We start from the raw sequence: 72,089 nt of genomic DNA on the forward strand, positions 1-72,089 counted from the left end.
TAGATATTGACAGTGGAAATATCCAACGATTGTGAATCAACCAACAGGATGGAGGGTATACCCATAGGAAGGGTAGCATGTAGGATGTAGCATTCCTCAAGTCCTGAATCAGTGACTGAACAATATTTGCCCATTGAGGCAACTAATAACATCTTCTATAAGAATATTCATTGTTGAAAAAGAGGGAATTCAAAATTAACAGGAAAAAAAAATGGAGTAAAGAGAAAATTAAAAGGGCATACTTTGCAAAAAATGCAAATTGGAAACAGCAACTGGTTCTGATTGCTGTAGATTTTTAAATTAATGTATAGGTTTTTCTAACATAACCTGCACAAGCCTATGGAATGGGCAAAAATAATTCACATTACTATCTATTATTCATTCTGTAAGCTATCAAAAGAACATAGAAAGTGGTTTGTTTTTTCTTCATGATCCTTGATTGTCCTATACATCACAGTTATTTTACCTTTTCCTAGGTTGAATTCACAGATTTTTCATGAAAGAAAATAATTTGAAAAGCTTTGTTTGAAAATGTATGAACAAACAAGCGGTCTACAAAGCTGAGTTAAATATAAAAGTAAAGATCCAGTGAGAAACCCCTGATGAACTATACTAGAATGAAAAGTTTGGCTCAATTAATGGAGTGTATCATATGATGAATAACTACTTGCAAAAGTAAAATTGAAAAAAACTTTGTATCAGCTTGAAAACTTCATACTTGATTGCTCCCTAATTCTGAACACCTAAGCAGTCAAAGTACTGCTGTCTGACTGCAATAATACTGCTCATATAGTTAAGTGTAAATGATATGCTTATGTACCTTATTAAATTAATGTATTTTTTGGATACACATACAAAAATATAAAAATATAATCCTGCAATAAGAATAGCAAAAGGGAAAGAATGTGAATAGAGTTGAACTAAGCAAACAAATACAGGCTAAAGGAAAAAAAAATCAGAACTTTTCTGGTAGAGTCTGGTACCCACAGAAAGCTTCAGATCCCAAGTATTTTTCTCCATTGACAGAAATCCAGAAACTTCTGAAGTTTTTCATATAAATTGATGCAAAACAAAAATTGCCTGATGCACTCTAAGAGTGCTCAGTAGCTCTCTTAGCTTGGACATGAGAATAAGGAAGAGGTCCCACTGTAGCTTCTGGCAAGTTGGGAACTTCAAATTCAGTCTTCACTGCTATTATTGGAAACTCTAACTACTTGGGCTCTTAGCTATTCTGAGACATCATGAGCAAGTCCATATGGCTTAATTGTTGAGGTGTCTCCTGACGTGGATGGCTCTTGGCAGCTAGCATTCTCAGTGTCTAAGCAACACTTTCCTTCTGGGTTGTATGGACAAAACTATTCCCTGCACACTCTTCCAACTGTAGCCCAGAAGGCTCTGAAGCCTTTACAACTTTTCCATGTTCTTAACTGCTCTACAAAATAGGCAACATATACATTGGTTTTAAGAAAATATGACTGCCATGGACTGCAGCACAGTCCTTACATTGCTAGAGACTTTGGTCTCAAAAACCTCATACGCAAAAAATACTATTCATATTGTAGCATAACAGAAAAGTCTAGGGCTAAGTGCCACCAATGTGGATATGACCAACCTCTCCCGCTTGGCCTCAGAGCCAGAAATCTGTCTTGCTTTATTCAGAAGGATGTCTAAAGCCTGAATGTTTTCAGGGGGAATGCGATGACAAAATTAAGCTTAATTAATAAGTAAATCTTAACCATAATAGCAGATAAGCAGAGAAGGAAAGTGCTTAGGCGTGGGAAAGAGTTGCTATAAGTTGCTATCAGTAAGCTTTTTGTACAAATACAACCAGTAAAATGAAAATTACCTACGGTGTTCCAATTTAACACAAATCTTAAAGGCTGAAGTAGCCTTACTTGTCCACCATTAAAAAAGTTAATACAAAGTACAAATTATGCAACTTATAAAGATACTTCTCAGTCAGTGGTCTCCTTTGTCTTGCTGATCTCCAAGCCATCTCATAAACTTTAGTCTCTTAAATGTTGGAGAGTTCATTCTACTGAGTCTTTTAGGTTGAGAGGGCCTGCTGTGCCTCATACTATTTTGGAAATGTTGGAAGCAGACACCCTTATAAACACCAACCCAAATGATAAGATGCTAGCTCAAGAATTCCCTCTACATTAATACCTGAGATGGAAAGAATGGAAATCATTGTTATAGTGTCATTTTTGCTTTTTTCTTTAAAGCTCCTCTTAGGAGACACTATTCAACCTATATAGGTTAAAGGACTTCAGTCAGTAACAGGCCTTCAGTAATATTTACAGGTCAAGTTTAATGTGAGAGTGTGAAAACAAACAAAGCAGTAGGTAAGGTAGGCCTATACCTGCCAGTTTTTAGTTTAGGAATGAACTATCTGAAAGCCATATTCCCTTCTCTGTTCTTGGCTGTTTCTACTTATTACTGGCTTGGAAAAGTCCGATATCTGTCACTGACAGACTGTCATCTACTCATGTTGTTTTCTGTTCTTACTGCTGTTTGCAGGACAATTCAGAAAAAGAGTTTGAGGACAAACACAGCTAGCTCCCTGGAACTGAAACTTGTGTACATTGTGTTTACAGCTCTCCATAGAAGTGCAAATCCTGAAAGAAGCACAAAGGTAAAGAAATACTTTACTATAGCCCTGTGAGTCAAGTACATAGTAAGATTTATGTTGGAGTATCAAATCTGTCTGTTCATTGAGTCTATACATCACTTATGTACACTATGTATAAGTCACACAAAGTGATGTATGGAATTATACCTGAAAGGCAGAGCTGTGAAATGGAAATCTAGTTGTGGTCAGGTTTTGTGAGAACCCCACTAACCCTAATTTCTCTGTGAAGCAATTCTATGCATGTTCTAGCCTGCAGCTAAATAAAGGACAAGCTAGGAATCAGGAAAGAGGACATAAGACAGGACCTTCATTTCAGAGTCTGAATTCTAATTTTAAAAATGTCAAAGTAAATGGAAAGTGATTTTTATTTAAAGAGAACCATGGCCTTGGCTAAAGATTTCATGGAGCAGAGATAGGAATAGAATGCCAAATAACCAAGCAAGGAGGACAATATGGAAAAAAAAAATAAAGCCAACGGTTCATATTACCAGAAATTATTGCAATTTGCTGCATAATTTTTTCAACATTAGGTTATGCTTTTGTCAAAAGCATTTAATTAGCAGACACTTTCTAGGAGACAATCTGTAGCTTCAGCAAAAGAAATTGTCCTGGAAATCTTTTAACCTTAGTGTTGTGGCAGGTCAGACTAAATGATCAAAGTGATCCCTTCTGACACTAAGATCTATGTTTAATAACTCTATAGTGTTGCTATTAGACACTTTCAAAGACTGACCACTTGGTTTGAAACATTGTACTCTAGAGTATTACATGAACAAGAAAAATCAGATGACAAAGGTAATTCGGAATGGCTGACCACCTACAGAGAGCCTCAGGAGGGCAGATGTATTAATCACCTAGCTATTTTGTCCTCTGTCACCAACCCTGGTGTTACTCATTCACAGCAAGAAGTGTCATGAACATCTTTGCCGTGCCGTAAAATGCCAGACTTTTAAAATTAACAGGGGACTACAGTCAGATAATGGACAGCTTAGCTCAGCGTTTGAAAACTCAGGCCATAGTATGAATCTTCAGCTGAGACTCAAAAGATGTGATCTAAAATAATAGTTGAAGAGAAATTAGAAAAAATGGAAGCCATACTGATTGTTGTGGTAGTCTTCATGGGATGCCAAAACTGAAACAGAAAAGTTGAATTTTCAGCACTTTCACTATTTCACTGAGGATATTTTTAGAAGAAACATTTGACTATCAACATTTGATATGATAAAGATGTATCTGAAAGGCAACAGACAGAAATATAGATATCTTTAAAATACCTTGGCACTGGTAAGTTGGTAAGGAAATAAGTGTTTAGAAAAGAACAATCCAAATGTTTGAAGGGAGACAAAATGAAATTTTGGTATACAATTTACTAAAAAAGTACTGGGAGGATAAAAAGATATGCTTTCAGTCTACATTATTTGGTCTGCACAAATAGCAGGTAAGGGGTGGATGCTTGAGTAGAATGAAAGCATTCATAGTTAGAAATGGTGAGATTTACATATTGAAATTAAAATCTTCTGAACAATGAGATCCTTTAACTACTGTATTAATTTTCCCCAGGCATATGGAAAATTCTCATTGCTTGATATATGCAACTTTATAGTGGACATAAGTAGTTGTGACAGGAGAATGAATGAAAAGAACTAACAGGTTTTTTTCCACTTGTAATATTTAGGCTCAGAAATTACTCTCACTGCTCTACAATCTAATTAGAGGTCACTAAAATTGTACAGTGTAAGAAAAATAATGAATCCTACACTTTCCACTGCAATGCACATGAATGAACTTTGGTTCCTATGCTCCTATGCAGGAAAAGGAACATGAGGAACTGAGAGAGGTTGAGGTGAGAAATTTATTGAGAAATTCTGAGAATGCCTCACTACTGGGTGATTGAATCCAAGACACTATATATCAGTCAGATATATAGTCTCCAGGTCATTCACCTGGATGGGAAGGCCTCGCTGATGTCAGTGCTTAATACTAAAGGTAAATAAAGCGTACAGATAGTTCAAATAAATTTTCTATTGAGCGATTTACACTTGTATGGAGAAGCTGACAAAGGATGTTAGACTTATGAAAGTTAAGGGTCATAGATCAATTGGATCAATCACAAGCACTTACATTTTCAGAGGATTTCTTACTAAGTAGTAATCAGGTTTGTGATATGCTTATTCATATTGAAAAGTGCTGGTTTCAGAGTGAAATTTAATATCATATCTCAATTGAGACAAGTTCTTGTGACTGAAATCAGTGCTAAGTAGGGCTCTGGAAATTATTTGATTAAATGTTTTGATTTCTAAAAAGAGATCAGGTACACAGATATTGTTTGAAAATTATTTTTAAAAAATTAAGAACAATTTTGAAAAAAGATTTTGAAATCATATTGCAGTTTGGAATTTTAACCTATTTCTTATTTTTAAGCAAAATCAAATATTTATTTTTGGATAACACTATTTTCTTCTTTTTTATCATTTTGCAGTATTCTTTTGAAGCAATAAAGAGAAATACTTATCAATTTTTCTTAAAACTTGTTATGCACAATACTTTTGAACTTCACAAAAAAAATTAATCTTAGAAGCCTCTCACTTACTTGTCTTCAGTTCCCATTATAGATATTTACTTTTTTTAGATATTATTATGGGCCTTTTTCAGAAGAGATGAAGTCACAGCAAGTTACCAATGATCAAATGATAAGTTTTGTGCTAGAGGAAGGATCAGAGCTCTCTGGGAGAAGAATTGCCAAATATGTATGTTTGTACAATGACAAGAACATTTGGATATGTTCAAGTGTTACAATAAAAATATAAATTTCTTGACATAAAATTTTCTTACCACAGACCACTGTTCTTCAGCTCAATACTTGAAAGCCTATTGCTAGAATGAACATTGTGTTTCAGTAATTGTTCTCAAAAGCTATTCTGACATTGATTTTGTCTTTATTAAACAACACAGGGGTGACTTAATTGGTTGTTTCAGAGACAGTCAGACCCTCCCAAGTCAGTTCGTCTTCATTGACAGAACTAGGCAGAGTTATACAGAGTTATTGGAAAATAATAAGAACACTGCTGCAATTTATTTTTTTAATTTAGTTTTTTAATTAATTGGAAAATGAGAGGAGAATAATGCAGCAGAAGATTAAAACCCTTTCATCCTTGGTTAGAACAAATAAGTGTTGTGGATGTAGGTTCTGCTGGCATTTTGGCTATTTTCCACTCTGAGATGACTAAAAATTTCTTCTAACATCAATACTTTAGTGGGAGTTCAGGGGTGTGATAGAAATTCAGAATTAAGATCACCAGGCAATAAGATTTCCACTGAAAACAAAACGAGGATAGCTGATGTTGTTCAGCAGTCAAATGTAACTAATTCACATTGAGAAGACTAATAGCACTGCAACATTTTGAAGTCTAAGCAAGTGTCCCAGTTTATATATGTGACATATGGATCCAGTGGGGAACTCCCAATTGCACAAGAAAGCTCTATATTTCTTCCACTTTGTGCTGCTTGCATCCCAGTGTGCTGGCAGCTGGATTGTGGGTAAGATTTAAAGTGTTAGTTCTACATTAAAACAATACAATGAGAACAGTAATAGATAGGGACTGATTTACCACAGCAGGACAAATCTTTCTGTTTCTGGTGACCACTGGAAGTACAAAATAAATAAAAAATAAACTGGTGCAAGCACAAACCCAACCCCTGGTGGTTTTAATTATTGTTTTTTAACTCCTTAGAAACTGCGTTTCTTCAGAACAAACACAAACACGTTTTCATTTTGTGTGATGTGAAAGACAAAACTGTGAGTAGTCTGATTAAATTAACATTCAGAAACTTCTTGAGCTTTGCTTTACTTTACAAATGTGGATCTGCTTGAGAAACACAAGGGACTAAGTAAACACCTCCAAAAATGGATCAGTGTGTTGTGAGTGTATTTGTAGATAGTTATTTGACACATTGACTCATTGAGATATAACTAAGATAACCCAATTAGATTTTTTTTCACACATAATACAAAAAGCTGTGTTTTTTCCTTTGCACCTGGCTTTGAGTTGTTACAGTTGCACTCAAGTCATGTTTTGAAGTTTTACCTCATAACCATGAGGACTAGAAACTTAATTTTTACATAGAAGTTTGGATTGACACCTCATCTGTTGACTCCAAGACCTAGACTTAGAAAAAAAAGAAAGAAAAAAAGAAAAAAAAAAAAAAAGAAAAAAAGGAAAAAAGAACAGAAACAAAAAAGAGAACCTATATAAGACCTGTGAAAGAAATAAAACATAAAGTGCAACCTCCTTACCCTGTTAGAATGCATGAGAGACTTCATGACTGGAAATCTGCCAGGAACAGAGGAAGGATGCAGACATGTAGTGTGGCTTCACCAAGATTTCTATTGTTTGCTCTTAGTAAATTATTGATAAAACAATTGCTATTAACATTGCTTGCTATTTTAATAGCGGAGTGCTTTAAATCATGGTACCTGTGAAGAAAGTGGCCAAACTACACTATACAGTATAATGCAAGATGGTGTGCAGAAACACAAGCTCCCTCTAGGCTAATTAGCCCTTCAGAAGCAAACCGGATGATTTAGACAACTGGTATTGTCCTGCAGAGTTGAGTGGTTCTCAAGGTTTGTACATGGAGGACCACGTAATGCAGGGATGTTTAATGGGGCGGCTGAACAACATTAATCTCAACGTCTTTGTGGGTGTGTCTGCATAAATCCTTTAGTCTGAATTAAGACTGTTCTGAAGTGAATCTCATAATTGTTTCCAGTTACCATTCTTTGGTTCAAATTGCTTTTAACATTTTTTACTTATTTATACCATTTTCTATGTCCCATTATATTTCCCTTTGTAGCTCTGCTGCATTTTGCCACACCATAGTATAGGAATGTTTCACAGTCATTAATATGAATTAAACTTAGATTTTTATTCCACTGTTGCCAGTAGTTCAATTTAAGAAAAACTTTTCTCTGAGTTCAGTACAGCTGTTCACTGCAGCTAGTTTGTCCTTCCAATGCTGTAAGCCATTGGGCAGTTTCTGCTGATCTTTTGGTGGGTCACCAATCTTTCCAGTGGGCAGACACTGAGGATGTACCCTAAGGATTCCTGACTGGAAACATTTTCATTTGGTGCATCATTCCCTAGCTAAAAACTGCAGTTATAATACATTAAAAATAGAAGTTAAATGTTTAGAAAATATTTAGAAATGTAGATTGGCTTTTTCAGAAGATTTTACATTCTGGTTTCTCAGCAAAGTGAAGATCCCAGTTCAGAGGTTCAGAAGGGGGAATAAAGCCTTTCTTCTCTTACTGAGGAGTCCAGTGATCACTGCAATCATCCAGCTTTAATTCCTTGCACATCTGAGCTCATCTCCTTGTTTTCCCTGAGGTACTGAACTCTACCTACAGGAGAATACACTAACCGCCTTATTATGAGGTGATCTAAACTGGATTGCTCTCAGTCTCTTGTTGCTATTTCTTCAAGACAAGTCAGAAAAAATATTTTGGATTGAACAACATGCATTGTTGAACTTTAAACTGTGAGGTTTGTACTTTACTTGGAAAAAAAAAGGTTTGGTGAGGGAAACTTTATTTTGATCTGTCTAGTTTGTTGCTATTACTGTTCTCTTATTCATCTGCTAAGCTAAAACAAAGAAAAAAGTAATTTATTTTTATAATTTATTCTTAACCTCTATTCTGGGCTCTCTTCTCTGAGCTCTACTGCCCTTTGCTTGGGTCTTATCATTGCACAGCACCCTATTGGGGGAGTATAATACAAACAGCCTCTGACATTTGCACCATTGTTTTGTGACACATCAGCATTTATAATATCCATAAGAGAATATTTTGTAGCCCATGGCGTACTGTGAGTCTGGGGGTTATTTTGTGCTGGCAGTTGTTCTTTATTCCTTAACTTCATGATATGCAGGAGATCCCCAGAAACTGTTGCTCTTCTAAAACTATGTCAGTGTTAAAGCACTTAAAATAAACTGAACAGCAAAATGCTCTACCAGCTCCAAGTATGCACACCAGGGTTCCTTGAGCAATCAAACTTGCTGAAATTAAAGGTCAAGAGATCAGGACTGTAACTTTAAGCGACCCTGGGGAAGGCAACAATCTTCCACCTTTGTTGTATTATGCAAGCTGCCCATGATCACAGAATGTGAAAAACAGCTATCAGATCACAGGATCTTTTCAGAGCTAGAAGCACCTGCGGTTAGGAACAAAAGAATTCACAAAGCCCTCCTTTCATAACAGAGGCTAGCTGGTAGTTCATTGTGCTACTCTTTGGTAAATGTGTGCACAGTAATCTCCAGCAGAAGACAGTATTATGGACACTAAAATTTTGTATTGAATTCTTTTCCTGCATTCAGGTTGTCAGAGGAGGAAGTAACAAATTAATTTCTTGAAAAAAACAAAATCCAGAACATTGAAAGAATTTTTCATTTCAAAATCAGCATTTCTTAAAGAACAGGCAGTGGGCTAAAAGGAATGACAGAGTAAAATAAAAAGCAAAAAGGTTGTATTAGCTATCATTTTGGAATCAGGGATTAAAAAGTGAAAATGTGCCCCAAAATTGTGTTGTGACTTTCCTAATCCTGTCTCATTATAGTGTACTCACACTGGCTCTTATGTGAGGGATAGTGAGAACTGGGTATACACAGCCTGCCTAACAGCATTGAGAGTAACCACACCAGTTGCAGAGACCCTTAGGCTAAATCTGTGCTGTATGTAATGCAGTTGATTCTAAAAGCAGTACATACTCTTGCTCAGTGTTATATTGTTGTCTACATTAGCATTTTAGTTCAAATCAGAACTACAGTTTTCACTCAGCTCTCTTGATAATCCTACTTACTGCTTGTTATTGCACATATAAATTAGCATGGGCTCAGAGATCACAACCTGGGTACCTTTCTGATGAAATTAAACCAGAAGATGTGCTCCATGAGTGCACTTAAATGCTCTCTGTCTGCTAATAGACATTAGTCCCTGGAAACAGACTAGAGCAAAATGAAATTAAATTCACCCAAGTGTGCACAGCGTGCACATCAAAACTCCAGCATTAGCTGCTTTGTTCAACACTTGCTCCTTTTGCACTGCTAATGTAGATGCAATGTTTGCCTTCACTATTCCTCCATGCAATCTGCAGTGTCCAATGTTTCTCCTTACAAACCAAGGGCAGGCGAAGCTCAGGCTACTTACAGATCTCATCAGCTTTGTTGCATGATGAAATCAGGGATCATTTATTTATCCACCTCAGATCAGACATATCATAGCACTTAATGTAAATGAACAAGACAGTGGTGCAGCAGGCTGAACATCACAAATAGCACCAGTTCAAGCACATACACAAAAAGCTTTACAGACCCAAGATTTCTCCTCTCATGTTCTCCAAAGACCACTGAAACATTTTCTTAAGTATAGGCTTATCTGTACTATTTGAAATTATGTATGACAATGGGTCATGCCTGTGCTTGAAATGCAATGTAGACAACCTCTATTTTGTGGCAAAGCATTTAAATTATATATGTATGCCATTAAATATATAGTACACATATCCTCCACACTATTATCGTATTATTATTTAGTTTTTCAAAGAGTATTGTGATCAAACTGAACATCCAAACGCACCAGAAAAAGATTATGTTTGAGATTCAGATTTGGAGGAGGTGACTCAGTTACGAAATACATAGGAGTAACCGATGCAAGTACCGGAGCACACAGTACAGGATTTACTGCATTAAGAAGGTTCTTTAGAGCTATATGTGACACGTAGTAACTGAAGAAATATGTAATATACTATTAAGGTCAAAGGTGTGAACTGCAGGTTGATTTCACATGGCAGGCTTTCCCAGCACTAAAACAATGCAAGCCCTGTTTATATGTCTTACAAACATATATAAAGGCAGTGTTTGTTAAGTGACACCTGAGCAGTCCTAGTATCAAGTGAAACTTAGTGCAAAGGTGTTCAGTGGCAAATTTTTCCCATGTGTCCACTGGCCCAGGATATCTGTTTTTCATCCTTTCAGCTGTCTATCCCACTGTCTGCCGGTCCAAGACTATAGACTAAGTCAGTGTGTAGTCATCGAAAAATGCTGGTAAATGGAGTTTACTAATGTAGGAAATAGAAGTAGTTCTTGCTTTCAGTGACTGGACTGAAAGAAAGCCAGGTATTTTTACACTCTTTTTTATTTACCACTACAGGACTGTTATATACAACTTGACTTAATACTCTCATCTCCATCCAGTCCTATTGTCCCAGAAAAGGTAAGGATATTGTTACACACCATATGGGAGTCACAACTAATGGTCTTTTAATTTCTTAAAGATTGTTTTAAAAACATTAGTGTATTTTTTTAAGACTTCCAGGGTGTTATTTGAGTCATTAAATTTCTTCATGTGGACTTGTGCTGTTGGGATGGATGCTACTCCAAGGAGAACAGTGAAGGGAAGAGATTGGCTATTTCTCCTGTGACCACCAGTTCCATTTGAGGAGAAGCCAGGTTCAATATCTTCACCTGGGAATAGACATCAGTCTTCTCCTTAATTTTGTTTCCCACTCGCAGCAGCCATGTTAATATTCCCAGCATCTCACTGACACTTCTCTGCAGAAGTGGAGGAAAGGGCAAGGTAAAGTGTTGAGAACAGGGAAGATAACATGATCAAAATCCAAAACAGGAAAACAAAATAAAATGGAAACCAATGAAGGCAAAAAGCCAACTTCATACCATGCCTAGTAAACCTACACCCCATCGCTGCCATACAGAAAGCATTACACAAAACAGAACTGACAGGTTAAACCACAGCTGGCTTTTTCTTTCCCAAAACGGATCATTTTAGCTGCCTAATCTTCAAATTACCTCATGATACTATACTGCTTCTTTTATGAGGTTGTATAGATTTTTTCAAATATACCAGTGAGAAGGTGCTGTTAATTTATATAGAGAAAGGAAAGGTGTACCTACATTTGTATTTTAGTTTGGGAGACATGCATCGTTGAAGGAAACCTCCTGATTGTTACCACTTGCCATGTTCTAGTTGTCATCACAGTGCACCTTATAGTACAAGAACTGAATTTCATTTCAATTGAACGAGAAGATGCAATCAAGGAGCTTATCTAATGCATTTAACATTAATGAGTGTTCAGTTTGCAGGACCTGACAAGAGCTTGTCCAAACTAAAACCTGCTGAAATGTGTCTGGAGTGGACAACACTTTATGCTTATGCTCCTATGATACACCATTATTTGTTAATGTAGACTTCAGCAATAAAACTTTCATACTACATCTGACAAAAACGGACAAAGTGATTGGCAGCTTTTACTATGTCAAAAACAACTGAGTCAATTTTGTGAGCTCTTTTTCTTATATTCAAGGAAAATAAGATCTGCCAGTAAGTACCAAAAATGGCAAAGCAGGTTTAAGAAGAGGATATTTTGTTATGAAATGGCCATTTAAATGTAGGAACTTATAATGGAAACTATTTTTCCATCTTGGTTGCAGCTGTTGTTACCTTTCTGCCACAATCTAGTAGATTATGAATGGTGTGTAGCATTTGCAGTGTTTGCTCATTCAGGAAAGAGGAGGAAATTCATAAAATGTCTAGAAAGGTAGGATAGTTGTGAAGGCGTACAAATGAATGCAGAGAATGTAAGTTATTTGCTGGCATGTGGAAAGACTTTATTGTGGAAATAAGCCAGTCTGAGAAAGACCTGTGGTATATACATACCAAGCTTGAGAGTATTACAAGCAATTACAAAACTTCATATATCTCCACAGAACCCAGTTTTTACACTATCAGTCTAAGAAGCTGTAGAAAAATGTTGCCTAAATGTCACATAAAGAAGAAGTTCTAACTAAGTTATTTTTTGCAAGCTATGCACATATGAAGACCAATTCATAACAAATGTCAATGTCTCTAACTTACAAATTCTCACAAATTCATTCTTGTTTTTATTACCCTCTACTCTATAAAATCTTGTAAGTGTGGTACACAGCCTCATACATGTATTTATACTAGGCATTCATGCAACCTATGAAGTTAATGTAATTATCAGCCTTAAATTTTCTTCTTGGAAAAACACAGGATAAACTTGAAACCCCAAAGAAAAGATAGTTCTGATGACACTAATAGAAAAACTAACATCCAGACTGTCACTAAGACTTCAGAATCTGGAACATTTGAAAAGAAAGGATCTCTGCTGACTGCACTGTTTGATCCATATCTTAGGGCCATAATTAACACCATACCTTATTTTCACCCCACACTTTTTTCTGTAGCCAAGGAAATGGTTTCATAAAACATTCAGTGTCTGTGTCAATCTAATTAGGTTTCATACCAGAGAGATAATAAAGCCCTATTTCATAATGTTAAAAAAAAAAAAAAAAAAAGACTAGTGAGACTTTTGCATGTAAATGTGCAGAGGCATAGTCTTTGCCCATTGTAGACATATATTTTCCTTTGGTAACTCTTGATGATACAGGCAAAAAGACCCCTTTATGTGTCAATAATGATGATCCTGGGCAAGTCACTAAAAATAATTGGAAATTATTCAAAAGAATAACAGGATAACTAAGGACAGAGTTTTAGGTGATATTTCCAAAGCTAGAAGAAAATAACAACTCAGTCTACAGCAAATGCATATGTGTAATTCATTCATTTAAATAACGGTACTTTGTATAAATGTCAATAGAAGATTCCAGGAATACTGTTAAAAACAGTAAAGTGAGATTTCTGGATAATAAACAGGATTGTGAATCAAGAGATCTGGTTTCCATATCTACCTTTCAACATACACTTCTGCCATAACCTTGGGCAAAACAAATTCCAGCTACACTTGTCTCAGCTTTTCTAGCCATAAAATAGAAATGATACTTCCTCACCTCATTGGAATGAGGTCATGCTCATTTTGGTACCGTTTGTTGCACATATTTCAGAAGACAGGCAGCTATATAACTCAAGTATTATTTAATAAGGGGAACATGATACAATTGCCCTGTGTGCATCTAACTGTGAGGATGAGAAAAATCACTGAATTGCCCACACGTTTACTGGATCTTTTTCTTTTTTTTCTATTTCCATTTGAATGAAGCTTCTGTTATTATTTTCTGTTAATCATATTAACAGATGAAAAGTTTAGGATACATTCATCTCAAATAGTATACTTCACACACAATAAAAAGTATGCATCTTTAAATTATTTTTTTCTCTAGGAAACCTTTTTATGATATTTTCTGTTGTTTTTTTTTTCTAAACCTGTCAGTTGCCGACATAATTACCTAAATAGAAAATAGTTTAAACTTGACATAAGAAAATGTGATTCAAATACTCAAACCCTGCATAATTAACCTGTCAATTGCTTTTGCATGCTGTATGATTGGCTGTCTCATAGAAACTGTGGATTTAATAGGATTTAAATGTTTTTCATCATAAATGTCAGATAAAAGATGAAATAGTACATATCTACCCATCAAGGATTTTCCATGAACTTATACTAGGATACGCAGACTACTACTAAATTCCACCCCACAATTATTCGTAACTTTCTAGGAAACTCTTCAATCCATTGCGAATTTTTCAACTCTGTAAGAAAAGGGCTGACCTCAGATATTCACTGAGGTCAGTGAATATCACTTCACTGTCTTCATTATCAACTCTCTTCTCAAGCTTAGATCAGCATCAGTCAAAGGCATTAGTACTGCCCAACAGTGTATGTAGACAGAGCTCTTTGTTATGATATTTTGAAGCTTAATACAAATATTCAAAAGTATGTTTCAGTTCTATCTATTCACATATTACTCTGCTTATGGAGTGAGCAGGGTAGGGGAAAGACCATGAAAGGTTTTAAAATGGAAAAACCATGAAAGGATCTAAAATGAAAAAAACATGAAAAGATCTAAAAGTTCCATGGCTCTTGTGGACCATTTCTGAAGAGTTTGAATTTTCACATGTATTTTGTGGGGAACCTGGACTCCAATTTAGATAACATGAGTGATTTAGGTAGCTGGAACAGGTATATATTGGACAATGTAACATTTCACACTGCAAAAACACAAATATCTTCATGGATCTTACAAAATCCTGAGTCCCCTGTTCTCATCTGTTCTGAAACAATTTAAAGTGAAAACAGCATTTAAGAAGCCATTTTAACAAATGAAAGAATTTAAAATCTATTTTAAACAAATACTGGAAAAATGTTTTAAAATGTTTATGATGTTACTAATCTTTTGAGGAAGGATAAAGTGCTGTTAAAGTAAGATTATTTGAGTTGCTGTGCAAACTGATGGAAATGGACATAACACAAGTTGATATGACATCTGGAAAATTTCCTTGTGCAAAGGTAGGAAGCCCAAAGATAACCTTCCCAAACTCTGTAGTCCCTGTTTATCCTGGTTCGTAAAATAGGGACCAGCCACAACACCATAAGCTTTGTATATTTACACAGAAATTTCATCCAGCAACTAAAGAATACTATGTCTGGATAGCATATATTCACCTGGAAGAGAGAATAAAGCCAACCAGGATACACCAAGTCTTGCCACACAACGCTAAGAAATGGACCTGCATATGCTTCATTTGTGTTCATGTAATGAAGGTGAGCTTTTGTAGTCATTGACATCACCAACTGCAACAGGCCCACAATTCAGCCTTCCTTCTGTTTTAGTCCCACGGTGAGTGTAAATCTCCCATGTGGCTTGTCATAAAAATTCCACCATCCTCCAAAGAGGGACTCTTTTTAGAAAAGGCCCGAGGCTGGCAGGCCTTCTCATAGTATCACAATATTGCAAAACAATGATGTCAGCAACAACAAAACTGGTCTTAACAATTTCTTTTTGCTTTTTCTTGACATCTGCATCCTCATGTGTGAAAACAGTGTTAAGCTGTCAGTATAAAGTAGAACTACCTACTTCAAACTACCTACTACCTACTCTAAATATCAGCACACTGCAGAGTTAGAGTTGTAAATTTTTTTTATTATTTTTTTTTAGGGCAATAAGCCAATGAAGCTGGCTTCTGAACATAGGTAATTTGTCACATTTTTGTCACAAATGGCTGGCCAACAAAGAAGGTAAGAGCACAATAGTATTTTGGAATATGTAACTGCCTCAGGCCAAAGAACTGAGTATACTATAGTAATCCAACAGTGAAAACATTGTGCAGAGACTTAGCTTTGTGATTTGAGCCAAGCTAGTATAAAAGTCATTATCATAATGGTCTATTATATATTGGACCAAGTTTTATGGGAATTGGAGACTATTACTCCGATGATTATGGTCATTGAATTGTACTTCTTTTTGTATTCTTGCACACAAAATTACTCTAGTATCACATCAAATGTCATTTGAATAGATATTGCAATAGAGTAAAGTTCACCTACTCCTATACATAGAGCAAAGTACATAGATTTTGTGTTGTGAACAGAGGTGAAGAAGAAGGACTATGACCAGCAATTTCAGATGAACAGTAGATTTTGTGACTCAGGAGCATTATGGATTAAATGCATCAACAGTATAGAGAATTGATTTATGTCTCCTACATAATTTTAGCTCCCAATACATACAATCTAGGAACCCTATAGTACCACACTTAGGGCCTCTGTGTCATTCCTATGTGTGTAATTAGAAAGAAACTAAAAGATTGTGAAAGAAAGAAAATCTAAGCAGATGTAAAAAAGAAAATATATTTCAAAATAGCAGCCACTTGAAAAGGAGGAAATTTATATAATAGCCCTCACTGTGCTATCCTGGGTCAATGGGATAGATATCATCTTCTCAAAATCACATAGTTGGAATACTTGATTTTGGGCAAGAGTAGAGGTTTTCTTCTGATCTGAGACTAGGCTCAAACCAATCAAGTAAAAATTGTGTGAAGTGTTCAAGCCTCTCCTAAATTTTTTAAAGTATTGATATGAGAGTTAAATATGTGAAAGTCTATGAGTTAATAAGGCAGGCTTCTAGAATGTTTTTTATTTGTAGCTGTCAAGTACTCTCTATGATTTGTCATTATTTTCAAAAAAATCTGGGAACCTGAAAGCTGGCATAGTTCAATGGGAGAACTCTGTAGAAGTGTTTATGCTGAGAGAGCTAGATAACATATGAGGTGACAGAGATGGTAGTCAAGAATGAATATGCTGCATTCTTCAGAGACATGTTAATTTCCATAAAAGTACAAATGGTTTCCAACATGCAGGTATTTAATAATACTTTTGGTTTTATTAAATATCTTGGGGGGGGAGTGGGGAGGAGGATTTCTGAAGATACATATTATCATATTTTTATACTTGGGAACAGCAGCTAGAAATGATGCAAAACAAAATGCCTGCTTACAAGTACATTAGATATTTCAGAAAAAAGTACCTCCTTGACTGCTACTTTACTTAATTAAGGCATTTCCCAGATTTATGGTACAAAATAACAGCTATGTAAAAGGCGGAAGAAAAGTACAATGCCTATAAACTACAGCTTTCTTTCATTTCACAGTCTCTTTTCAATTTTTGTGCCAGGTTTATTTGTTTGTTTGTTTTTTCCCTCTCAGATTTGGCATACAACAGATCTCTGTGATCTTTGTTCAGCTAAAGGCGGAGAAGGAACTGAAACAAAAGAGGTGAGGACTGAATTGTTTGTGGGCCATTTGACACAGCTGTTGCAAATATTATACACTTGAATTATGCTGTGCCCTTTTACATAAAAGAGAATTGTATTTGCCACCATTTGGAGCTGTTCTGCTTTGTTATTCATAAACAAATTATTTTAATCTTTTTAGCTTTATTCATTTGTTTTTGTTGGTTTTGTTTCTTGTCAACAGTTCCTTAAGGATTTTGATTTTTCCGCTAAAACACAGTGTCTATGATTTATAGGGCTTTATCTGGCTGTAAAAAGAAATGTGTTTTCTAAGCTTAATGTAAAACGTGAATACTAAATTGCCTCTGTATCCTCATGTTCTGATTGCCAGAGACTGACCTTAAGATGTCAGGAATCACTCTGTGGGACAATATATAAGTCAATTTGTTCAATTTAAAAAAATTTTATTTGGAGGTAAAATTCTGCTAGTCTTACGCAGAATGGCTCAGATTCCAGCTTTGCCATGTAATTGAGTATAAAATTGTATTATTTCATATAATATCATTTAGCCATGGGGAATGATCAGTTGGAAATGACCTCAGTGCTTCATTGTGACTAAAAAGCTAATGTTACCCTTAGATAGATACCTTTAGGGTAGATAAAGTAGACTACGTAAGAACAAGGAGTTTATATTATCCTAGTTTTGGCAGTGAAGGAATCATTACATGACTATTATGTCCATTCTGAGATTCAAGATTCAAAGAAGATATTGAAGAGCCATGCGGAAACAGAAAGCTGATAATACAGAGTTCTTCAGTCTTCTAAACAAGACTGTAACTGGAACAGAATCTGAATAAAATTGGTATTAAAAGTATACCAAGACTTACTACCTATTTATAATAATAATTTATGAATGAATTTTGCTGGATTCTACATGACCAAAAATTCTTCATCAAAGTTGTTTTGGTTTGATTTTTTTTCTAGTGACAAAGTACAATTTTTATAGGAATTAGTTACTCCAAATTTTATCCAAATGTCTATCCAATCCAACTATATGATTTTAACTGTCCCTTCTGATCCTATAATGCAGGAACCATAAATTAATTTTTTTTAAGCGCAGATATGCTTTCCCAAATAGCAATTTGGACTCATATTCATTCCATCGAACAGACTCTTCAAATATGCAGAGCATCTTTTCCACATACACAAGGAGAGCAGGATGTCTAGAATTCTGTCTAAAATTTGATAAAGCTACTGTATTTGGATAGTGAAGCTGATCTGCATGTGCAGAACAACTTTAATGTGCTTTAAAAAAGTGTGCAAAGCACCTCTACCTTGTGAATGCACTGCTTCTAAGACTTCCAGGACGTGCCAGACTCATGCCTGTCCCCACCAGCTCAAATTCCTGGACACTAAACAGACCAGAACACAGGGAATTCAGAAATTCAGTAATTAGTGTTAAAACCAGTAGTCCACTATGCAAAGAAACATAATTTTCAGGTACAATTAAGATCCTAGTGGGCTTACGATTCCTCCATAATCATTGGAGGCGTGAACAGCCAGAATTCATCAATCCAGTTTTCCTGAATTCTAGACTACTTCACTTGAGTAGCTAAAATGTTATTGAATGTATTTGAGTCTTAATCTAGAAATAAGTCTGTTGGTTTAAATGAGAACTGGAATAAAGCAAGGAGCTGTGTATTCTTCCCTCCTTCCTTCCTTCTTTCCTTCCTTCCTTCTTTCCTTCCTTCCTTTCTTCTTTCACTCCTTCTTTATAGAAGAGCTATTAGGATTGCAAATGACAAAAAAATCAATGTGTTTTCATCCCGTTCTGTGCTGAAGTTGGAAATTAAACATTAGGAAGTGGGAATATCACTGAGCTTTTGACTGCCTGCTTCAGGCTAAACTTGCATCTAATTCCAATGTCTTTACTTGGTTTCATTTCAAACGGAGCCCAGTTTCACCAATATTTTCAACTACTCAAAATAGAAAGGTAAATGAATGGTGAAATATACTGACAAAACACACAATATGAGGTTTTGTCACCTTTGAGAATAGATCAGAGGAATGCAAGCTACCTTGCTTCTTTTCTCTCTCTCTCAATCTGGCAAGCAGCATGGTAACAGTCATTTCCCCACCAGGAAGAAATAAAGTATCCTAACAGCTGCTACTGCTATCTGTTATTTATCCCTTGTAATGTCAGTCCGAAGCAATTTTATCTCTCAGCACAATCTCTGCCTGGCAGAAGAATGGTTGGTGGATGATGATGTAGATGACAAAGTTGATGAACAGTTAGACACAAACTGGAAAGAGGCCATCTGAGCTAATAACATTGTTCTATGAAAATATTAAGTCACATGTGAATAAGAACATATGGACTATATGGGACATATTTCGTCTTTCTGCTCCACAAGAAGTGAACTAACTAGTATGGGAATTAGCCAGTATTTTGAGTTCCATCCATAAATACAGTATGCCTTATAACTTTTTTCATGTTTCTACCTCTGATATGGTTCTTTTTCTTTAACTTAGTATTTATTTCAGTCACAAATGCAAGACATAAAACTGAATGGTGTTTTTGACTTATTTCTGGCAGTGTTGCAGCTGTAAGTTCAGTTTATATTGTATATGCCAAAGATTTCCAAAGGAAAAGTATTCAGAGGTATAGGCTGTGGACTTTGTTAATATTACTCTTGTTATTGTTGGTGTTTATAGAGTTTTCTACACTTCTGACATCATATGAATACAAAAAATCATGCCAGACATTCCTATGAGATTTCCAAAGGTGTTTTTTTTTAGAATGGTGGGTAGTTAGGCCTTTTTTTTTTAAGCTTCTAGAATATATGACATTACTGCTGTCTTCTTCCTAGAACTTCAGTAACATCTTTATATATTTTGCATACAGGTAGGCAATAACAAATCTTGTGTTTGGGCCATATAAACTAACTCTGTAATGGCTGACAAATTAATTTGAGAAAACCTATTTAGTTTCCAACCTTGTTTTCATTACCTTTTCTATCCTTTTTCATCTCAAACATATGACATATCTCAAAGCATATGTACCTGCCCAGAAGAAACATTATTTCATCTCTAACATTTTTGGGAACCACCTTTAAATAATATGTGGAGTGTCACACAATATCTATGTAGAATTTTAGTTTCGACATAATGAACAGTGGTAGAACATGAAACACTGCTAATGTTTTTACAAGCTATCTGTCATACCTCAATTGACATTTTCAGTCAAATCCCTTGAGGGTACTTAATTCTAGGAATAGCAGCCAAAGCATATACTTTTGTAATCAAAAGTTTTTTGTAATGGCTAACCAATAATTCCTACTTTCACTTAGCATAGACATTTCTTTTGAGGAATACACCATATCTGCACTCTTTAACCATGCCAAAGATACTGTACAAGGTGATGTGTAACTACAATGAGAAAAAAATGTAAGTGTAAAAGCAGAGCACTGGTTCTTCGAAATCAAGCTACTGAAGCAGGCTTTTCATCTCTAGCCAACTTTCAATGTTCCTCTGCACTTCACGTTCACTAAGAATTTTTAATCAAAACTTTTCCAATAATTATGTCTACTAGAAGATTTAGGGCTTGATTTCAGTATGCTTCATATCAGTCATTTAATTTGATCCAAAATACTCATAAGGGAGAAAAAGCAAACCCATGACAAAGCCATTAGACAGAATATTTCTTTAAAAGTATATGCCATTTAGAATTGAATATAAATTTTCATGTTGAAGGAATGAGTACTCTTGTAAGCAGGAGAATATTCTTTAAAGTGAAAAATACAGACTTAAGAATTAGTCTCAAGGCTCACCAAAATGGATAAGAAACACAGATCAAAAATCCAGATTAAAACAAAAATATTAGTGGCAAAAGTCCAGCAATCCAGCAATTCTATTTTGCCAAGATGATCCTGACAAGAAACAAAAACTAATGAGGACATTTGTCTTGCCAGCCAGCCAGCCTGGGAAGAGGTGTGTGCCTAGTAATAATAGCAAAAAACAATGCCCAATGAGATATCATTGCATTTCAGTTCACAAAAAATGTGCTCATAGTGTGCTGTGCAGAAACAATGTCCACAGCTTTGTGACTTTATGCTGTCACTAAAAAATCTATTTAAAATTGAATTATATATGTGTAAGAGCTGTCAGACCAGCAAATAGTAAATTTGCAGGGGGTTGTGAAAACATCCAGCACTGGCTCTTCAAACATTGCAACTCCATTGAAGTTGGCAGTTATCCATGTGTTTATGTGTCTGAGGATCTGAGCCATTGTTTCTTGCTTTTCTTTTTTTCCTAGCTAATTTGGCTTATGTGTTGGAGATAAATATGATTTTGATTTACATAGTGCTGTAATGTTATTTTTCTAGCTTTTAATATGTATTTCTTTGCACATAACACCTACTTTTCATTGCATTTTTTACTTCTCCTGGTCACTTTACCAATTTTAAAGAACCATCCATGTACATTGTATGAATTTAAAATCTATTTTCTGAATAAATTAGTATGCATAATTTAGTATATATATGTACAGTCATTGCTACATATATAAAGATTCTATATTGCTCATATGCATTACTTAGCATTTATTTGCATTGAATTTTATCTGGCCTTTCATTGTCCAGATTACTTGTATGGGTTTCCCCTCGCAGCTATGAAAAAGTAAAGTATCAGGCCTAAGATCATTATCTAAGATTTCCCTGTAAACAGTAAACATTCACCTTTCTGTAAGATGAAATGGATGGACCATGTCCCTAAAGTACATATCTCTTTCCACACACTGTACTGCAGTCTTAAATGCCAAGTTTAGTCTGGATAGCAAACTTCTAAACAGCTAAAATTAGATTAGATTAATTCCATCCTTAGTATCATAAGGTCTTTCAGCTGTCCATTCTAGGTACATTTATCTTATTCTATTCAAAATCATTTTATAATTGTTTAATCAGAAACCTCTAGGACCTCACTATCCATTATCTTTACTAAACTACTTGCAAAGATATTGAAGAGCACAAGGTGCTTGTGGGACCCCACTGGTAGCCCACTTTTACAGTGAAAAATTAAAATTATTCTTATTTCATTTTTCCTAGATTTTAACAGTTCCTACAGGACCAGCTAGGAGATTTTCCCTTCTATCCCACCATAGTGTCTTTTAAGAATTTTTAGTTAACTTTTCCTATTAATACCTTTTTTTGAACTCTAAACACAATATCACTCAGGTCAGACTTATTAGTGTCATCTCTGATTATCTTAAATAATTTTAATAAATTTATGATGTATTATTTCCTTCTGAAAGAGGTAATGCTTCTTCTACGTTTCTTGCTTATCCATGTATCTTCTAAATCCATTCTTTAATATGATTTCTATCGATTTGTTCAATACAGAATAGCCTATTTGCAATTAATATAGCTTTTTCACCTTCTATTCCTCCAGCTGTTTTGAATGCTAGATTATAAAGTGAAACTAATAATTTAACAATGTCAGATTCAAATTCCTTTAGAACTCTTGGGTGAATACTGTCTATTCCTGGCAAATTGATTTTCACAGAATCACAGAATAACAGAATCATATAGGTTGGAAAAGACCTTTAAGATCATCAATCCAACCATATACCTAACACTACCAAGACCACCACTATACCATGTCCCTAAGCACCTCATCCAAACATCTTTTAAATACTGCCAGGGATGGCGGCCCACAACTTCCCTGGGCAGCCTGTTCCAATGATTGATAACCCTTTCAGTGAAGTAGAATTTCCTAATATCCAATCTAAACCTCCCCTGGTGCAATTTGAGGCCATTTCCTCTTGTCCTATTGCTTGTTACTTGGGAGAAGAGACCAACACCCACCTCACTACAACCTCCTTTCAGGTAGGTGTAGAGAGCGATAAGGTCTCCCCTCAGCCTCCTTTTCTCCAGGCTAAACAACCCCAGTTCCCTCAGCCGCTCCTCATAAGACTTGTGCTCTAGACCCTTCACCAGCTTCGTTGCCCTTCTCTGGACACGCTCCAGCACCTCAATGTCTCTCCTGTAGTGAAGGGCCCAAAACTGAACACGATATTCAAGGTGTGGCCTCACCAGTGCTGAGTACAGGGGCACGATCACTTCCCTAGTCCTGCTGGCCACGCTATTTTTGATACAAGCCAGGATGCCATTGGCTTTCTTGGCCACCTGGGCACACTGCTGGCTCACATTCAGGCGGCTGTCAACCAACACCCCCAGGTCCTTTTCCGTCGAGCAGCTTTCCAGCCACCCTTCCCCAAGCCTGTAGCATTGCATGGGGTTGCTGTGGCCCAAGTGCAGGACCTTGTTCATTTCCATCAATTTCAGTTCAGTTAGAAAGAGTTCCTCAGACTCACCTCACTAGTAATGTCTGTTATGGCTTTAATATCATGGGATACTCCTTGTACACCTTGACAGTTTTGGGCTCCACCATCTCTAACAGTCATCTGACTTTGAGGGCACTTAGAAAATATTTTTTTACAATGGTTTTTACAAGTTTCTGTTTTATTGAATTGGAGAAGACTCTCACTTTAGGAAGAAAGCTTTTCTACCACTTACAACTTACTTTACTCTTCTGGTTAGCCTTACTCAGCAGATAATAGTAATTGAGTCCCTTCATTTTTTTCTTTTTTTTATCCTAAAGCCTTAATAAACTTTTTTTTTTTACATTTCTCATGCCTTCTGAAAGCATTTTATCCTTTTAGCTACTTTTTAGGTAAACTTTTAACTGTTTTCCTCACTTTTATGGCATTACTCTTTTAAAAGAAAAATGAAACATTATTCTGTTGAATTATGGACTTTTTTACTTCTCTAAAGTAAGAAATCACTATGGTCCCTATTAAAATAATTCTTGGATTAAATATTGTGCCTTTCTCAAGAATAAATCAAAAGAAGATTTCATTTCTTTGATTTGTTAGAGGGAAATTGCTCCAAAAAACATCTGAGTTTAAAAAAAATGTAACACTTCATAGCACAACGTTCACCCAGTCTATGTGTGAGCAATTGAAATCTCCCATTATGATTATGATTATGATTACGCTTTTCTTACCATTTTACAACCATTTTCAACATCCTGTCTGGGTCATTTATCACATATAGCCCTAATTTTAAAATCTTCATGTATGGTATTTCAAGCTACTGAGATTGTGTGTTATGTTTGGTGTGGCTAAATTCTATGTACATTTTGTCAAGTTGCCTATTTATAAGTGGCCTGCTGACTACAGACATTTTTCTTATTCCACTGATCTCATTATCTCCTGCCTTAATTCTATCCCAAATAATTTTGCTGTATCCTATTACTAAATTTTAAATCCTCTTTCTTACTTAAATTTCTCAGACACCTGAGGAAATTCTGTCTCTGTTTGGCATTGCACATAGAGCACACCAGACAATGCAATGAAGACCTCAACTTTGGGTGCAGTTCAGAGCCAACGATTCTCTCCAAACTGATCAATTTGTCATCAGCAATCATGTGCTCTGCAAATACCAGATCTGTCGCAGCTCTCTCTAGGAGTTTGTGAAGCTACCTTAGCATGTCAAGAACCTTTGTATTGAGAGGGGAAAACATAGTATCAAAGAACCATTCAGGTTGGTAGTGACCTCAGGAGTTCGCCTAGTTCAAGTTCCTGCTTACAGGAGGGGTAACACTGAAATCAGACCAGGTTGCTCAGGGATTTATCTAGCAGGGTCCTGAAAGCCTCCAAGGATTTCACTAACTTCTCTGGGCAACCCGTTTCAATGCTTGATTGTTTTCATAATGAAAACTCTGTTCCTAATGCCTGGTCGGAACTTCACTGCCTTAGTTTGTGACCATAAATTGATACAGTCCCCAAACACATCACAAATCTCATAATCTATATCAATAACAATTAACTGTTTAGGCCAAGGAACATAAGAATGTAATTCAAACTGAGTTTAAAATAACAAAGCAAAATGACCAGGTTAGCATTTAAACTATACAAATTTTAGCTAGTTTTAACTACCTACACTCTACAATACTAGATTACAACTTTAATTTATCTGAATCTTTAAATATAATCTGGAAGCTGTAACTAGAATCAAGTGCCTTGAACAGAGCTCTAGAATCCAAATTTACAGTTACTTTGAAGTTTTCATTTAAACTGAATATTCTAAAATTCTGAGATAGTGAAAGCAACCTTTTGGGCCATGAAGGCCCCTTAGCACCTTCCAGGTGCAGGACTGGGCTATCAGAGGCAGGCCTTCTCCTCATACACATGTAATTTGTCTACTCTTTTCATCCGTAGGACTGAAGGCTGAGGAGGCTGTCTAGGGAGTGTTAAGCTTGAGGTAGGATTCATTTAATCTAATATTAGCCATCTGAAAAATAATCATTTGGCTTTGTCATCAAGACAGCATCTATTCTCAACAGAGGAAGATAGACATATACGATTAATCTGAGCGGGGATGGATCACACTCTAGAGGTGTATATCTTTTTACTATGGAGAAAGCCTAGATAAACAGCTTTAACTTGATGTCTAGCTTTTAAACAGCTGAAGTTTTGTGAGATGTATTTCCCCCTTACCCACACACATAGAATATAATGAAACCTGAATGTGCACGCTGCTGGGTTCTCCTACTAAGCTGCCTATATCCAAAGCATCGTTCACCAGGTTTTCATGGTTTAAAATGTTCTCTGAAATATTACAGATAACTACCTCTCCAACTTGAGATAAAGGTAATTCTCATGCCCTATGCCACTATATTACTTATCAGTTTGGAAGTTTTTTTTCTTTAGGGAAAAAGAAAAAAAAGAAAATATTCCTTTAATGCATGTTCCTACTTTACACAGATTCTTTTTCTTCCCAGTGAATTAAGAACATGCTTCATTCCACTTTGAGAATTCTTTTGAACATTTGAGCATGATTTTATTATTTAAAAATTACCTCCTATATAATGAGGATCAAGTGTGTTTGAGGGTACTGCAAGTATTCTGCACCTTTGAAATCAGTGCTGAAATCCCCATTGCTTTCAGCAACACAGGATATAGTTTTAAAATGTGGCAAGGTAACCACAAGAGAAGGTACCCTCCTGTCAAGGAGAAGCAGGAAAGCAAACAGTGTGGAGTATAGACTTTTATTTAAGGATGAAATTGATAAAGAGACCCTGAAGGTACAGATTCTAAAGAACTTTTAAAGAATGGACTTTACTAGGAAATCAGAAAAAGCAGTTGAAAAAAGTTGACTTATATGTTTAAGATACAGCTTGATAAATTTTATAGTCTACAGTTACAGATGATTTGATGACTCAGGAAGTTTGTTTTGGACATGTCCTCCTAAAGGATACTACAACCAAGAGCTTGAAATCTGAAAAATCTACGTTCAGCTAAACTTTGATTTTTCATCTAAGTGTTTTACTGAATATGCTTGCCTTAGTTTTAAAATTAATTTGTAATTGTTATGGAGATTTAAATGATCAGAAATATACAATTATATTGTTTAATTTTACTTCATTAGTGATAAATCTTTCTTCTAATTTTTGTGACTTCTGCTTCTTTAGGAGAAAAGTATGATGCTACCAGTCAGTTAGGAGCACATTCTTTCACAATAGGAAAGAGACAAGCCAATTTTGCCTTCAGATATATTTGAGAAATCACAGTGCAGTGACTAAGTAAACAGTGGTGGAGGATATTTTTTGAAAATTATGAAAGAGGAACACCTATGAGAAGCCAATCTAATATTGATTTGTAAAGAAGACAGACAGGTAGTTAGGATCTGTTAAATCCAATTTCTATTCCATTAAGTAATGGAACACATATAAAGGAATCATAACTATCCTGAGAATAGCAGCGTTGTAAGTAGAATAGGTTTATAAAGAATAGGAGTCAAACCTCAGGGAACTTGGGGAGGGGGCTTTTTTTTTTTTTTTTTTTTACAAAATTACTCAATAAAAAGATAAAATTGATGTGATACAATGTGTTAAGGTTGAAAACACTCTGGAGGAGATTTTCAGAACAGGTGAAAATTTTTTATGATATTTTAAACTAAACTAGCCAGTGCATTTACTGTAGGGAAATAACCCTCAATTAGTGTGAGAATAGATTAAATGACCCAATTGCAGATGCTCTTCTATGAAAGAAAATGTTGTGTATTAAGGGTTTAGCTGAACTCCCATTGCAATCAATGGAAAGACTCCAGATGGAGCAGACTGAAATAATCACTCCTCAGTCTTCTGGCAAAACATTCTTTAAGTAATACATACTCCAGTTTAAAATAGATTTGAAGGTTTGAGAATTCTGTTTTACATCTCAGTTAAAAAAAGTAATAGCTGCAATACTGTGTATTGGTGTTCATTGTGTTTTGTGTATACAGGACACCTTACAACTCCTAAGAACGTGTAGACAAACATCTATGCATGGTTTCCCAGGCTTTCAAAGCCATAACATTTCTAAGTCTATTTTGCCATAGGGCCATCTTGACGACAACGTATATTTCTAACAAGAAATGCAAGAAAAAGGAGAGTTGTAAAGATGAACATAAAGAACTACAGATCTCAGTGTAAGAGTAAGATGTTAAGCTGAATTTCACTTATGTGATGGATGATCCAAATAAATAAATAAATAAATAAATAAACCATTTTTATTAACCCAAGCTTTAAAAAAGCATACTCTTATGAGTGCTTGAGTTCTTTGCTTGTTTTTAAATTTCTAGAAGATACTTTGGTTTTTGAACTTCAGGACAAGCTCATCTAACATGCTTGATAGTTTCTTTGGTTACAGAATTTTATATGTGACCGGAAAATTCTGATATGAGGAACTGTTTTCACATTAAACTAATGGCTGAAGGAAAAAAAGCTGAAGGTCCCCAAAACTACTAGATGTATTTGTGTTTTAGTGCAAAGAATACAGGGCTGCTTTCAAGTAGCATTTGTGCTTAAAAAGTCAAATCAAGAGCTAAGTTTGTAATCCATATTTAGCTTTTTATATAAAGAAACTTGACTTGAAAGCATCCCTGCTGGTTTTAAACTGCTACAACATGCAGCATCCAGATGAGGCAGAAACAGGCTTCTCCTCTTTTAAAACTCAGCTACCCACAGTCATCCATGGTTCATATACAACTTCCGTGAAGGATGAATGCTGTGGATTCCTCTGCCATTTAGCTCACTACCGGCAACAAATTTGTCAGGGGCAGCTGGTCTACTTTAAAATTTTACCTTCTCTTCAGAAAGTAAATTAGAAGCATTAGAACTTCCAAAGATAAGCTGCCTCTGAAGAACTGTTGAACTCTGCTGCTAGGCAGGAGAGAGAGGAGAGAAATTATGTATTCAATGCTGACATTTGTGCTAAAGCCTGCAGTAGGTCTTGAACAACTCATTAAAGTAGCTTGTACTAGGAAATAGACTTTTGAGGTTTTAAATATATTTATTCTAATTTCATATTATCTTTAGTGAATTAAGACTAAATTCTATAGTCTTTTTTCATGAAAAACCCAGTAATGAAATATGTTCAATTTTATGTCTATTGATGCTGATAGTAAACTGTTCATGGATTTCAGTGGTGTGTCATCTAGTCCTGGGGTTTTTTTTCAATGAGAGGAAAAATAAAATAGTCATGAGAGTTACTTAGAATAATTATTCCTCTAGAAGTACTTCTACTTTTTTTTAATGTGGACTACTGTTATGCAAAGCCACTTCTAACCCTGATAACATGTAAATGTGTGATCTACATTTCCGTAATTCAGCCTTTGCTATTTGATGGCACGCAAGCACATTAACAACATACAAATATGAATTACAACAGCATAAATCACATTCTGTCAGGTATTACGGTTTTATTATCCCTTTCTCAGTCACACCCATCATCACTTCCATGCAAGGAAGCACTATGGAAAGTATAAGACATAAGTAACAACACTTAAAGTGCATGAAGAAACATCAGAAAAGACCACAAATGTGACCAGAACTATTTTATATTTCATGTACAGTGAATATTAAAAAAGCATAATCACCTAGGTGTTGAGGGCAAAGTGCGAACTATTCTTCAGGGAAATATACTATTAAGAGACTGTGTGTTCTCATTAAAAGGTTAGTACTAATGGCTTTTGCCCTTAGGAAACACTTTTAAATGTAGAATGTATTATAAATAACATGTAGTTTTCCAAAATCTAGCCATACTTAATTCTTTTAAATTCTAAGAAATTGAGGCTTTAAAAAAAAATTCAATTAAAAATATAGATGATCTTATTCTAGTATTTAATTTAAAAAATTAGTAATATGCAAAAGGTAGCAATACTTAGATGAGAACTTGAGTACCAGAAAATTAAATAAATAACTAATCTTGACAATGTCATTATTCAGAATCTTTGACTGCCAAAAATAGGAAAATTGAAAATATTAATAGGATTCACTTTTAGTTAAAAACAAAAAAAAAACCAACCACAACAAAAAACAACCAGCTAAACAAACAAATAAAACCAGAAAGTGGAAATAACTTGAACCTGAAGCTTCTGAGTTTAGAGTGCTGAAAGCAGTGTTATAACTTTTTTTAATCTCAGTGATAATTCCAAACAACATTGTTAGCTGCAGGTATATTTTAAAAATACTACCTCTAGGAGTATGGAAATGGTTGAAAGTATAGAAGTGTTTGGAAATATTTCTTTGCACAAGAAATAACAAAAGCTGTCATTTTACTTAAAGCTGAATCTTACAAACACTTAGGAATAAGACAACTGACTCTGTAGTGCATGCTCTGACATGTAAAAGTGTTCATGTGTATGAGTGTCAAAAGGTCTGAAGAATCATGGTTTTACCATGATAATCCCTGGGACAAAAGTGAATGCACCAGGAAATATAGACCTTTTGAAGGCATTTGGAGTTTCTGTGCTAATTCACTGAGTGGAAATGGCTTTTTTATTATTATTATTTTATGGGTTGATAGATTACTACAAGCATACATAGTGTGGACTACAATAATATGCCAACACGTCACTTTTGCTCAGTGGCAGAGAATATACAGAGAAAAAGTTATTTGGAAGATTTGAATAAAGGTTTGGTGTTTAGAAAAAATAGGGGGTTTCTTTGTTTTGTTTTCTTAATGAGCAAACAAAAAGCTGATTATAAAAGTACAGTTATATGTTACAGGTCAGGAAATGTTTATGTGTGATAAAAATATGCTTAGTTTTTCATAAGATGTAGACTGCTTTATACTAACTAAACAGATCAATGAGAGGGTAAAGATACAATGTGTGTTTTGCAGGTGATAATTGTGGTCCTGTAGGCTGAGCTATTTGATACAGTGTCCAAACACTGGAAATGAGATGTCAAGGACAGCATTAAGAGGAACTTCCAAAAATTGCCTTAAAGTAATGTGCTCATATGCAAATAAGAACCAATTAAAGAGGATGAAATGCTTTTTCTCCACTTCATAGCCACAATCTATTCCTTCCCTCAATAAGTGGTTAGTTAACCCAGCCTTCATCAGAAAAATAGAAATCAATATTCTTCCAGAGCTGAATAGTGGAACAGGCCACATGAGCTAGGGTATAATCATGTTGGGCATAATTCATACCTCAGTGACGTCACTAGAACACTTTCCAATAATTTCATTGGATTCTGTATCAAATCTAAAAAAGCTAAACGTGTGCCTTCACTGAAAGTAATAGAAGAGCTTTCTTTATAAATTCACATAGCCAGAATTAAAATCTCCAGTTTAAATTTTAACATCGCATGTGTAAGAGATAATTTAAGTGGTGTCTTGCAGTTGGACACACAAGCACATTTTCACAGTTTTGAGATTTATCTGCAAATTTCTGTCTATGTTCCCTTCTTTGTTACAGGGTTCTGTATTATGGATCCGGAAGATTGTATGTCTGTTCACCTATTCGAAATCTTGATAACAAACTATAATATTAACATACCTGATACATTGATTAACTCATGCTTAGGATTTCAGCAAGGTAATCTCTACATTCATAGTGCTTCCTGAGAAGAAAACAGACTTACTTTTGTCAAGTGGATCAGAGTTTGCAAATAATTACTTGTAAAGCTTATGGAGGAAGGAATTGTCTTATTCTTATCTGTCTATACAACCCATGCCTAAATGGGGACTGATCCTGAATGGGATTTCTAGGTCTTTAGCACATCATAAATAATAAATAGGCAACAGTAATAAATTCACTTTACCAGACTGCGAGAGTTCATTCTATAGCCAAGATATTGTTTTGTGTGAAACTAACTGCATTGAACTATTTCTCCTCTACTGCAGCACAGTGTTTAAGATGAGTTGCCACATAAATACAACTATCTTCAATATACTTTATCAACTGCTCCTCCATGAAATCACCCTGAGAACTGGAATTCTCCCTGAGAATCAGATACTATAGCATAAGTCAACAAAAAAAATTAAATATTAGCATATCACTCGCAAAAGCACCTAATTTGTACTATGATGGACACAAAATTAAAGAGCTGTCTATTGGTGCTGCCCATAAGAAGTTTTTCAGCAATATTTGCCACTTGTGTATAAATGTAACTCTTTATTTGTGAAGAAATACAGCCAGCTATAAGTCTTTTGCAGTTTTCCATTGCCAGGGTTGTTATTTCCTCACATGTGGACTGTTTATTCTCAGGAAAAAAATCGCTTCCTCTAAAGAAGGAATTTAGAAAAACAAGTACACATTTCTGGTATTTGAATATTGTAACAAGTCAAGATCTGAAGGGATAAACCATGCAAGCTCTGTACAAAGTAAGATTCAATGTATTTTCAACTGTATCTCATAGATAAATTAAGAAAGAGCCAACACATCTGTAATTTTTAACAAAGAACCTTTTTTTTTTTGTGATCTTCAACTCCTTTTTCTATACAAGAGGTGAAAGAGTTTACTCCCCTTTCTTTTTTGAAATGTCTCCTAATGATAAATGAATATGGCAATGGCACATAGGGATTTTTGATTATACAATTTGTCTTCACTGCCACTAGATATAACTTCCTGTTTCTATCTTCTCCGCCTCTTTTCTGCTATATCAAAAATGTTAGGATTTTAAAGTGTTTTTCTCTACAATATCTTGAAGACATGAGTAAAATGAAATACAATGAGTACTTAAGATCTAATAAAACATTGTTAATTTAAGTGTTCTAACATGTTTAATATTCAGATCTGCACATACCAAGCTCAAGCTAGAAGAATGAAACTGAGCTGGGTACAATACAGAAAATTTGCAGTGATAGACACAGACACTACACAGAATTTCAAAAAAATCAGCACCGCAGTGGAGAAGCATTAAAAGTCCTAAAACACCTACCTACTATTCATGTTTGATAACAAATTTTAACTAGGTAACTGTCACTGAGAAAACATGTATTTTAAGCTAAGAGTCCAAGAACTTTAAATCACTGCAACTTGGTACCAGCCGTTAAAAGTAAAAGCGTGCAACACTGACAAGTGTTTTTCAGCTGCCTGGCAAATATGCATAATGTGGAAAGTCACAAGTGATTTGATTTCATTTTATTATTTAGTTTGAAGTGCTGCAATTGCTTAAGAATTATATATTTAATATATGTACTTGACATTTTATTTCATTTTATTTGATACTTAATTCTATTTTTGTGAATAACAGTTCAACAAGGAGGTAATGTGCTGTAGAGAAAGATTTCACACCCTGCTCATAGGAAAGTAGAGGATCTCATGATATCCTGGGAAATACCTTCTGGTATAGCAGTATTAATTCTTTTGCTGCTCTTAGTTTCATTCTCAAAGGATTTGGGCTCTAGTTTTGGCTTCATATTCTTGCAGTTTTTAAAGTAAGCCTTTCCTCTTTGATTTCTTGTCACAGCGGAATTTAGCTGGTGTGGTCAGAAGGACCAAACCATACCACTCAGTGACACAGCTTAAAATTTAATGAACAGGACAGGTATCGTGGGTGGAGAGCCATTTCTATTCTAAGATTCTTATTCTGCAACACATACAACACACTCATACCAAGCAAGCCCTCTGCCCCCTGCCCAGGGTGGACTCGCAGCACCCAGGGCACCCCCAGGGGAAGGGAAACTCACTCCAACCCTTCAAGAGGGTGGTGGCCTGGCTCCCTCATCCAGCGATGTCACGTCCTCTACACCACCGGGCATCTCTGGATATGCCACCTCACCCCTGAGTGGCTATTATCCCAACTGCATTATTTTCTATATAGATTGTAATCATAAACCTCTAATGGCCCTGTTAATCATGAAACTGGGGACAATCCCTTTGGCTTTCACCATATCTGAGGCCAATTAATGGCTGTCACTGGGCTTTCCGTTGGCGTCTCTTCTCCCACTTTATCTGTGTTACACGACAGGTGAAGTCAGCGACAGCCACAGAACAAACTTCCTCTATCACTTCTTTATTTTCCAGATCTGAGCAGGTCAGTCAATCAGAGTTGGGCAGATATAATGGAGGTCTTATCTCTCTGAGCGGTGCTTTCAGGTAGGCTTCATCCATGGCACTTCTACATGTATGTGACTGAGGAACTTCGAGCCAAACAGAGAAATAATAAGCTTATATCCAGTCTTCTGTGTTTTAGGGATGTGAGATGAGGTGAAAAGTGGGTCCTAATACATATCTAATTAAAAAGTAGGTTTACATGCACATCCCGTCTACCTCCAGAAGCTCCAGAAACATTGCACTGTTAGCTTTACTGAGCACAGAGATCATTGGTGTGGACACTATAATAATTGCCTATCAGCCTGCTGCAAAGTATCAGTCATTGTCAGTTTGAGATAGTCAGTAATGACGTTAGAAGTTAATACTGTCACGGATTGCTGCCAACAAACAATGTACAATTAAAATAGGATCATCATTCAGCATACTACACAGTATTAATTTTCCAGTATAGTTCATTCACTAGCAGTGGCAGTTGTTGCAGCCTTCTAAGTACACAAAAATCCCCAGCTGTTTGAAGATACCGCCTGATATGGCATGGGTCTGCACCCTCCTGGAGACCCCCTCTGAACAAGGGTTAAAATACCTGACATTTCATTGAAAGATCAAATGAATTTTGCGAGACTTTCCCTTTCATTTTAAGCCTTAAGGTTTTGATCCTGAAAACAGGTAAGTATATGAAAAGCTTTTCCATGTGTAAGAAATCAAAATTTTAACACTATTTGTTAATTCATTAGCATAATCATTTAGAGTTTCAGAGCTCATCTTTTCAGAAATGAAGACTGAAATAGCAGGGATGATTGTAACATTCCCTGTATTGTTATTCAAATTAAAAGACACTTTAAAAAAGGAAAAAGTTCCGAACTCACAAGCCAACTACAGTAACAAAGTATGCTCAAAAAACTCAAGACTATTGACATCTAAATACACATTAAGATATTTTATGCTTGAGATCCAGAGAACAGATAACCAGAAACTAGAGCCCTCGGAGGTTGTTCACTTCTCTGCCACTAACTGGATTGATAGCCTTGAGTCAATTAACCTTTCCATGTCTCCATTTGCACTTGTTTAGATGAGGGAGAATAACACCCCCTGGCCTGAAAGCAGGGTGTAAGAACTGATACTGAAGACCTTGGACTACCTCAGATGAAAAGTAGTGTTTAAATGAAAATGTGATTCTCCATTCTCCCTTACCTTGGTGTCACAGTGATGTAACAACTTCAACTTCCTGGAAATAAAATTAAATGACTGTGGTGGTTTTGGTTTTGGTTTTGTTTTTTTTTTTTAAATGGTCTCTATGACTTCATCAGACATAAAAGGAATTCCTCTTGTTCCCAGGAGTCCCTAAATTTCTCAGTTAGATTACTGCTGAGCAGTAATTTGTCTAATTGTGAACAAAGTAAACAAACATTTTTCTAATTGGATTTTTAATTGTAGGTTTTCTATATATATGTATATGCACACACCCAGAACACAGTGAAGATAGAGATTATTGCTCTGTGTGTCTGTGTGTGTGTGTTATATTTGTGGTCTCTCTGGCTGTTTTCTCTCATCACCACAGAAAGTAAAGTAATTTTAAAAGTCAAGATACAGAATTAGGAACTGAGTGCACAATCTTAGATTACCCCAGAGTGTCCATTTGTTATCTACTGTTAGCTCATATGGGTGCATTCAGCAAATTTATAGCTGTTTCAAGGGAAACAAGTACATGGTGTGACCTTGAAAATACATTTTAAAAAGTCCAATTCCTTAGTTGTGGCTACACTTGGCAAAGCAAGTAAGCGGAGATATATTTGTATAACATGATAGTTTAATTCTGCCACTGATTATTACCCAGAGAGGTAGGTTCTTGGGGTTGGCTATGGAAATCCCAGTGTGGTTCTAATAGCATCTCTCTGGACTCTGTGCCCTATAAAGTGCCGTGGAGCATTACGATGGTATGCCTGGCCGTGCAATAAACACTCACATAACATTAAGGGAAGCTGCCTACTTAGCATTGACTTTAAGTATATTCTGAGCTGGTTAAACTATGCTAGTGAGGCTAGGTTAGAATTTGATCCCACTTATCCCATCTGAAAGAGTGGCATTCTGCTGAGAAAAGGCAGTTACAGATGTATTCACTCACCACAGAAGCAGAGCTGCTTTTTTCTGTCATCAGAATTCAGATTTGTTCCATGTTTTGTACAGTAATTTGACAAACTGTTACCTGACATGAACATGAACACATTTCATCTGAGGTCCTGACACTTATTCATTTCAAAGTAGTGTTCTGAAAGAAATTCCCATAATTAATATTAATCAAAATCCTAGCAATGATCCATGAGTGCTCTTTAAGTATGTATACATACGCATCCATGTAAGGACTTGTCTTATAGTATAATAAATGAGACAAAGCTGCATTTCTATATATGTACACATACATATATAAATATATGATATTAATATTGCTAGAGTGATAAATCCATGCTGCTTATCCACTGGCTTGAATGACCTCATCTGATTTTCTCATCAGCCATCTCCACATGCAATTGTACTACAGATGAATTATGAGAAACAATGCAGAAGAAGCATAGTTAAAGTATGAAGTGCTGCATGCTTTGTAATTAATACTAATATTTCAATAATTTTTGCAATAAATCAACCACTGATGAAACAAAAACTTACAAATCTACTTAACCCACATACCACACTTGGTATTTCTACATGGATATATACGTGCACACACAAATACATACATGGGGACTACTGAATAGGATTTTATGCCATACAGTAAGTTCACATCAAGTTTCATTGTGACTCATAAATATCCTTTAGAAGATGCCAAAAAAAAAAGATGACTAAACAAAATGGAAGTGAATTGATTCTGTGCTTTGAATTCCTATCACAGAATTGCTGGTTGTACTTTAACCTTGGAATAGGTATTGATTGACATTTACCACAGGGGACTTCATTACTTTACACTAGTATATCTGAATGTGAAATGGTGCTTTCCAAATATGGAGAGACACTATCTTCTATGCAGCAATACGCTCACACATTTATCTATGGTGTACTGCGGCACTCATAGTGACCTGGTCCCCAGGTTGCCCAGAGTAGGTAGGTCTAGAGCATGCACTGGCTTCTGTGAGGGATATTCATCTTTTTCTTTTTCATGGAAATTAGGATGTAGGTAGAAGAGGAGGGGCAGTTGAGGTCACTTTAAGTGTCACCCCAGCATGTAACTCGGATGATGCATAGACTGAGAATGCAAAATTTCTTTTAGGTTTTCTGGCCTAGGCTTGGTGCTGAAAACCATCTTGCTCTCTGTACTCTGCTGCTTAACTAAGGTCAGGTGAGATACTCAATCTATACAATATAATCTTTAGTCAATGAACAAGCTTAAGGAACTTCAGTGTTTGAATCAATCTTCTTATTTCCATTAAAAAGGACATTGGTTTCATTATGAAGATATTTATTGACCTCTGAATAGGTCTTTCCCACCAGATAGGGGAGGTGATTGTGGGAAGAAAGCTTTTTGCTTTGAAGTATTACAAGCTCACATAGGGGTGTCAAGATTTTTTTTTTTAATCTATTTGTAAATATTTGAAATCTCTTTGTCCTGAAAAAAATCACTATCTTCTATTGAAAGATAAGAATGCACTTGCTACTGAAGTAATGTCGTGGTTTAGCCCCAGCCAGTATCTAAGCACCAGACAGCCGCTCGCTCACTCCCCCCCTAGTGGGATGGGGGAGAGAATCGGAAGAGCAAAAGTAAGAAAACTCGAGGGGTGAGATAAAAACAGTTTAATAGGTAAAGCAAAAGCCACGCACGCAAGGAAAGGAATTCATTCACTCCTTCCCGTGGGCAGGCAGGTGTTCAGCCATCTCCAGGAAAGCAGGGCTCCATCACACGTAATGGTTACTTGGGAAGGCAAACGCTATCACTACAAACGTCCCCCCCTTCCTTCTTCTTCCCCAGCTTTATATGCTGAGCATGACGTCATGTGGTATGGAATAGCCCTTTGGTCAGTTTGGATCAACTATCCTGGCTGTGTCCCCTCCCAGCTTCTTCTGCACCTGGCAGAGCACAGGAAGGTGAAAAGTCCTTGACTAGTGCAGCAACAACTAAAACATCTCTGTATTATCAACACTGTTTTCAGCACAAATCCAAAACATAGCCCCACACCAGCCACTATAAAGAAAATTAACTCTATCTCAGCTGAAACCAGGACAAGTAAACAGGAGGGCAGCTTAAAACTTGCCTAAGGATTTCTTACGTAGACATGCTATTTCCAGAAAATATGTTTTGGTCTATTCAAAAGACTCATTTCTTACCAGAACTTTTATGTGACTCATTTCACTTGGAAAAAATTTGTAATCAAGTCTTTAAGACTACTTACATAAATAGACTAAGCCAGGACAAAATATTTATGGGATGATGCTCATAGAGTATAAATATTAAATTTATCAATAGTATAATTCAAACTTCATTTCAACCCAAGGTTAGTGAAACAACAAAGACAAATGTGTGAATGATCTACAGATCCTTCCTGTAGCAAGCCAGAATGTAGATGAAGGCTGCCACAGAGACACTGCTTTCTGTTAATCCTTCACATTTAAACTCAGTTTGAAATTCCACTTCATCCTCCTCCATTTATGGCTACTGTAATGATGCTGCAAAGGGAAGAGGCTAGCTCTTAGATAAGGGGCTTTCAGAAACTGCAAAGATTTAAACTAATAACTATGTAAAGGTTAAGCAGGTAGATTACATAGCATGAACGCAATGCATTTTTATTGTGAAATCTTGCTAATAACAATTGCCTCTATACTGCACTAGCCTCTCTCTCAAATTACCTAAAGCTGCAACCCCATATGGAGACCATTATAATCTGGTCCTAAAGGGGTAAATTGTACACTGAAGAGGGGTCAAACAAAAAGAAAAGCTTGCCAGATTTTTTTAAGGAGGAAAAAAAAATCTTTTTCATTTCAATTGTACTTACTTCACACGTTAAGGAGCCAACTGGGATTTAACAGACTGAGTCTATGTAACACATAGCAGGTGGCCTCCTTCTGGTGAGTCAAATAATCTGTTCCAATGCTTTCAACCGCTTTTCCTGTCTACTGGGAATTTCTGGGTATGTCTTGAAAATTCTCTGAAGTAATCTCCTACGTCCAGGTGAGCTTTCCTAGTATCTTGGAAGAGTTGGTTGCACTTCAATAAATATTAAGGACATTTTTCCCCAAAAATATCTTTTGTATGTGACAATATATTCTTGGCATTCCTACAGAAATGCAATCTAAAGGAGTGGCCTGTAAGTCCCAATGAGAATTTCTCAGTAGCTAAGTGTCTTGTGTTTTGCCTAATGTCTCACTATATCATCTATTTAATAGATAGTCCATGAGTGCTGCAATACCCATTGAGGAGGGACTGTCCTCAGGACATGAGTAGGGAGACTTCCATCTAATATAAATCTACTTGTTGTAGTAAATTCAGATTCCTTAACTGCACAGTCAAGGAAAATTTCATATATGTATATGTATATGTACTGCACCTATGTATACCTAAGGATCTATCACCCTAGTGTCTAGCCATGTCAATTTATTGTATCCTTTTACGGGACTTTCTGAATGAGTCAGTGAAGGTGCCATGAGCTTTTCAATGAAATCTACAGGGATTGTTTTTTTGCAATGAGGGTCACAGCATTTAACTGTTATATATAACACAAATATATAGCACTAGTAAGGTGTAAAAAGTATACATTACTCTTCACCTTGTTCAAAAACATTAACTTCTCAACAAAATACCCTGAAGTCTCTCCCTCTGTCACACACACACATGTGTGTGCACACACACACACACATATGTGAGTAAGTGTGTGTCTATCTGTTGCTTTCACTGGGCTTCTCATCAGGGAAAAAAAGACATCTTTAAAAGGTAAATGTGTTGATTGAAATCATGATTATGCACATCAGGATTATTAAAGGGCTCAGGGTTGATTTATTTTCCTGTGCTTTTCACCACATTTACAAATACTGTAGTTTACTTACTTATTTTTTTTTAGCAAACTGATTTAGTTTAGCCAATACAGAAATTAACCAGAATACACACTTGTTTCTAATTCCTCTCTACATACTTATTTAAAAGAAAGCACTCAAATGTTACCTGAATATGCAATGTTGTATGAAAAAAACTTACTTTTTTCAGTAAGCATTTGTCTCTCCTTGTAGTTATTTGTTGAAATACTTAATAGCCAATTAGAAATCTATTTCTCTGCCAGTTAAAATCTATAATTCATTGGATGTGATATGATAATTGCTCATTTATAATCTCAAACATTGCACATCATTGCATTGAGGAAATGATTCAGAATTGTTTTCCAATTATAAATAAACTTAATTGCTTGGAAAACATACTGTCTCTTATACAATCTCATAGAAGCTGGCACTGGGAGCTAAGATGACGCTACTTAAAGTTCTGCAGCTCATAATTTAGCAGTTTAAATGCACAGTTAAAACTTTATAGATATACATCAAGGCCAATGGTGCTATTCATACCCTGCAGATGCAGCATTTGAAGCCTAAATCAGGGATATGGTGATGATCAGGTATAGGCAGTGATTTGCCTTGGGCCACAGTCTCCAACTCACTCACAAACGTGGAGTTTCTTACTCTAGAAACTTCAGCAGACTAAAGGGACAGTAAGAAACAGTTGATCCATTCTTCTTTTCCTTGTTCATGCTCTAGACACTTATTAGCCACCAGAAAAGTACTCAATTGTTCTTACCCTCTGGAGACTGATGTCGTATATCAATCTCTCTCAACAAAATGTGTATGAAGAAACTGGAAAATGAGTTCTCTATCAAGATTTTCCTTGCTGGCTTAAAAATGTGTGTTAAAGGAGCCACAGAGTCATACAGAACTGTTACCTGTAAAAAAGATGAGGTATAAGATTAAAAATATTGCCCTTTTCACTCTGCAATTTCTATGATAGTTTGAGACTTGTATCATGACTACATGATATCCCAGGCTAGTTGGTCAATTTTCCAGAGCCTAATATTTATATGATGAATACTGTAGTAAGGTTGTTTGTCATAAAGACAGAAGCCCTGCCAATGCTGAAATGTGTCCTACAGAGACCCTCCTCTTGTTTCCTTTTGAAGAATGAAAAGCAGTTTGCTCTGACTGACAGAGATGTCATCAAAATTTGATTCTTCGTTCCTGTTTCAAGTGCCTGAAATCTGGAACTGTCAAAAGACCATATGGAAAATCAACCACTTCTAAAACCTGTTAAACTGGGCTATTTGCAAGCACAATCACAAAACAAGCCCAAACAGGACAGTCTCCCAATCTGGAGAACTTATTTTGGTTCCTCAGAGTTGTAGCTGAAACAAGAAATACTGATGCACAGACATAATAACAATCTGGCGAATGGTTGCCTAACCTGTTCTTAAAACACTTTAGTTGCAGAAACTTTATGGTGAGTTGTTCATTAACTAACTCTGATCTCATACCCTGTAGATGAGATCATAACCTACCTAAAACAAAGCACGCGTGAAGCATATATATGAGAAACTCTATAAAAATTTGGGGGTTTTTTGTACTTTCAAAATTTGTAAATTACGCACTTTTTTAAAAGAGGAATTTTCTCTTGGACAACTTCCCTACACTGAATATTTCAGTGACCTCATCCTCACCTCCACATTATCCCTGTAAATAAAAACATATCTGTACACTTAAGGCAGTCTACTTTTGTTCCATCTGAAAAGGGAGAAAGCAATTACTAACCAGTGAGAAACAACAGCCCTCTTCCCTCAAATAACCCTGAGGGATCAAAAGAGGAGACATAAGTACCGTTATCTTGTAAAAATGTAGCAATATCTCACAGCATATTGCTATATTTGCCACTTTTTGTGTAATCACTCTGCTATTTCCAATATAAAATACCTGTTTGTGAGACATTTTTTCAGTATTTGCTAAAGCAAACTTTATAAGACATCATAGCTGGTGTGACTGTGCAAATACAGGTTACTTACAACTTCAGAGCAGAAAGGTCACAATGAGATCACAACTCAAAAGCATGTCTTACAGGTGAGACAGGTAGGAACAGATTCCATTTGTTATAAAACCTGCATTTTGAACATGGAGAGTATTCTTTGGCATTTAACAAAATGTTTCTATTCTTCTCCACCATGCATACTTAACATAGCTCAATCTCATGAATATATAATTTACTGTTTTCCAGTGATAACAGAAAGCAGAATAGAGAACATAAAAGTATTCAAAAGAACAGAAATGTGAAAGGTAAGGCTGCAACCTCAGATACATATCTCTAGCAGCTGATGCTATTCTGATTTTACCAAGAAAATCAGAATTCACAAAAGTCATGTATATAAAAAAAAGAAAATTAATCTATAAAAATTATTACATGACTCAAAGCACAGAGCAATAACAAAATATACTTAAGTCAGGCTGAAGTTCAAGCCACTCAGGATGTAATGTATACATATTCTGAGTATGGACTTAAGGCCGCTAGGTTATGTCTTCTGAATTTGGCTAAACATTTGCCTAATGGAATGGGTACAAAAGTAGTTGTTACTTCATCTTTCATGTCTTTCCTCTCAAAAGTTCACTGCAGTTGTCATTCAATATGGCAGAATGGACGATTTCTACTCTCAAAGTGAGTACCAAAAACCTGAAAAAAAAGAGAAATCGCATATAATATTTTCTGAAAAACCTATGAAGTTACAGTTTTTTTAATGAGCAGTGAATAAAGTTAAAATGCAACTCAAACAATGCAAGATCAGTTACTGGGCATATTGCTGAATTCAGTAATCTTAAACGAGGCATATTAACTCAAGGTGAGCACTGGAAACTTAATGAAATAGCTGCAATTCTGATAATACAATTTGGTCTCTTTCATACTAAAAACATTAAAGAAATGCAGATGATGAAAAATATAGAAGGTATCCAAACATTTTTTTTTGCTATCAATTCAGTGCCATACTGCTTCTGAGTGTGCCTCAGGGAAAAAAGCAAATGGAAACTACAACACCGTACATAAAACATATTTTGCAATGCAGATGGATTAAACCCAGTGCCATTGACCTATAAAGATTGTGCACGTGTAGGGTGTTGCTTGTTTGAAAAAGATGATACATACGCAGAATAAATTATGCACTCATTAAATACAGAAACAGCATTTTCAACAGCATACCTCATAGAACAGGGAGATCAGACAAAGTGGAGGAGAGAGTCTGGGTTAGCATTTGCAATGGTATGGTTTTGGAGAACCTTACTTTTCTACTTGCTATCTATAAGTTCTGTCTTTCAGCCCATTATTAAGCCCATAATATTCATTTATCTAAACTTCCTTCTTGTTTGGGTTTTTTTTTCCCTTTTTTTGGGTTTTGTTTTTTGGTTTTGGTTTGGTTATTTGTTTGGTTGGTTTGGTTTGGCTTAGGGGTTTTTTTGTTTTGTTCTCTTTATTCTTCTTGCAGCCTGTGATTTTGCAAGATAGTCTCTCAAGTAACATTAAGATAGTTAAACCAATGTATCTAGAGTTTGCTTTGTCTATTATCTCTTGTTTAGGAACATCGGTGTAATTTTTCAAGCTATTTTTTTAATGGGTTTGAGGCTGAATTTGTTTTAGAATTGCTGGATTGTTTCTTGCTTTCTTAGTTTCCTTGTGTCTGTGCTTTATTTCTCCTAGTTGTTTTCTCATGTGCAATCAGGGCCAGATTTAATCCTGATTTAAAATAGAATAGAATAGACTATTTCATCTAGTCCAACTGCCTGACCAGTTCAGGGCTGACCAAAAGTTAAAACATGTTTTTAAGGGCATTGTCCAAAAGCCTCTTTTGGACAAAACACTGACAGGCTTGAGGCATTGATCACCTCTCTAGGAAGCCTGTTCGGCGTTTGACCACCCTCTCAGTAAAGAAATGCTTCCTAATGTCCAGTTTAAACCTTCCCTGGCACAGCTTTGAACCATTCCCACGCATCCTGTCACTGGATACCAGGGAGAAGAGATCAGCACCTCCCTCTCCCCTTTCCTTCCTCAGGAAGGTGTAGAGAGAAGCCTCTTACACCTCTTACTATTTTTTGCATAGGGTTGTACAGAATGCTAAATTTTTTTCATTACCTTGTTCTTCCCCCAAAAAAACATAGCAGATTTTTACAGATTTAAAATGCTAGAAAATTGCTAACATGGGCTACATTCAATTCTATGTAAGGACAAAGCACAAGAGCTGTGGACAATTTAAGACTCCCTTAACAGTGTCAGAAAAGGCTGATCTAGGATTTCATAAACAAATTGACCTTGTGTTGTCCTCTGTATCAGGGTGAACTTCACCCTATAGTAATAATGGCAGTAGTAACAACAGCAATTGCAAGCAGTGCTATTGGACTGCAACCAGCTAGGACAATTTCAGGACAGCTACTATACAGCTCAAATCACTGAGCAAGCAGATGCTTAGCAGGTTACTATTATATCTTTCAGTTATTGACAAAGAAAATCTCCTGGGCACCACCAGGGCACCCTATCACTATAGTAAAGCTGCTTAAAACAGAAGCTATCATGAAAAATTACTCAAAAAAACCCCCAACAACCTAAACCAAAAACAAAATCCCCCTAAACCAACACAGCAGGGAACAGACTATTATGGTGCACCTCATACAGGCCAGTGTTAAAGAGTTCTTTAGGATATATAGTGGCAACAGGAAGATCAAGACAGGGGTTGAAATACCATCTCAGAAAAGCTGTTTGATTTATTCTTGTTGAGGATTTGTAAGGAGCTTGAATGCTTAAATGTGTGGCTAGCCTGTACGAGGGAAAGACAGAGGTCTTTTTTGTTTGTTTTTGGTTTGCAGTGCAAACATTTAAGAATATATAGGGAAAGGGTGAAATGATAGATCGATAAGCAGATGCATAGATATTTACAATGCAAATATATAGAAGGAAAATAAAGAAATCTTCTGAAGCAAAATCCATTGACTTGCTTAATGATATGCAGACAAACACATCTTTCAGAATGAGTCCTTTTGTATGAGCAATTTTTGTTCCTGCCTCCACATTTGTTAATCCATCATTTTATACAGATGTCTGAATTTAGGACATTTCTGGAAAACTAAATACCTGTTCTAGGAAAATTTAACCAAAGACCATTTTACTCTACAGATGATTACCTAAGCCAAATAGGGGCTTGAAAGCTTCTTCTAATGTCTTTGAAAGAATTTAGATTGTGAGGGTTTCCCAGAACCCATCTGCTTTTTTCCACAGGAAAAATAGTACTTGAGTGTCTTGCTAGTTCACTTCTTCTGTGTTGATTTAATTGAGGTAAAGATCTACTGTCTGCAACTTATTTGACAGCGGGCCACACACATGAAATTGCAAGTACCATACTAAGTCACAAGTTCTAAAACAACAGAAATATATTTGTAGAAGAGAGAGTTTATTCCAGAGTTATGCCAAAACTGGGACAAAATTCTGCAGGGGTTTTGGGCTTGAACAGTCTTCCCTACCAAATCGTCATGTTTGAAGATTGCTGTATACATACAATGTTGTATCTTTTATTTCACAGTAAATGAGGAGACATATATGTGTACCTATATATATGTATATGAATGTATATTAAAAGCACATAAAACACTGCCTGTTCCTGTTCTAGTATTTCACTGGACAACCTCAAGGTCTATTATTGTATGACAATAGGAAGCTACGCAGAGCAAAATGGGATAAAATAAAATGCTCACAGACAGACCAGTCACTAACCACCTAACCAGGAAAATAAAGATGCTGACTTACAAAAGTCTTACTTACTGGAGGGGTTAGGACACATGGAGGTTGTGAAGAGCTCTTTGCACAAGAATGACTCTTGCTTGGTAACATTAGGAATACAGTAGTTAATATAGTCATTTGGTTTTGGTCTTAATTTCAGTAAAATTCTATTAATCAAGTATTAGTTTTACCTGCAGATTATTTCTAAACCACTTCTGAGGGCAGAATTTTTATTTTGAAATTGCTGTTTATTTTTAGGCAGTGATAGGTATTTGTAATACTTTAAATGGACTATCTGCAAACAAAAACCCTGGCCTTGGTGGGTTTCTGTCAAAAAAAGATCACATTTATATTACATAGAAATATGTGAAAGTGCACTGTGTAGTTAGTGATTACTGTCATACTGATGTTGATCAGCATGTGAAAATTGCATTGAAAATTATGAAAATTACTATTCATTGTTAAAATGATACATTTTTCAGAAATGTCATGCTATTTTTAAGTGAATTAAATTTTATAGAATAGATATGGAGTACTCTTATAGCAAAGAAAAAAATCAGAAGTAAGATCAAGCTTAAAAATATTTTCATTTTGCAATGAAATACCAACATTATTATATTGTTTACATTTTTTGTATTTGAAAGCAAATGTGAAATGAAATTAAGAGCATGTTGCCAACATGTGCAAATGGAAATTCATCAGCAACTGACAGAAGAGTTTTTCTATCTGCATACGTGTGACATGTCTTCCCATGACATATATTGAGCTCTGTCAGGAGAGCTGGGTCTACAGTAAGCTTTTCTGGCATGAGTGTTAGCTGGAAGTGAGATTTTTCCCCTCCATTCCTTGCTGACATAACCGTGTTCACAGAACATTATAGCATAGGCCTGGCTTTATTCATGACACATAAAGTTAAAAGCATGCATAAGTCTTTGCAAGATTGATGCCTTTGATTTTAAGAACTTTAAGACCATGTCTATGTTTTCAATAGTGTTTTGTTTATAGACACCTCATTAGACCCTGGTTCCAGAGTGAGTCTCTAAAGGACTGCAGAAATAAAAATTATAATTAAAAGTAATAGGTATTTACAAAATGTGTGGAGCAACTTGCAGGAATTTATGAAGCTGAGAAAAGAGTCTTACAAAAATCAGGAGGAGAGGATTTTATGATCTACAAAATCCAATAGATACAGCTATACTAGATGCCCACACAATTTGTACCAGTGTAAATGAAATAGTGTTCTCCTTTAATAAATGCTTTGGGGAATATGTTGCAAAAAGGTTCTTGTTCTTTTTCATTTGAAAGTAACTTACCCCTCTTAATTACTGTATTCAAGCAGTCACGTACTGCATATAACAGTTGTAGCCGATGAAGTCATGGAATGCTTTAAATCAGAACAGCCAAGAAGGATTTAAAAAGCAGAATATTACATTTATTGGGGTTTTCGTTATATCACTCTACAAGAAAAAAAAAGTAGACGAGAGAAATGAAGGAACTCTGAGAATCCACCTTATTTAATTAAAGCAATGTAAATATCTTATTTAGAATTTGTATTTCTTGGATTAAATATGTTTATTTAGTAACTTAAATTGCAAAAAATATTCAAAGCGTGTTTTTTATTTTCAGGAGCTCTTCTCAAATAAAGAATTAAATTCAAAAAATTGACAACCATCAAAGTCATTTAAAAATCAGTCAGAAAATTATGACATTTTTCCACTGGGATCTGGATGCTTTTGCTTGTTATGAGATATTGTAGATGTTGTGTTTCATACTTCTTCTTACATTTAAGGGAAGGTTTCTGCTAAACAGTGTTCCCTGGAATATTTTAAATCAGTATCTGCACTTCTTTGGCACTGAAATACTGTCTGATGAGTAATGCAGGGGTTGTGTTTGTTGGGGTTTTTTTGTTGTTTGAAAAAAAAAAAAAAGGCAAAGCTCAAGGATACCAGTTATGCCACAACACCATTAGTATGCAAGGATATAGGAATATAGGATATCATTCAAGGTAAATGTCAGCAATAATTTCACATGTGTGCTGGCACAATATATGGAAGGTACTGAAAGCTTTAACCAAGAAGTGAAATAGAAATAACAAACATACACAGAAAAGGAGATGTAAAAAGTCTTTGGAATTGTGGCTTTATGCTGGAGGCATGATGCAAATGAAACAGCAATTTCACTGCCTGTCCTTTCAAAGCATGGAATAAAAATGGTAAGTTGTGATCCACATGCTGTATACCAATCAAACATTGCAAAAACTTGACGGCATTTACTCTAGGACTTGCTTATTAGGTTTGACATGGGTCAAAGTCTTTCCTTGTTTTAGAGAAGCTGCTCCAGATTTAATGTGCTGTAAATCAAATTGAAGTGAGATCTACATCTATTGAGACTAACAATGCAACCTAGTACTAGCCACGATTTTTCATAGGTAAATATGATTTCAGAATATGCTAGGTTGACCAGGTAAGATGGAGCACATCAGTTTCTTTCAAAGATATTGCTGAAAACTTTCTAATTCAGGAAAAAAAAAAAAGAGTACGTATTGTATATAAAAATGTGTATCTACACTTTTTCCACTGGCAAATAGACTTGAGAAAAATCTAGTTCCATGGTCACCTTCCAGTCAACTAGTTCTATTGATGACACTTACTTTGGTATCTCAGATTGCCACCTTTCTCTCCCACCGGGCACAGTATGCTGATGATGGCATGGGACAGATGCCTCAAGGACCACTTGGTCTTGTGAGCCAGGTACAGCATATATTAATACCCTGTTGCTCCAGAGTGGACAAAGAATGGTCAATAATTTCTGTAGGAAACCCCCTCAAGAGAGCATCAAAGACAAGTATATTCATTGTGCCCAGCTTGGTTAGCCCACTCCAGCACAGAGGGACATCTTGTGACCCCAGATGTGTTTGCTAAGTTCAGCTTCTGACAAGTTGTGAGCTCAGATGTTCACATGAGGAACTGCATTTTGATTAGGCTAACTCGTAGCTGTCAGTCTGGATAATGATCTAGTTTGGAGATCACTGGCAAAAGAAGAAAAAATAAAAATTTTCACCAGAATATAGGAACTGGACAAAACAAAGAGACAGTCTTGATCTGAACATTTTACAGTCTAAGCAGATGATAACTGTTTAGACAGATGACAATACAAAACTCCCTTTGAATAATGATAAAAGCTTCTGCTTAACTTTTCTGTGGTTCAAAATGATATATTAGTTAAGGCAACATCAACAAATCTCTGAGTGTGGAAGCAACTCCATCATCCCAAGCTGTAGTTAATGAAATGACTGCTTGTGCCCCTCACTCAGACTTCATACCTATACATTGTATGTTTTCTGTCTAGGGTTCTGGTGGATTTATAACATGTGACAGAATATCATCAGTACAGATTTCATGATACATCATTAAAATATGTAAATAATGCTGGTCTTAATATAACATAACATAAAATTTAATAAATTATTAATACCTCTGGTTTACAGATAGGGATTACCTTGATCCTTCCTCACCCCTGGAGAGTCAAGAAATTCCATATAGTGAGAGCCCTATATGGCCCTTATTAATAAAGTGAAATTTCTTAGCATTCCCAGGAGCTTTACAGTGAAATGTTACACCTAGTCAGAGTGCCAGTAAAGTAACATTATAGGAGGCATGTATTTTTTCAAGAACAGTTTATGGGTATTTCTTATAGTACCTGTTACAAATAATTCCATAGATCATGAGAAAACATTAAAGCTACCTCTACCTCTATATTCACTTGTGGGGGGTTGGATTTTTTTTTTTTTTAAATTAAATACACCCTCTATAGCTTAGTGGCCAAGACAGAAGGGAGGCGGATATGTCACCACTGATTTGCTAATTCATCCATTTTGAAGTTGAATGAAATGACTGTTTGTCCTAGTGTATATTCCTGCTGCAATGGGAAGTGTCCTATTGCAAGCTCAGGCTCTAGCATTCAAAAATGTTAATACTATAGCAACTGGTGCTGTGATGATAAGCAATAATTATGACAAAGGAAAAAAAGGTAGTCCTAATGCATTTATCCATAAAACTGCTGTTTTCTTACAAACTAGTAGAAAAAAAAACTATATAAAAAAACCACCAAACTAATAGAAGGAAATAAAAAAAAAAAAAAGCCAAGAGCTTGTTTGTAGTTTTTGTTCTCTTATATTTAGTTTTTATTTTAATTTCTACTCCTTAAAGTTGCAGGTTTTTATGGATTTTGTTTTTTAATGGGCTGGATATAAAATGACAGTACTGGAGAACCAAGGGTACAAATCCCTCTGTAAAGCAGTGAGTTTGGTCACAGGAACAATTTATAACAAATAATGGCAATACTATTATTTAAATAAGGATTAAGTAATAATAAATTTTAGTGGAGAAACACAGAAAAACATAGGCTGTAGATAATTTCATCATAATCACTGCTATGCCAATTAAATATCTACAGAGTAATGGGACACTTTATAAGACTTTTCTGTTGTTAATTGAATAATATTCTCCATCTGGTTGACTAATGCTGTCATGACAGAGAAACAGAAATGCTAGAAGACATAGCATCTGCTATAGAGAGTCTGTTTAAAACCTGAGAGGTGTCATCATATACAGTTTGTTATTCCTGTAAAATTAAATTTTACTGCCCTCATTGGCAAAGGGTGTTGGTGAATTCAGAGCAGACTTTCTGAGAGCTGTTCAGGTTCCTCATAAGGCAGGCCAGAAAGTTCAGGTGACCACAGCTTGCACAAGTTCATTTCCAAACATTTTTGGAGTGCCCTACAATAGTTTTTGATACAATATTCAGACAATGCAGTTATTCTATTGGTAATGACCTGTGAAACTACAATGGCCAAGGTAGTTTCTGCTCTTCTGCTCATAAGGGAAAAATTTTCTAAATTTATAAAAGGTATAGTCTTTCAGGTAAGAGTATAACTGAAGAGTTATAGTCCTAAATCTATTTTTACTTGTCAATCAATAATTACGCCATTTTTATGCAATACTAATATTTTCATTCACATTTATCCTTAATTTTTAAAAGAAAAAAAGAGAAGGAAAAAAAAAGGCTTCTTGAAAGATTGAGCCCGATGTCAGCAGGTAAAAAAATTAGAAGAGCTCCTTTAATTTCAAATATCAAATAGATAGTCGGCTAGTTTAAGCACTCTTCCACAGCAGTCCCCTAGCAGCTGATGCTCCCCAGGACCTCTCTGTGTCTTGCCTTCTCTTCCAGTGTGCAGCACAAATGTTTCTGCACTTGCAGGATGAATTAGACCTGGCTGAAAAAACAATCCAAAACCAAAGAGGTTATTTTTCAGGGGAATCATTTACCCTATCATTTCCCCTGTGGGTAAGCAAGCCTGTGAACCGCAAGGCTAGTGAAAAAAAGCCAGGGTCAGAGCAGGCACTTCTGCACCACTGAAAAAAACTAGCTTCTAACAGTGATCTAAGCAATGGCAATTTATTCCATGTATCAAGGCAGCTCCTTTGCACAGGAATTTGTCCATGCTTCTTCTATTCAAAAAGCATAACACGTTCTTCCTCACTTTCTGGTGCCTTTAGTTTCCAGCCACCAACGAAACACAAGTAGTGGAGCTCGCATCCTGTGCTCACATGAAACAGACCCCCCTCTATGTCATAAACTGGAAATTTGAATCCTGTCAAACCAGGACAGCAACATAGTGAATAGTAGAATATGGGCCAGAAACCCAGTTCTATTAATACTGAAGGATTTTTAGGAAAAAGTTTAGAAAAAGAATTGGATGTTTTTTTCCACCCTGGCCTAGGGTCTGACACATTTTTATTGAGTCTCCTGCATTCAAACAGAGAAATCCAGATACATGCCAAAACCATTGTAAATTATTAGCTTTATCAACAAGTACTACTCAAACAAAGCCTTGACTAGAAGACTGGGTGATGGAGAACTGAATGGGAGAGCAGCCTTCTAATCTTTGAGCCTGATTTTATTTTTGCTTTTGGATATCAAAAAGGCATTACTGCTAATTTTCAGCTTTTTGTCACTTTGGCTAATTTCAAGCTCTACAATGACCTTGCTTTCTTTGTTGAAGCAAGGTTTACAAGGAAAAATATATACAATTTATTTTTAGACCAGCTAGTATAATTGAGAAAAGAGTAAGCTTTCAGGCCCTTGCTATCTGAAAGAGGTAGCAAACTTCAGTCTAAACACAGGCTGACAACATTTGTTCTGAGTTTAACTTAATTATGTAAGTTTGGGTTTTCTTAGTGCTTGACTAAGCTTTTGACAACTTGTGAAGTGGTATGTGAATGCTGCTGAGACTGAGAAAAAGATGTTGTTTTATAAATATACTTGGCAGAGAAAAAGAGGAATTCATAGTGAAAATTAGCTTGTAAAGAATCAAGAACCAGGGTATGTGACGTAAACTGGGTTTTGGCAAGCCCATTCAAGTAAATTTACCTAACATATAAGCCTGAGGGAGGACTACATTTTTCCATTCACCCATCATCATTCATTCTCCTGCTCCCATTTCAGCTTCCAAACCCCATTCTTCCCTCAGGGAAAGCACTACTTACTGTGATTTAGCTGGGAAAAAATGGCATCAGATCCTACACAAATCCAAAAATGCAATATCAGGCCATCACTTCTAAGGTCTCTGACTCACCATAGGCTTAGCCATCTCCTGGGTACAGCTATGCTTCTCTGTTAAAGCGGAAAAAAGGGATGGTGGGTTGATAAAGGAGATAAGTAAGCTTTTGACTTCAGCTCTAGGGCACACAGCTAACCCAAAAGAACTGAGAGCTCTTAAATGGATGAAGAATGACTGCAAGATCTTGGAAGCAAGTTTCTCAAGGAAGGTCCCATGGTCACACAACAAGGAGGGTCAATATGTTGTGGCAAGGGAAATTCCATTAGATATAAATAAAAAAAAATCACAATGAGAGTTGTTAAGCACTGTAGCAGGTTTCCCAGAGAGGCTTGAAAACAGACCTGAGCAACCTGAGCTTTAACTTCAGAATTATCCTTGCTTAGAGCACATGTGTCAGGGACCAGCAAGATCAGACACTGCTCCCTAAGGGAAAGGGAGCCTGGAGCTGGGATATGCAGAAGTCTACACCAGATATGCACAGGTGCAGATGTCTTACTCCTTAAGCAGAGATGAATCAGGAATCATACATTGGTGCTTTCAAGTGTCATAATTGTACCTGTTCTCTTCCAATTTTAGCATAATGATATGCTCCTTGCCATCCCGAGATCCCTGGAAAGAGTCTTGGGCACATGAATTACTTCCTTTAAGCTGTGTCCCTGACATTAAATCCCAGGTCCAAGGAGCGATACAAAAAAGAGAATAATCCATTGAAGTCCTGGAGTCCTGCAACAGGTTCTTTTCAGTACTCCTGCCTCCCATTTCCACTGTTTTTGTTTGGTTGTTGTTTTTTAATTTAAGCCCAGAGTCTTGGGCAGAACTAGATATCTCATTTCTGCTTCCAATCTTTCCTTTTTTTCCTTTTTTTTTTTTTTAAACTGAGTTTTGTGGGTTTTTTTTACTATTGATGCCAATTTTGAATTGCTTCATGTTTGAGTTGCTTAATCTGTAATGGAAGTAAAACTTTCATGATCTTTCCTCCTTTGTGATTTTTAAAACCTTTCCTTTTTGGCACAAAATTTTTATAGAGAACGTTTTTTAACAATCCTTATTTTGAGATTTTTTTACTGCCATTTCATGAATTGTCAAGATGAAAGCAACTATTAGAAAGTTCTAAAATCTGCAACAACAGGCATAAAAATAGGTTATCCTAACTTACTTTAACATTTTTAGATGTATTCCTTTTCTGTTTTCCCCTGAAAATACATCTTGGAGTAAAACCTCATGAAAAGTGTGAAACAACTCCATACTGTGGTGGATTTTATAAGAATTATTAGAAAAGTTTTGAAATTCTATCCATTTTAGCAGCTTGCTTAAGAATTACTGAGAATATGTGCATATACATAATTAACCCTTCTAACCTTATATGTAAATAAAAGAAGATATGTATATTTACACTATATTACATTTTGGTTTAATGATAAATAGACATACTGCAAAATATACAAATCTGAAACACCCCTAGAAACACAGGAATAAAGAGAGATTATCTGGGCCAATTCTTTACTCCCAGAGAAGATCAAGTAACGCACCCCTAATATGTTTAAAGTTTTCCTAAAATAAAGCTAAAAATAAACCATTGTTTCTGAAAATAAAGCTTACAACTTCTCATTCTGGTAATCAGAACATTAAAGACACAGAAAATCACTATCCTTCTTACAAGAAACATTTTTCACCTTGGGAGACTGTTACAAAGTGTCCAAGACCTATTTCTCCTTCCTCTCCAGGTACACAGTCTTCCATTTTTAAAATAAAACAAATCCAGTCCTCCAGATTTTCCATTCTTTCTTCACTGGTCCTGTGTGGCTCTGTTGAAGTTTTACTCTCCTCTACCTGATGCCAGTTTTTCCCCAGCATTCTAACAGCATCTGAAACTGGAAATAGTTCTATAGCTACACTATTTAGAGAGGAATAATTATCCCTTACCTCATTTTCTGCTTGCAACACACTTCCTAGCATGTCATAAAATACCATTTGTCTTCTCAACAGCAGTATTTGCTTATTTGGACACACTTCCAGCCCCCCGTATCCCACATTTCTATTTTTCCCAACTTGGTTGCTGTTGTCACTGTGTATTTTGATTTATTTTTCTTTATGTGTGTAGTTTTCCTAGTCTGCTGTGTTGAATTTCATCTTAAAGACTTCTGACCATTTCATCGATTTATCAGGATCAATTTAAATTCACAACTTGTCCTCCAAAGGGTTTGCAGCACTTACTGTTGGGTGTCAAGACTGATAAGTCATCTAAGTTGTTAATGAAACCATTAAATTACACAGGACATAAGACAGATCTCTGCAGGGCCACCCACATCAAGCATCTTCCTAGTTTCTTGACAGCAAACTGTTGATAGCTGCTATTTAAGCTTGATGATTTCAACCTGATGTGAATCTGCCTCTTGGTATTTTAATCCATACCATATGACACTGTCTGAAAACTAGGGAAATATAGAATTCCATTAAAAGGCAATAGTAAATTGTAAATACACCAGTTACCTGTCTTATAGAAGTTCATGTGCATGAAATTCTGACTGGAAAGAAAAAGAAAAAATACACTGAGCAATATATGAGAGCTTTAGTTTGCAATCACAAATTCTATCATAACATGACATTTTCACCCATATTGTCGTCCATCTTTGTATTCTGTACAGATATTATAGATGATTGCATAGCAATACGCTTACACTTTGCATTCCACCCAGTCAGCTATCATATTATCATTCTCATCACTCATACAACCTTCAGAAAGTGTTAACATCTATCAGCCACCTCCTTCGCTTTCCACACCTGAGGCAAATATACGTTAAACTCTTGTACCATTATTAATTCAGTTTGTATGGAATATAGATCATCTTAACCTGAAATGAGAATAAACTCCACAGTATTCTGTTTAGAATTTTATGCTTCCTGTCATTACGAGCAACTGAAATGCAGGACTTACAGAAGTAAATCAAATTATTTTGGTTTTCTTCCCTATCAAAACAAAAATAATCTTGAAATTCTATTTTGGTAACTATAATTTTTTCTTTCCACTGAGCTTTGTTCCATTTGCCCTGATTTGCTGTGAAAGTTCATCCCAAATATTTGTAGAAACTTCTGAAAAATATTTATCTCCTGCTTATAGCAGCATAACATTTCTTTTTAAAAAACAAGCGAACAAACCCCATTGTTTCAGAAGGCTGAAGATGCCAACAACACCCAAACATTTTGTTTGCTGTCTTAGACAAATTTGGACTCAGCTGTGGATGGCTTTGAAGATAATGTTAGAGGCCTTGAATTTAATATAATGATCCATGAATAGAGCAATACATTGAACAGGTAACAGGTTTAATGGGTAGCCACTCTTTCCTAGGGGGCATACTGCAATATTCTGTAACAGCTGAGCTCTTCAATGCACTGCTGTGCTGCATTGGTGTTGCTCAGCCCAGAGGTGATGGAATTGTGAATAACTGAAGGGAGTCCATGATCCATCAGAAAGGAAAAATGTTTTAATCTTACTAGAAATTAAGTGGGAGGAATCACATGGATACCATTTCATCGACAGCTTGTTGGAATTTCTTTGTATGTTTCTACTAGAGGGACCTCACAGGAATTTATGCTATTTTAGGAAATCTGAAGACAGCAAGAACTGTATGTATACAATAATGGTCTAGGGATGGGAGAGCTTTTCACTGAAAAAGCAAATGCTTCCCCCAAATAAAAATAACTGAAAAGCGGTATTCTGTGGGGAAAACAAACAAACAAACAAACAAAAGCCAACCAAAAAATGCCACCAAACCAACTCTCAATGAATGACGTTATAGTAAGTCTTATTTTAGCCTCCAGACTTTGGAGACTGGAGGGGGGGTTGAAATTGGTGATCACTTTTAATATGTTCCTGTATCACTAATATAATTTTATCATCCTAATGACAATTGTCCCAGTCATATCATAATATGTTTCTGAAAGAGAAAAAGAATATTTCAGTATGTGCTATCGAATTGCCAAATTTTATCTCACATTATTAAAACAAAAAATTGATAATAAAATTTGACAACCTCATTGAAGAAGTAATTTTCTGTTTCATTTTTTTTAATTAATTTCATGATATATTAAGAGTTTGTTTGTCATACATTTTCAGTACAACTCTAATCTGATCAGTAACTTAAAAAGAATGTGATATTGCACTATATTGATCTGATATCTTATTAGGGATTTCATAATTTCTTAGGAATGCCTGTTTGATCTAATAGCATCTGGATTTTTATTTATTTATTTTTTTAGAGGACAGGTGATAACTTTTGCTCTTGTTTTGTACAGAAGTAATGATTTGTTATCCTTTTAAGGGAGGAAAAGTTTCAGGAAAAATAAAACTATAGAATATTTTAAAAACAGAACAATGCAACAAAAATCAAGACATATGATGTTATCTTTTTCCCCAGAAAACACCTCAAAGTGCCTTTTTAAAATGTAAAATCTGGGGAAAGATATCCAGGAAAGTGTTGACACATTGAGTATACTCTCTTTCTCTTTCATTCTATTTTATTTTATTTTTTAATAGTGCTAAGACCATTGTGGTGATCTCCAAGATACACAATGAAATGATCATCACTTCAAGTGCTTACAATCTAATTGCTTGCACCTTCAAGCTGCAACTTCTGCTATGAGTGCCTGGAGCCATATTGATTTAAACTTGTCTATCAGGATGCATGTGGTTGCCTCCATAGAGTGCATTTGCACTCATTAGTACTTAACTAGAAAGAACACACAAACTAAGGCTCTAGAGTGAAAAACTGAGTGATTCTCTGTGCTCCATTGATTTCAGTTGACTTCTGAACATCTATCCTTACACATGAAATTGCCAAATCAGTGTTCAACACAAAAAAAGAAATGGCTGCAAAGAGTGGCTCACTGGATACTAGTGAGTATAAAGGAAAGACAAATAAGACTAAGCTAGAAGAAATAACAAGATCATTTTCCTCCAAAGTCCAGTATGTAAAAGCCAGTACTTCAAAATAAAGATTTTAAATACCTATCTTTGATAACTCGTACCAAACCACTGCAGTTCCAAAGACTGTATTCATTATTATGTTTTCCACAATCCCTAATAGGTAAAATGTAGAGCAACTGCTACGATGGGATGAAAAGTATTTGGTGTGATATCAACCACCTAGAAAGCCTCATCAAAACACAGTAATCTTTAAATGGCCCCTTTTGCCACACTATTCTTAGAAGAAGAATGAAGATGTAAATATCTAAAGCTAGAAAAGTCTATAGTACTTAATTCAATATTATAGAGGTAATGACACTCACATTAATACAAGAAATGCTTTCTAAAGTCTCTGTTAGGGACATTTCAAGATAACATTTCCTAGCTCCTGAAAAGAGAAAAACTTTTGTAACAATTTTATACAGAGTGCTTGTTACGTTGCTCGTCCTATACGGACAGTGCATTTTGATTTCTGTAGGGAATTTCTAAATCAACAGTTCCTGACCATCTTAGCTATGCAATAACATTACACAGCTTTCAAGAGGTTTCATTAGGACTTTAAATCAAAAGCAGAGTGCTATCAAACCCAGATGGTGGAGTGATCAAAAAAAAAACCACACACACAAAAAGTATTTATTTATAATATTTCCCAGTAATCAGCAGATGTACATTTTATAATACAAGACAAATGAGCATGTACTAGAATTCCCTGCTGTGATTCTGGACTACATTTTATTCAAGGTAACATAGTATTTGAAATTAATGGGATATAAGATTTTCCTAAAGTCATGCTTCAGCTTGGGGTTTTGGGTTTTTTTTTTTTTGGACAGAGAGTAATATATAGATAAATAAAGTAAGATACTGTGAATTACATAATATTTTTCAGAGCTGTATGTTCATGTTACCTATGTGGTGCTTTTTATTTAAAAATAAAAAACTTTAATTTTATCACATTTACTGGGTGTGCTATCAAAAGATTAATGCCCACAAACAGATACCTACTTCTCTGGAGTCATCTTGGTTATTCTGATATTAAAGCCGTGTCCGATATAACCCAATAATTCAGGCTTTGTCTATAGTGTTAAGAAGGGATAGGTAACTCCTAAAGAGAAATTTATTCAATTTCAAAATACCTGTCCAACAGAAATGAGATACTTCAGTCTCTGAAGATATCCACCTCTTTCCATTAACTACAGAAGTAGCATAGATTACTATCTTAGTCTAAACTTTTAGGTAGCTAAGGTTAGGTGAGATCAATCTCATATCTTTTCCTAGTGCTAGAATACCCAGAGCATTATGAGATGTGCTAACAGTCCCTCCGTCAGTTAGAAATTATTCTGTTCTACAGAAGCAGCAAACATCTGTATTAAATCATAACGCATGCTCAATCAGGAAGTGTTAAGGGAGTTATATTCCACACTCCAACTCCTTCTTTCTTGCAACTTTGAATGTTCTGGATTTACCTTTATGATGCAGAAAGAAAGAGTGAGATAGAAACCTGGAAGAAGAAGAAAAGGAAAATTTTAAAAAACCTAACAACAAACACATAGAGAATAGAAACTGCTATAAGCCTAGATTCTGAAAACAGTCTTTAGGAATGGTATCTTGCACATGAGATGCGCTGAGTGGCTTCTGTGGCTCCATTTGCACTACCTTCTTGTTTATATTTGTGTTTTGTTCAAGATGACTTACAGCTTTCCTTTCACCCATTGTGTATACATTTGCAACACTAAATACAAGTGGATATCTCTCTGTTTGCATTCCTCAAAGTAGAAATTTTCCAGCTAACATCTTGGGGACAAAATGGTTGAATCAGCAAAAAAGGGAGAGATTATATTCTACAATTAATTTCATAATGAAGCAAGAATAAACCTAATTCATTCACATAAATTTAGCAATTCCTATATTCAAACTGTAGTTTCTTGACTAGCTCAACTTATCAAATCACCTGCTCCTGCCAAAAAGCATGTGTTACCTTTCCTTCTTTTTCCTCTGCCTAACCCTGCTGCTGCTTCTAGTAGTATGGTCACACTCTCATTTGAGCCTTGGCATTCATAGGATCTTCCAGATCACCAGCTCAAAGTAGGAAACTATCTGTAGTTGGCTTCACTATGGTTCATTTTCTGCCAGGTTAATTAGTTGCATTAGTTCATGGCTGGTGTAAAAAATAGCTGGGGTTGGCACAAAGTTAACAGTGAAAACATGCACCAGGGAGTGATAGAGACGAGGGCTTCTGTCTTTCAGTGGACGTGAACACTTAGATTACCTCATCAAGTTGATGGGAAATGCAACTGCAGGTTGTGGTTTTGTGATCAGTTTAATACAATCTAAGAATGTGCTGCTGTATGTTAATACCACCTCCCTTGTGTCAACATTAAAGGTTATGCAGTCTAAAACTATGCCAGCAAATAGTAAATGACTAGTTTTCTATATTAGGATCTATATAGTTCTCTAGGGGTTATAAAACATGAGTAAGATAATGCAGAATTTATGACTTGGACTTGTAAATATGGCCTATTGGATTCACAAAGCTCCTAAAACTGGGGCAGAAGTACTGGAAGCATACTTTTAAGACCTGAACAGTGTTATCAGGACATGTAGCAGTGTGATGGCAGCATAAAAGTTCCCTGTGGTATTGTAAACATTCAGTGATGCCACAATATTAGTACACTAAACAGCTTTGCTATTTACAGTTCTGGTTTAGCAGTGTAGGTGATCAAAGACTGAATTTGAAGAATGTGAAACATCTTAACTCCAGTGGCATACATAGCTGGGACTTAAAAATTTTCTGAAAAATGTTAAGTTGCTATTTCTCCCAATGTACCTTTCTTCTCAACTGTTTTACCTTCCTTAAGAATTTCTAACAAGCCATCATTAAAGTGAAGTGCAATAGCAATAATCCACCCTCTACTTATATACAGATTTTTCTGCCTATTTTCTTCAGCAAAAGATCAACTAATAAAACCTAATTTCTGTGTGTTGGTAACTGGAATTCAGCAGCTTGTTTTGCATGAAGAACGTGTATAACAATGTGAGGTGTATAACAATGATTGACTTGAAGACATGGCTGACTCACCTTATCTATGTGTGTGCCAGCATGTCTGAGACTTTATTGCTGTGCTCAAACACAAATGTAACATCAATTTAATCATAATATCATGCTGGGGTTTGTCTGACCTAACTTTTGTTAGACAACAGGTCTAAGGCATCATCTCAGTTCCCTCCCATTGTTACAGATGCCAAAGACAAGTGGGATGAATCATCCTCTCTGGTGTCCAAGTGTCTCTATTTACTAAAAAAGGTTAGACTACCTTTGACATCATGCCTTACTTATCTAGCTAAAGCAGAGTAAGATTAATCCTTTGTCTCTAATGAACTCTCTTCATGTGAATGGCATACCTATTAACACTAGTTCTACATAAACCAGGTCAGTTTTTGTGGTGTGCTGGGAAATACTGATTCTTACTGCATCCGGACAGAAGATAATAACCATTCCTATTGACTTAAGCCAGGAGACCTATCCATACACCTACTAAAATCTTCACTTTTCTGGTATAGGAAGTTGAGGAAATGTTTCTGAAGTAATCCAGGAGTAGGCTAATGCAGGGGTATCTTGTGCTTATCTCTTGTTAACTTTTCTTCAGCTTTTGCTATGCGGGACAGTATACAATGCAAGACATACAAAGTTTCTGCTTGTATTTTGCTTTATATATAAACAAGACACGGATGCACTAGAAAACGAAAAGCTTCGTACTTGGTGGTATTTAATATGTCACAACTATCTACTGATTGTGTCGAAATGTCACTTTCAGCTGATAGTTCAGTAATACGTGAAAGATTCTCAAAGGTTAAAACTTTAGACTGCAGTTACCTCTGGCTTTTTCTAAAGAGAGAGATTTGTTCTTAAACTTCTCAAAACCTGAAAAGCGAGATATAGTCTATCTGTTTTGCAGATGCATGCAACTTTTAGATCAGTGGGGCATTGTAGTAGCTGCATAATGAGTTTTATGGAATGCTGCCTCTGCTGTTTATGAGCAGTAGCTTATAAAAGTGGGTAATAATGAGTGGTTTCCATTACATATATTTAAAAAATCAATGTCAACACTTGAAAATAAAACATTGCTCAACTCATACACGTAGTATTCAGGTTGAGTGTGAATTCTTCATACTGAAACACCTGTGGGGCGATTCTTTTTTACAAACAAAGTGAAGTGCATAGAAAGGATCATAGATAATCACTGCCTAGTTAAAACAGTGATGATACAAAGCATCAGTCCTTTCTCTGCATTCAAACAATTCATTCTGGACCTACTCTTCTTAAGTCTTTTAACATAAAGGAATAGAAAATATCCAATATTCTGCATTAATATCTGGGAAGATGTAAAGGCCCACTGACTCCCCAGTGCTTTCTTAAGGCCAATACTGTAAATATGCTATCAGCATTTCTGCTCTAGCGTGACTTTTCTAACTCACTGATACCAGAGTTGAGGTCCTAAGAAGCACATTATCATCAATAGCCAACACACCTTATCATACTCATCAATCAGAGGGGACTATCCCATTGTAGTGTGTGACTATAGTACCATCGCCCTCTGGGTAATCACAACTTCTCTTTAGATACTTGTGCCACAAATCACTCGGGAATGGCACCTCTTTTGTGAGCAGAGATATACATATCCACACACAGAGCAGCACTCCTCTGAACTCTCTATTTGCAGCCACAGGGGACTGCGAGGACTGATTGGCTGTGGGCATCATCCATCAGCAAAACTCATCTAAATTATAAAGACTGATAGAAATAGAACCTGTATGAGCTTCCACATGCCAAAGTGGGGCCTTTTTTTCCAAATCGCAAAAGGTAAATGCAAATAATGTGTTTAAAGAATCAAGAAACAGATCCACAAAAACCAAAGGATGATGATTTTTTTCCCTCTGCTTATGCACAAAACCAGCTTTTTTATATTTCTTTTATTTTTAAGGAATCCCCAACATTTTATTCAATATGTAAAATCCAAAGATTAATGAAATGTACCTCTAAATGATATTTTTTAATCACTGGATATGCTCAACAGGCAGATTAAAATTCCTACCCTACAAACAGTGTGTTTATATTGAAAGATTTTGTTTAGTTCACTTTGTTATACACTGCAATAAAAGTATAGAATTAACCACAAATTCTTCCATTTCTTTTTGTAGATTATATAACCATTACAGAATGTACTGGAAAAAATAGAACTAAGGTACAGTAGGATTGGAAGGTATTTTTGAGTCTTTTAATCCTACATACCCGCTTTCCTACCTAGAAATTAATATACCAAAAATGTAGTTGTCTTCTTATAATATTAGAATTGTTCCTTTATCTAAGACTACCAAAAGAAGTCCTTTAACTGAAATAATGACATTAAGAATGTCGGTCTTCTCAAGGGGGGAGGAGGGGGGGAAGGGGAAAATAAAAATTTTAAAAATCTTTTGAACACCTGTGAGCTGTTGAGTTTCATTGAACCAGAGTCTGGTGGTTCTGTATGAATGAAGTAAAGTTTCATTGACTGACTGATTGTCTGTAAATTGCATTTCATTACCTTTTTCTCTTTCTGTTATAGCTATGAAGAACTGCAAATTAGCAGGATTATGGATCTCAAATGCAAAAATCTGACTTCTGGCTATGTGTGATATTATATTTGTTGGACAAATTACATAAAGAGAAACATATTTCTTGTGTTAGAGAGCACTTTTGAGAGTTCTGGGGAAAAAGTCATGAAAATGTAATCATGTTTTCTTTCTTCTTTGTAGAACTTCTATGTGTGCACAGATTTTGTTTACCTGTAGCAAAAAGTTCCCAAATCTATATTATTTTTTTTTGTAACTTGATTCAGTTTTAAAAACATAATAATTCTGGCTTTATAGCATATTAATGAGTGTTATTAAAAGTATATAGCACAGTCTTTAGGTGTCTCTTCTACTTCTTTAAAAAATTAAGAGTCTTAAGAAATTTCCAAGCAGAGGACTATGTTAAATTGAAATTAAGACTGAAAATTAATAATGTTGGGAGGAGGGAATAAAAGAACAACAAACCTTGCTGTAATTATCAACAATGTAATGCCTGTAGGTCCAGTAATAGTTATACTGTTTAGAAAGTTTTTCCTTTTTTCATGTAAACTTTGCTAGTGACAGAGAATTCACTACAAATCTATATATACCATTTTCATTGTTATTTGACCTAACAGTTAAACATATGCATGATCTCAGTTAATCTAACTTCACCTTTGTAGCCACAATTTATCCAGCTCAAAATTGCAGCTGTTGCATTATATTTGTGCGCGAGACTGAAGAGCCTTCTATTATCTGTTCCTCTTGCAATTATTCGAACTGTGATAAAATTGTCTTTCTGGTAAATAAGTTTGAATTCTTGAGCTTCTCAATAAAATGCAAGTTTGCATTAGACCAATGTGCTAATCATTCTTTTCTGAATGCTTTCATTTCTGCTGTAATCCTTCAATCGTGGACTAAATTTAAGACAGTACATGGTTGTTACTAGTGTGCTGATGACAAAGGTAATACTTTTCCTGATACTTCTTGATACTTCTCTGCTCACAAGTCTATAGATATATATAGATCTATAGCTTCTATGTTGTACTGCATATCTGTATCCAATGGATAATTCACTACGGACATCAAACCCTGTTCAAACTCCCTTCCAGTGCCCAAGTAGACTTCCCCGCATGGGTCATATTTTCTACATTCTTTGTTCTTGAAACTGTGGCTGCATTTGGCTGTACATGTATACCGTGCATTTAAGCCCCACTTTACCAAATAGTTCGGACTACATTGTATCAGTAGGTGATCCTTTATATTGCTTATCAGTCTTCTGAAAACGCCATCATTTTCCTCCTTCCTGATAATTGATAAAATTGCCAAGCAGCATCAGCTCAGAAATCAGTTCCTGAAGGATTGCACTGGAACGTGGTTCTTCATGATGATTTCATATTTTGCCATTAGATTTGGAAGTGTTTCAGTTTTGCAGATTTCAGTCCATTTCATGTGTCATGTGAATTTTGTGTCACTCTTCTATGGGCCTTGTCATGTTACTTATTCATGTGGAAATATTGTAATTTTTATTGAAACTCCCTAAAGCTTAAATTAAATTTGAGTTCTACATTTTCTGAGTTTTCACAGCTTCCTTTTACAACTTTTGCCATATACTAATTCTTTTTCCATTCTAGAATTAGAGAGATAAGACAGAACCAAAATTCTGTCTCATGAAGGGGTGGTAATTTTAAGCACATCAATTAATAATGATATTATGTTATATTTTAAAGGTTAGAGATGTAGATGAAAGTGAATGCTGTATAGTGCACCATCAAAACAGTTTTTTACTGAGAGCTTTTATTGAATTGTCACCTATTCATTTTAAAAAGGTAACTACTTTTCTGTCTCCTCCCCTCCAAGCTTCACGATCAAGCAGGCATAGCCTACGGATGGAAGGAACATACTCGTTTCACTCGTTCTAGATTTTTCCAAGGTTCAGTCCAGGACATCCAGGAAGGCTGCCTTAACTTGTTTGCTATGAATATTCATGATACAGAAGTGCTGGGATGCTTCTTTGACTCTCGCCAAAACCTAATTATTTCTTTACGTTAAATAATTACTCACTCTGGTTATTCTGGGACACCACTGCTCAGACAGCAGAGAGTTGTCTGTGTGCTCCCTTGTGTCAGGGAGACTCAGCAAAGCATTGTTTGGATTGTAGAAGCCTGATGTTTTAATCCCTTAGTATCCTGTCCATATTTCTTATCTTCTCTCTTATTGTATCCTATTAGCTAGTTCTCATCTTTTTACAGATATATAACCATAAGACTATCATTGGGGAGGTCAGCAAATATATTGCCATCCAACTTATTGCATAAATATGTGCTGAAGTCTTGCTGTCATCACTGGGACTAAAGCATACTCTTATGCTAAGTGCTTAAAGGTTTGCAGAATTGAGGCTTTAGTTAAGAACATATAGTTTTTCCTCTGCCAGCTCTCATTACCAAACTGCTTAGTTGTTTGACAAATTGTGATAATTCAGGACTGAAAATCATGTGACAGAAACAAACTCAATGCAGTAAAATTATTTCATGAAATATAGTAAAAAATTGAGGTGATAAGAAAAAAATATATCTCTAAGGGTTTGGAGATTCCTAAAAGCTTTAGATAGCCATCTGAGCACTTAGCTGTTTATATCGACTGCACTGAATCTTTGAACTTTCAAAAGTTTATTTTTCTGGTATTAATATTACCAGAGAAAAACAAAGAAGAGAAAAAAATTGATTTACTGGGCCAGTTCTTTTAGAAGGTTATTAATGGGACATAGAATCTTTTAGCTCTAGGTCATCAGTTTTCATCTAATCCAATTTTTATGGATTCATAGATTTCCACGCCAGAAGAACCATTATATTTCCTTAGCCTAACCTCCTGCATGACACAAACCACAGAATTTCAACCAGTGTTTTCTAAATCAAACACTTACTAGCTACTAGAATTAAAGAATAGTGTAGAAAGAAAATTTTGTTGCTGTGCTATGACTACTGAGGTGTCTATATGAAATTACCTGGCTTTAGAATAATACTGAATAATCCAGAATTTGTGCACAAATTCCCCTCTTCTCTCCACATTCTGCCACCATTGTTAACTAGAATGGGTAGTATTAGCCACAGTGCCAGGGGCACATGGAAAATAAACTGCTGTTACAACTTGCAGGGGATTCTTTCTGTTCTAAGTTTAATTACGGTAGAATCAGTTGCCTATGTTGGATTTCATTCTCTGTGCTTTATCATTTGCATGAATCAGAAGAAGCCTGTCAGTCTTCAACACTAAATTGTTCAGAATATTTCAGTTGGAATGTCTTTCATTTAGGAAATGCAAGCGTCTTTAGAATGAAAGCCTTCAGGGAAAGAGTCAGACATATCTTTCAGGCCAACTTACAGAGCTAGTGGTCCCAGCACCTAGCTCAGTGAGATCCCTGAGCTTAAGGGAGGGATTCCTCTCTAGCTATACCAAAAAATGCTTGCTTGTTTTTCCAAAATGAAATTGTAGAGTTTCATTCTTTTGAGAAGAAAAAAAATTTCAGATTTTTGTCCCAATTCAATGGTATTTTTTCACAGAAATTAGAATTGGTTCTGCAGCCAGTTTTCCAATAAACTTAGATGAAATGAAATTATTCTGCACATCTTATTTTTCATGGACAAAGGCTAGTTTTAATTGTATTTTACGGTATGCACTTCTTTGTGGAAGAGCCAAGATTAAGCAATATGTCAACTCTGGGCAAAAAAAGAATAACAAAGAAATTGTTACTTGCTCTTTGCTCCTCATAAAGTGAATAGAAGAGAATAATGTTTCAAATGTAGGTGGAACTAAATATTTCCTCTTCGGTAGATAAGATCTATTATCTCATTTGTTTTCTGATATCACCAGTATAGGCTATAAACTTACATACTGTTTGTATGTTTATTTCAATTTAAAAACCAATTTCACATACAATTTAGCACTGAGATATAACATAATTACATTTTGTTCTTACATCTACAAAGTGCATGTCCACATATTGACTGGTTTTTATTGACATAGAGCAGTATGGGAAATTTTTACTTCTAGTCTTTAATTTAAGGCTGCCTTAAAAATCTTCCTGCTTTCTATGTAACCACTGAAAAGGGCATAAAACTCTCATTACTTTTCATTGGTGCTGTTAATTCGAAAAGCATCTAATTCAAAAGTCGCCCAGGAGTAGCCTGGATTCTGTAAAGAGATGAACAGGGATTGCAATGGTTAAGCCATGGGCAATGCCTTCTTTGAATCAAGCGAATTTCAATACTGCCAATCTATTTTTAAATACAAGTACATAAATTTAGTAAACAATACAGTCACTTTAAAAATAAATATTATGGTCTCGTGAGCAAGAGCCTCATTTTCCTTGTTTCAGGAGCTAGCAATGTCCCACAGTCTTTATCAACTGAAGATTTCTTTCCTAAAACAATTTGTTCAGTTCCACCACAGGAGCTAGAGCAGTAACTCAACTGGAGTCTGTTCTTCCTGGTATTTCTGAAAGGCCACAGGAAGAACACGTTTCAAAAATCTTATTCTGACTAACACTTTGGCCACTTAAAAAAATATTATAATACTAAATATATTTGTGTTTTATGTATGTATTTATTTATTATTATTTATTTACTTATATTTAGGTATTACACGAGCCCTACTTGAAAAATTGAGAAGGCCTGTTCCTTGACTATTTTCTTTTTGTACTTTTTACCTTTTCTGCCTAAACTGTTATTTAACCTCACTTTTTAAACATGTTGGAAACTCAAAACTGCCTAAACTGTTATTTCTGCCTAAACTGTTATTTAACCTCACTTTTCAAATATGTTGGAAACTCAAAACACCCCTTGATGATAATGATATAAATGGAGGTCAATGCAAAGGATAGTGTCATAGAGGAAAAATGTGCAAAAAGGTTTTGTAGGGATAGTTTAATGAAAATAGTTTATTAAATGAGAACTGCAAGATCTCACCCTGTCTAAAACTCAGACTGCTTTAATTCAGGAACCTAAGGGGACATTTTTTAAAACTTCACATGACACCCAGATACCTAACCCCCAGTGAGATTTAGTGGAGTTAGATATCTACTACAAGTTACGCCTTCAACATTTTGCTGTTTACGTGGATTTAAGGGTTTGAGAATGCTTTAAATTTAAGGGCTTGATTTTGAACACAGTCTAAATGTTCAACTATATGTAGAGATAATGTATTGGTTTATTCAGCTGGAAAGTGCACAACTGCACTAAAAAACAATTACCTTGGTTGCATGTGAAAAAAATGCAACACATGCTTCCCAGACATGTCCAGTATTAAGAAAACCAAAACATTCTCTTTGTAAGTTTTTTGTACCTTGTATAAAATGAGAAAAAATATCTACATGCTTTTTCTTTCTCTGTCAGCTTTATGACATCCTGCTTCTTGTTTTCCATACAGTTAATACAACAATTGTTTGGACAAGTATTTTGCAATGTAATATTGTAAATGTTTATAACTGTTTAGAAAAAAAGTTCTATAAATTTGAGCCCTACAGGGTAACAGGGCTGCAAAGCAACTTAATAATTTTTAAGGCAACGGTATCCAGACAGGAGTTTAGTTATCAAGTTATTCTTGATTATGGTGTTTTCAGAAAGGGCAATAAACCCCTGGAGGCTCTTGAAACACATGGGAAGTGATAGGTTTTCCTGTTTTGCTATAGTTTTTCCAATGCGGTCTGTGGTTCTTTTAATAAACAGGAAGCAAAGTTTATATAGATCAGTTACTTTTAATGCCAATGTATTTTCTGTTTTTCAGAAAAAACAGTAAAGCTGACTGAACAATTTGAAAGTCTCTTTCATTAAAAAATTAAAAATGTCACCATTTTTTTCATTTTGTGAATTCTATACTTGAATGATTTTTTTTTTTTTTTTTTTTACCATCTTCAGGATTTACTTTACTAAGATTGAGTTTGAAATCCTCCACTTTCAAAGCTGGCTCTAATATTAATAAATAGATCAGAAAGGTTCTTTTGTATTTCTGTCAGATTTTTGTCAGGGAAAGTTTATGCTTAAAACCCCCAAATTTTTATTAAATGAAATATCTCATTTGTGATAAAAAAACATTTACCAACAACCGAAGTTTTAAATGAAAATTTCCAATTGTACTCACTGTTGATTAGGAGTTATTTTCATTTTAGTAGAACAAGAAAATGCATTGGTAGAGTAATGCAAGAGTAAGTTTTTCAAATGCTTCAGCTTTATCTTTATTTTTACCTACAAATCTCCAATTTGTACATATTGCTTCTGTATTAGCAATCTCCATGTCAGACTGCGATTTCAGATACTGCTTCTAACATAGTAACATGAATAAATTGTATCAACCACAGAGTAGTATGACTCATCACTTCTCCATATTGGTTCTCTTGTGTTAGGAAGGAATCAACATTCAGTATACTCAGTGCCTTGTACAGACCACCTGCTCCAAAGAGGTTGTAGTAAGGATACCAATCCTACCTAATTGTTTGAGCACAGGTATAAAGTTCCAGTTCTCTCTTAGAGCAAGCAGTTCTAGTCTGTCCTAACACTTTGCACACATTTGCAACAAGTGAGCACTCTCTGTACAGGCAGAATTTGTATATATCACTTCTATCAATTTTTGCACAGTCTTATACAGATTTTTTTCATTCGAGTCTCCATAGAGATAAAGCTGTATAAAAACAAAGTTAGTGTCCTAAACCAGGATTTCAAACAATTTGGAAGGTTTTTGGAATATTTTGATAAGGTGACAAGTTTTAATGCAGTACTAAAAAGTACCACATGGTATCTATCACAAGCTATCAGTCCACTTCAAGTATTATTTTTAACAGGGTTTGAAACTTAAGATTTGCTGGTTTAGGGTGCAAGTTTTTCTCCATGCAGAGGGCCAATTGCTGTTCAAATGAATCTTTGTGTGTGTAACCTGCAAAACTGACTCTGTATGCCTGCTTTTCTTCCTCCTCCACAGAGGGGGCAGAGAAAGTGAAGAGTACATTCTGGGATGCATTTTTATTTCATATTCACATATGAAATTCTACTGAAGTCAGAAACTTTGCACATGTGTAATCAAGAGCTAAATGTGATCCCTGCCCTCTGCCTATAATGGTGCAGAGGGACCTACATGTGTAAACTTCATGCTTGACTTCTTCTAAAAGTGGATATAAAAGGTAGCAGTAAATTTAAGTCCACAGGGAACTTTCCACATTCTACTACACGGATGTCTCATTGCATACTACTCATGAAAATTGAACTTGATATGAGCTATAATTATGACAAAGGTAAGTGAGAGTGTGATTCTCACTTTGAGTACTTTTCCCCTTTGTCCTTTATCTGTACTTTTAGTCACCTTTAGTAGCTAGGGAGATGTTTCGTGCCAAAGGTTTTCACATATGGTAGAAACTAATTAATTAGTTAATAATATATGAATCTTGCCCTACATTATGAGTGCAATCACCCAGATGGGAAACTCGAAATATTGAGGATGCTAAAAGTTTAATTGAGACTTTCATCCTGGCAATGTTCAGTGACTCTGATATTTTCATATATTAAATCAGACTCGTATCACAGTTTATAAACTACACTGATGGTCTAGAATTCAGCAACTTCCTACTCATCTATGTACAGCTAAGTTGTTTTGGTTAGTGAGAGCCACGTGAAAATAACAGTCAAAGTTTTATGTCTATTTCAACATAAACATCTTTCCAATCCTAGCTCAGTCAGATTTAATAATTTTATCCCTCAAACTAGGAGGAATGAGTCTGGACCTTATAGTTTTCAGCTGCATATGAAAACATAGTATTTTGTCAGTACTTGAATACTCCTTCTAATTTGGGAAGTGTAAGCAGACAGTTTCAATGACAAGAACATAGTAGTTTCAAACATCTACTGGGACTGTAAGCTATAATACTGAGTAATATAGTCACAGACAATTTCATATTTTTACTTAGTTCAATTAGAGCTTCAAAACCTTGTGTGATCAAGCTGGAGTATGTGCAGGATATGATGTGGTATGGAACCGCTGTTTTCCAATGTTGGCTCCTCCTGTGTGGAACTTGGGAGAAGCTAGCTAGGATTTCCATATAAGAATAAAAATTGTTGTCTAGGACTACAGACTTCTTGTTTGTTTGTTTAGAAAAGTAAATAAATTTATACCTGTTATGGCTGTGAAGAAAGCCTGAAAGTATAACTGAGGCAACAATGCTCCCTCCTAGCTTACTGAGAAAGTGAAACAATAACTCAGGTGAGACAAATATATTCACTTCAAAAAACCACGACATTTCAGACAGCAGTCTGCAGTGTGGTGTAGTGGTAACCTGTCCAAGTTCAAACAGAGACACTTCGCATGCCATAAGCTGTCTAATCAAAGCAGTACTGAAACCTGGCTAGGCCAACGTACACCACTGACATCTGAGGTAAATTAACATGTACTGAGCTCCACTTATTTTTATCTTAGCTGTTTCTGGAACTCCAGTTAGTGTATTTAAACATAAGATGTCTTTACTCCATACATTCATCAGCAACACAGGATACCTGGATAGCAGTGTTGATCACTGTAAATATTGTAAATATTTCCACTGTACTTCAGCATATTTAAAGTAGAAAAGGAGCCAATGTTAAGAAATACCACTCATTTAACTCTGAACAACTTCTTACTTTGGATACTTTCATATTATTATTTATTATTTGTATTATTTTTATTGTAATAATACCAGCAAGCGGCATATATCTAAAACCCATTGTACTTAGATACAGCTTAAAAAATAATAAATTTTTTCCAGCATTCACAGTGTCTCAACACAATTCTAGACATTTATCCTTAAGGAAAGTATCTAAACTACCCAACTCCACCCTCTAATTTTTTCATACTGCCAATGGAAAGAGGTAAGAAGCCACATAAATCCTTAGGAGACAATGCTGTTCTACCTAACACAAGTATGTCTTCTCTCCATAAGCACTGGGAAATCAAGCAGCACCAGAAGAAAAGCTAGGTGTCTTCCCTGGACAACTGAGAGAACAAATAGAAGTCACTAGATGCCTCCACCCACTACCTGAAAACATGTTTACATAATAGAAGATATGATGAAGAAGATGTTTATGGGCTCACAAAACTTTCAAGTTGGAACAGGACTGCATACAAGTACCTGAGGAGTACAAAGAATGGATTGTTGTCTGACTGTTAGTCTCAGTTAAATGTGTTTTAGATGGCATAGAGTTCTTTATGCGCACCCAGAAGTCTTGAGTTACCTGTTTCCCAGTATGTGAAATAGCAGACTCTTGCATATAACACAAGACATAAATTGAGGCAGGGTTCAATTGTGATGATCTGCAGCTGGGCAGAAATAGTCCGTACCAAGTCCTATAGATATGTCATGGCACAGAAGCTCTCTCCTACTTCATGAATGCATCAGGTTCTCCAATAGAGTTTGCTATGTGGAGGCAGAGAAAGAGGCTTTCACATTGTAGTGAATAAATGTGTGAAATATAGCACTAACTGTGAAATAATATCAAGCAAGAATAAGCTGCATGAATCTTATTTAATATGAGACCTGAAAGAGCTTTGTATTAGGAAGATGAAACACACAATTGCGT

The sequence above is a fragment of the Ciconia boyciana genome, chromosome 3, assembly GCF_034638445.1.
Source record: "Ciconia boyciana chromosome 3, ASM3463844v1, whole genome shotgun sequence".
Taxonomy (NCBI): Eukaryota; Metazoa; Chordata; class Aves; order Ciconiiformes; family Ciconiidae; genus Ciconia; species Ciconia boyciana.